The following is a 72,089-nucleotide window of genomic DNA, read 5'->3' as shown; positions in this document are numbered from 1 at the left end:
AAAATAAACAGTACCCCTTCAATCTTTCACGGTCGCGTCTTTATTTAGCGATAAAGGTTCGCAATACGCAGCTTTAGTACTTGGTGAAATCGTAAAGGAGCCTTATCACGATATTAATTACAACTAGACCGCGGATATCTCATATTTTTACGAACACAAGTAACAAGATATAATCTAATTGTAAGTAGAGAGGGAAAAAAAAGAAAAATTATGACGAGTGCTTCACTTTCGACGCTCTATGTATTTTACGCATTTTCGAACTCGGGAATTTTGTGCATAAAAGTCTAATTCAAGTGCGTAAAAATCAGAAAACTATGGAAGCGAGTTCCGATTCCAGAATTCGAATAAAAATGTTAGCAAAGTCCAAAATCGTAAAATCTTGAAAATATTTGACATGACGTGTCAATTTGAGTAACAGAACAGTCAATAGAGAAAAGCAAACGAAGAAACGGTTCAGTATAGTAGCCAAGTTACAGTACGCTTCACGAGACTAATTGGGAACATCTTTATTGAACGTACACAGAGAGGAATGGAGCTATACTTTCTTGAAATCCATAATTGGTAACGACAAAATTTTTATTTTAAATTTGAATGATACCGATTGTTTGAAGACATGACTGCCAAGGTATCAAAGGGTATCTTTCCTTTTAAATAGCTCTTACAAAAATGGAACTACTATTCATACATGTTTGTGCAATTTCACATTTCTGTGAACGCAATGAAATGTAGACAGAAGATGATTTCATGCATTAAATATTAAAGAGTTTCTTTGAGATATTTTATACATTTATTTGAGATATTTTATACATTTTTCCGTATTACTTGCAATTTGTGCATTTCTTTCAGCTTTAAATTTTTCATAAACACCTTAAAAATCCGCTTACGACGAGAGGAAGTTTCCAAAGGGGAGATCTCGCGAGATTTCGAAATAATTTAAATAGATACATATTCCGCGAGGTAGAATTTATTTCATTAAACGCTCGAAATGATATATATTCGTATATTATATATTCTGATTTGAAATTGTTAGCTACAATTACCAGAGGGATCGAAATATTCTAGTTTCATAAATAATTAGAAAATTTATAAATAAATTTTCAAGCTTTCATTGTTGTATTGCGCCACAAAAATTTCCCTTTCTTTCCATTTTTTACAAGACTGATAATTCTACAGTATTAAAACATAGATACAACTATTATACACGTACTAAAACACTATTCTACAGTATTAAAACTATTATATACGTACTAAAACACTATTCTACAGTATTAAAACATAGATACAACTATTATACACGTTCAAAATCATCATCTTTAATTCACGCAACATATATATATATATATATATATATATATATATATACATACATATATAACATTTTCCTGTCATAAATTTTTAATCATGCTTTCAATAGCACGTACGTATTTATATGATAATTTGTTTCTTACTTTGATCCGCAGAATAACCTAGCAACATCTGACCGGAGAAACAGAAACATCCGGTATACACTATATAATAAATATATCTCGTCAAAGCTGAACAATGTTTAGCTTATGCTGATATATTGGCAGAAGCAGATAACAAGGCTCTAGCGTAGGAGCCGCGTGTATTTTACGTTGCAAGAGTATCGAGACTGTTCATATACTGTTGGCAGAAACAATGGACTTTAAAGCTTTACTCTGGATCTTTGTGCGTGGCATCGCCATATTGTCTGACTGCGTTATCTCTCAGTCGCCGCCAAATTTCAAGCACAATAATTTATCGGCTTATTATTTTCCCTCTTTTTACCTTACGCTTCATTTCTGCCTGTAGTTAATATCGACGGCCTTTATCGGCTCGCGATAGTCGTTAAAGGTTTTTCTTTTTTTTTTTTTTTTTTTTTGACGGAACGACTTCCACGTTGTTATCAAGTTTCACGGAGTTATTTCATCGCGTTATTATTTCGGAATTTTATTGGATCACGAGTTTTTCAACGATCGGAAAGGCAATGAGCTAATGGCTCGTCTGAGAATCTTTTCTTTTTTTTTTTTTGCCCATCGGAATTCTGTAACATTGTTGAAGGGTCAAAGTACATGAAATCGACGCGAAAATAAATGGTAGAAATTGTTTGAGAGTATCCTGTCATTTTACACAGAAGCGTATATGAAAGAAAAATTTCAATTTTATCATACCTTGACATGTTATTTGAATGAAATATTTTGAAAATGATTGTTTAAGTAACAGGTCTTATTTCAGTGGATATTATCTTCAATAATAAATTCATTATTGTTAATTCATTGCTACTAAGCTATTTCATTATTTAGCTATCAAATAAAATGTTTTCCTTTCGTTTTACTCTGCCTTAGATTGATTTCTTAAAGTTTGGTATCAACCAAAGTGTTCAAAGTTTAAATTTATAACAGAAAGATGAAACTTCATTATATCGTAACGTTAATTTATAATCAGAATATTCGTGTGATTTTCTGATGCGAGAAATGCCTGGAAGGTTTTCTATAAATCTAAATTTAGCATTTGAGGGAAGTTGAAGACATTTGTTGCATCCAAACATTTTTCTCATTTCAAGAAAGTTTTTTTAAATGAAGGAATTATAACATCTGTTCTAAAACTTTGTGAATTTTAAAATTGATAATTTTTACAATTGGAATATTGGAACAAAACACTGAAATAGTATATTGAATAATGTGTTAATTACTTTGATTTTTTTTTATTTAAATTTTGAAGACATTAAATATTGATTATATGAACAATTAAAGTTTGACATTTCGCAAGCATTTCTAATATTGTCTGTACAAATCATTCTGACTCTGTTTTATAAATTCCGATTATTTTTTGTTTTACTTCAATGAATTAGTACAAAGTATTCGAATTATTTAATTATTCAATTTAGGAGTTTCCCTACGTTGTTCATCAAATGGAAATAATAAATAATATTCGATGAATATTTGAAGATAGTATATTTCTAATTAGTGTACTTATTTAATTAATTAAATTACTTATTAATTTATCCATTTAATTACCTAAATTAATCAGTGGTAATCAATTCATGATTTCAAGTTATTGAAATAAAAAAATTTGCCCGACCGCGCCATTACACAAATTCATTCGCTTGACCTAACTCAACGCAAAATCAATAAAAATCTACTGTTGTAGAATTTTAATTAAGCCATCGTAATATGTCACTCTCATTAATCGATCAGCGTTGCAAAAAGATTTATTTACAAGATCGTAACGGCAGAAGCTATTAGAGTTTACAGTCAAGCTGAAGTCAGGGTGGAGAGAAATTCCAACCGCAAGTTAACCAGTTCCAAGTCACGACGAGAGATGTTTGCAAACCAGTTGCACGGCCAATAACTCGGCGACTAGAAGTTACCATTAAACTGCATCGACGATCGACAGATATTTGCTAGTCGCTCAAGTCTGACGAAAGTTCGCGTTCGACTTACTTATTATCAAATTAGATGATAATGTACCACGAAGCCAGCGAAAGGCAGGAGCTTCCATTATGGTGACCGCGAGGTCTTCAACGGTGCAAAATCAATTGAAAAATCGACAAAAACGAACGAGTTACGTGAAAAATAAAAAAAAAAAGAAATAAGAAAAGAAATACGAGAACAGAGATAATTTTTCATTTCGTTTCGACTCGTCGGTGTTGTTTGATCGTTACTGACACAATCGAGGAGTGAAGAGATTACCGTGCAACGTTAACCAATCTGAAGATTGACGTCAACATTCACCTTGACGCGTAATGATATTACACGCGATTACAACGCCGAGTCTGGCTGCTTTCTTCGAATGTACTGCACTCCCTCGTACAGATGGCCATCAGATCTGATTGCTTCTTGCTTATTCGCAGATCAGGCCGCGATTAACAGCGTTCACATTGTGCAAAATGATCGTTGCTTCGATATTTTTTTTTTTGTCGCGCGAGTCAAAGAAAGCGTTCTTATAACGTGATAGGTTATAACTGGATTACCAGGTTAATTGATGTTTCTTTAAAACTGAATATCAGACATGCAAATTGGAACGTACGATGATAAGACATTAGGAGGAAACCGGTAACGAGATTTTTTTTTTCACAGCGGGAAGAAACACATCTGCGGAGAAAAAGAAGAAAGTTTTTCAGCCTTGGCAAAGCGGGTGTGTGATTTATAATTTTGACGCGTTTAATTTTGGAACTGAACTAGGTTTGATCAGTATCAAGAACTGCAGTCTTTGTACATATAGTTTATAGTATAAAATTATAGTATAAAATATTTTTAATTAAATTTTCTATAATATTTTAATATAATAGAAATATATTTTCTATAATATTTTAATATGATAGAAATGTATTTTCTATAATATTTTAATATAATAGAAATATATTTTCTATAATATTTTTATATTTATTTCTATAGCTTTCTATACTTATATGTATATGGTTATTATACATGTATAATAATAGAAAGCTAATTTTTCTAATTAATTTAATTTTCTAATTACTGTCGAAAATTTTAATCTTACATGTATATACATTTTATAAATATTAATTTACATGTCAGTTTTCATCGTATAACTGGAAAAGATTCTACACGTAAAAATAAATTGAAAAAAAAAAGAATAATGCTTTTTTCACTTAAGACTTCGTTCTCGAGAAAATACGCTTTGAATATATTTTATTAAGAATTTATTTGACATATATTTGTACTTGATAAATTCTTAATTCTAAGTGTCTTTAATGAAAAGATTTTATTTTACGTTTTTAACTTATTTTCAAATATTTGATTACTGAAACTGATGCGTCATGTTAAAAAATTTCATTTTTCTACTTAACTGTCTATGTAAAAAGACCAAAACATACATTATACTAATATTATTATAATTTTAATACATTGTAATATTATTATAATTTTCTAATTAAACTATAAGTAAATAGAAGATAAGTTTATTATTGTAAAATCTTAGTATCATGCATTACAAACTATAATTGAATCATAAGCCATTCACTGAAGAAAATATTGAAGCAAATCTTAGAACTATTTTGAATATAGTACTTATAAAGAGTTGAGAACTTTCTTACTATAAAGAATTAAATACAACACTGATGGAAATTTTTTTTATGCGTTAGCTCTAGTATCAATAGTATAATAAAGCAACTTTTTAATTGCTACTTGCGCAACGTATTTACGACAAAGCATCCGCGAATTACGTAAATTCATTTCAAACACTACGTCAGAAATTAATCAAACGTTTAACAAAAGAACATATATTAATCGTCGTTGGACGTAAGAGTTTCAATTCACGATGCAGTCACTTTTATGGCTATTATTAATACTACCGCAAAGAGGATTCGATCGTCGATGATACACACGATTAGACGGAAAAACAGAAAAGGTATATTTCGTTTCGTGTAAATCACTTGAGCATAATTTACGTCATGTTCCGGGCAATAACACATTTTTAATGTTTGCAGATATCTTAAATTACATCTATTATTGTGTCATTTCAGAGAAACGTACGTCATTAAACACTCAAACACGTTATGTTATCTTCCGTCTGTACGAATTGTCTTTTAAATCTGATTATATAAAGAGTTGCTTCTTATAAGGTGTTCCAGTCATTTTGACGTCCGAGACAAAAGGAAGGATCCGTAGTTTTCTTTTTTCTCTCTCTTTCTCGCAAAATTTCTCCGTCGAATAAACGTAAGATCACCTTTCTTAAAGCAAAAGCTGTATGTTTCTCTGTTAAAATTCTTGCATCTCGCTTAATTCTGCTACTGTACTTCCAGTCGTTTCCGATCCAAAAGTTCTCTTTGAACAAACGTACAAAAGAAGTTTCATCGTTATTTTATTTTTAACTTCTTTTTTTATTTATCACAATGGGAGCAAGATCTAAATAAGAGGAATCGTAGCAGGGTTAAAATAACCGAGAGAATTTCTTGTCGAGCTTTTCTTTCGCCAATGAAAATTTTAAATATTTTCGTTGTAAAGATGTTAACAAGTTGCACATTTAATTGAAATATAAAAATTTTAGAATTATTTCGATTATTTTACGATGGTTTCTGGCTATTCTCAACGTTTTTTGTACGTTTCTGGTAAAATTGAAAGGTTCGAATGAAATTTAATTGCAAGTGTTTCACTACCTGCGAAAGCATTTCGCGTTAATATATAAATATTAATAATTTCTACACTAATTATATGATATATATCTTAGTATTTATTATATTACGTGATAACTAGTATTTATTACTGCTGAGTGGATATTTATCTTTGTCTAGATCTTCAAAAATATATTATTAGTCTCGTACAGTGTGAAAAGAAAAATTGAGGAAAAAAAGGAACAGAAATCATAAAGCAATGTTTGCAGACTATGATTATTTAATGAAAGCAAAGGGAGAAAGTATAAACTACTAATATACATTTATTATTAAATTGTAAAAAAACACGGACTCTTCAATTTTACTAAAAACTTAAAGAGTCCCTACACTCAGTGGCTAGAGGTTGTGATATCAAAATTTCGATAACAACAGATAAATAAATAATTTTTCACAGGCAAATCGAACGCCACGCAAATTTGATCACTTCACATTACAATGGACAAATATGGAACGAATATGAATCACGTTTGACGAACAGACAACGAATTCATACATGAGACGAATTTCTTGAGATAGGACGCGTATCAGTAAGGATCGTCACGAAAATACGAATCGAAAAGCTTTATTGTCCGGATATCGGGGAGAGTGATTATTTAACATCGAACACCTGTCGACGTATTACCTGAATTAAGCTGACTTTGTGTCTTCGCGATGGCCTTGTAAATATCGAGGCGTTGTACAAAGCAGCTCGATAAAAGCAAGCCGCGAGCGGTTACTTTTTACTGACGAGATAAAATAAGGGTCGCTCGCTCGAGACAATCGACCCTGATCGCCATCCGATCGTAGAATGAATATTAACGCGACACACATGAACGTTTACGAACACGATTAACAAACCCCTTGTCCCTCCCTCTGTTACAGATCGACAAGATGCCACTGTCGGAGTTCCGTAAAAAGAAGCTGCTCTACGTTTTCAACACCTTTTTCGGTGAGTAAACGACAGCAGTTTCACCTGGCCTTGTCCTGATAGTTCCTCATATTTTGTCAACTTTAAGAAGAGCTTGATCTTTCGTGAAAAACACACCTTACCCACCACTTTCGTTCACTGCCGAGTTCACATCGTGTTAACATCAAGCAATCTATTTATAGGAGCTACACTCTCGCACAAAAGTTTTAGAACGTCTTTCAGTTGGAATTTTAAATTATTAATTAATTTGTTATTATATAATCGTTGCAGTGTTGGTAGTGGCATTAATACGGAGGCAGGGAGGTTAATCTTTAAAGAATTTGACGATATCCCTTTTGGGACTCTGTAAAGTTTGTATAAGATGTACAGAAATATTTGTGCTTTTGCAGTATTGATTTTAAGTGATTCATACTTGTCATACGATATTGATAAAAAAAAAAAAAGGCGTGATTAGCATTCTTGAGTCATACGACAGATCTTGCAAAATCAAAGTTAAAATATTTATTGATCTGGTAAATTGATCTGATAAATATATTTTCGATGGAAATATGTTAGAAGTTACAAAAGTTACCAAGATAGATTTACAAATGTATGTATATTTATATACATGAGAAAACATGTGTCTCTCGACGTCATGCAAATAAAGTCTGACGGATTTTCTCTTGTCATATGATTTGCGTTTTGATCGATGTACTCTTCATTGGAAAATAGTTATTCGTTGTAATACGAATGGAGACTTTCAAAATTCTTGAACAGTTGCACAAATATGTCTGCGATTCTCCAGTTCAAAAGCCTTCTGCTTTAATAATCAAATTTTAATTCTAAATAATAAAACTTTTGTATATAAACGCAATTGCGTTATAATATAATTTTGCATAATTATGAAATACGATGATTGTGCATATATATAAAATTGTATATAATAATACGGTTATAATTGCAAAATTTTTAAACTGCATGTATACATCTTATAATACAATTGTCAGTATACACGTTGATTAATGGTCTTTTCTAATATAACGTAATTTATTTTTGCCAATATCTCAGTAACTATGTATTTTAGACCCCATGCTTTTTTTATGTAGAATTCAACGCTTTATTCAAATTCGGGACGAAATATTAATATTTAAAGTATTGATTTATTATATTATACTATATTATATTTAAAAAATTGAAGGTGACCTTCATATCTTGATAAAAAAGCGAAATAAAATTGATTACAGTACTATATGCCCCTCTGAAAGCCATGCAACTTCTATCATCTGAAACACTTTTTCGTATAACAAATATTTTACGAGTCATTTGATCACCCTGTGATTAACACGTTATAAATTCTTTATTGTGCAAATTGGTTGTCCAATTTCTCCACTGTCAAAACAAACACGACGCTCGTTCTAAAACTTTCGAGCAGACGCGTACGAACGATAAAACCTCAATTAAATCTCAAAGCGATTTATTTTAAAACACACGATTAAAATCCATTTTCATTTACATTCCTCGCCGGTGATCTCTGGCACAATCGATACATTGTTCCGCGTTTCTTCAACACCGGAGCGATAATTGGATTTTTCGCCCAAAGCAGAAACAGTGGGGAAAAAAAAAGAAGAGAAAGAGAGAGGATAAAATATCCATTTAAACGAGTTCGTTCCACGCATTCCTCTTTCGAAACGTTTCTTTTTTTTTCCTTTTCTCTTCTTCCCTCGATAACAAACACGACCGCCAAGCCCCCGTTAGTAATCCGATTTCACGTCGATCATCTCGCATCCCTAATTGCCCCCAGAGAAAATTTCACGTTTATCGTTGATGTAACTCGAGCTTTCGCTACGAATCCGCCGCGAGTTTCTTCGAGACCCCACGAAGAAACACTCTCCAGTTGCCTGGTAACGATTGTAGTTTCCCGGACCTTGACGCGATTTCTCGTATCACGAGCCATAGGTTGGCTTAACAATCTTCATCCCATTCCCTCTTCGCGACCCCTTTCGCCAGCTATCGCCGGTGAGCAACGCGACCATCCACGAGAGATGAAATACGGGCCGGGGAAGGTGTAGAGGTCGAAAGGAGAGGAAGAGGAGCGGACGACATCCTCTCGAGGGTATTTTTGGGGGCTAGAAACGGAATGGAGGCTGCGCCGGGGCGTTTTGTTCGGTCTCTCTATGGTACTTATGTGTTGGGCAAAAGTGAGTCAGCCTGGACACATCTATTTATGGTATGAACAGCAGCAGATAAACAATGGACGCGGTTAAGGGGGATGCCTTGTCGCGTTGAAATTACACGTTCACTGTATACGCCTATCGTCGAGGTGCCAGAGCAATGTCACTGTCTATGTGCGTGCACCTGCACGTTTATACGTGTGTACGTGTACGTGCGGCTAATCATTCATACGAGTTATTCGCAGTTTCGTGTACTTTCTAGAAAGGCCGTTCACACGTGAAACACGAGGGAATTTCTCACCGTTGGTACACCACCTTCCAGTGTTAAAATTTCGGCGGTACGGTGAATCGTCGATCTTTCAACTGTCTGATGAACTTGGAAAAATGAAAATTCGAGAAGTCGAAACACGGAGTCGAGTGACAGAGTTGCATGTTAACGCAACGAATGAAATTCTGCACGTTATTCGACTGAGACTAAACTAAAATCTACTCGTTAGATATGCTCTATATATACATATATTTATATATGTTTATGTACATTTATGTATATTTAAATATATTTAGGTACATTTATGTATATTTAAATATATTTAGGTACATTTATGTATATTTAAATATATTTATGTACATTTATGTATATTTATGTACATTTATGTATATTTATGTACATTTATGTATATTTATGTACATTTATGTATATTTATGTACATTTATGCATATTTATGTACATTTATGTACATTTAAGTATATTTAAATATATTTAGGTACATTTATATATATTCATATATATTTATGTACATTTATGTATATTTAAATATATTTAGGTATATTTAGGTATATTTAAATATATTTAGGTACATTTATGTATATTTATATATATTTATATATATTTATGTACATTTATGTTTATTTATACATATTTAGGTATATTTATGTATATTTAAATATATTTAGGTACATTTATGTACATTTAAATATATTTAGGTATATTTATGTATATTTAAATATATTTATGTATATTTATATATATTTATATATATTTATGTACATTTAAATATATTTAGGTATATTTATGTATATTTATATATATTTATGTATATATATATATATATATACATATGTCAATATTTTGTCGATTTTTATTATTTACCAATCTTTCCAAATAATTCAAACACACGTATAAATAGATAATTTAAACTTTTTATCGAATCAGTGGGGAGTCGAAATTATTGAATTTATCGCGGAGAGATTTGTCTGGAATGTTGCGTCGATTCCTGAAAATGTTGGATTGTGTTTGGAACTCGAGGATTCACTATACGCGTTGCACATGTAACAAGTAGATGTAGACACCAGACACGATGATGTGGGTCGTGGAGAGAATCGCGGACAATAATAATAATCGAATAATAATCGGTAAGCAGCGAGCGGACATCGAAGAGAGCCTCCTGCGTTTAGCACGGCCTAGTCGCGATGAGGCTTAGCTCGTGTGGAGCGTGTGGAGGTCACAGGCGTGTACACGCTTCGTGGCCCTCATTAGTCCCATACTTTCTTCCCTTCTTTGACCGTCGATCGGCTGCTAAACATATCCTGCGGGGCTGTTCTTCGCCGTCGATACGGTATTTCACCGTGACCCAGAGAAGCCATGAACGGTGCGGTGAATCGCGAATCTTCGCGTGAAAGCTGGCGGTTTGCGCAAAATCGAGCAATTTTGCCGTGGTTTCGGTGATAAATACGTACGTCCATTTTGACAGGCTGGTTATTTAGAGGTTGCTGTGTACGTGCGAATTAAGAGGCAAAAGTGTTCCGAATTTTTGAATAACAGAACGATTTTCTAGCGATTCTCTAGCTTGAAGCCTCAAGAGGACATTTATTTCATTCTAGTACAATTAACGTTCGTTTAACGCTGAACAATTTTATTTCAGCGAATATTTTATTTATCCTGCGTTTCATTTCACGACTGAATGTTATATATATTCAAATATGAAATTAAGAAAATCATTATAGATTATTTCTACATCTTATTGACACTGATTTTAATATCCATTTGCCTGAGCAACAATTTCATTTCATCTTTCCTGAGTCTGAATATTGTTGTTGCTTTTTTTTATATTCAAATAGAGAATAAGAATATCGTTAATTTATTTTTATATTCTAACTTTTTTAACACAAGTAAATATGTGGAAATCATGTCCAAACTATTAGAGAGACGAAAGTGTATTTAGTTAATAAAATTTTTCAGATAATAAAACAATTATTTCTTTTTAAAAATATATATTTTTCGATTGCTGATTTACTAAACGTTTTTAGTATAAGTAATTTCATAAAGTTACATTTCTCCTTTCTATTCAAAATCATTTTCTAAGTATGTTGAATGCTCAAACGTAAGACAATGCATTCTCAACATTTTCGTTTGTTGTCTCAATCGTTCATTGATTATAGTATTAAACAATAATCTCTTACATGCTCCATCAGCATTGTTTTAAATAAATTTTTTGCAATTACGAAGAACACACGACAATACATATAAATTATTTTAGTACAAGAAAAGCCATCTGTTACTATGAAATATTCTGTTCGCCCAACGGAATATCGGAATAGTAGAAAGTTCGAACAATGGACGCGTTCGGATATTGAAGGCTCTACTGCATTTTATTTTTTAATGATTTTTCTCTGCCTCGTGCTACGGAAACTTAAAGTAGATACGATACTTCCAATTTTCAATTATTCGTGAAATTCTCCAAATAAACAACAGAGCAAAGCCTCGTTTCGCACCAGAATCGTTCATTGTAATTCATTGTAATTCACAGCAGACGTGTATCTCAAATATGAAATTACGCAGAGTGAAGAAAACGACAAAGGAAACATCATCAGAATCGTTCCACGATTTTCGAATGCCAGGTCGGACAACGTGGCAGAGGAAGCACACGTCAGACAGACACACGCGTCTCCTAATCTATTTAACATCAGATAAAAGATCTCCATAGTTTAACGAAACCAGCAGACATCTAGCATCGTTCCGAATCGTTCGTTCTGCTGAATTATTTCGCCGTGGCCTCGGTAAAAATTCACCGCCGTCGGGCCATGAAATTCTACACTTTACATCGTTGAATTACAATCACTATTTAATACGGCCGCTCGAAACCGCCACGTGAAGCAGGAGCAAAAAAAAAAAAAAAAAAAAAAAAAAGAAAGAAAGAAAGAAAAAAGGAGGAAAGAAAGAAAAAAAAAATGATCGAGAAGAATGGAGAAAAGACAGATGGGAAAGCAGGAGAACAGAAAATTAGAATTAATAAACGGGAAGTTCGCGGATGGATCCCGGGAGGGGGGATCTAAGGATTGTAGGTGACAACTGAAAAGGGGCAGGAAAGTCGGGCCATCAGCCGCGAAATTGGGTCGACTTTGCGAAAACTAATGACGTCCGATTCAAACGTCGCGAGGACGGCGACGACCTTGCTCCGAACGATGAATGGGCGAACGATCGACGAGGGGGGAGACGTTCTTTCCATCGGTCCAAACCGTCAGATCCTGCACACCGGCAGCTCTCTCGCTGGATACAGGCCAAAATACCATCCCTCTGGCTACCCAGTAGCCTCACCAGCGCCCATATTTCATTACATCGATTCCTCGTCACGTGTTTTGCCTACGTGATCGAGCAGCTTTTCGACGAAAACGCCGCCCCGTGGGACGGTGGTTTTGTTTCGATAGTCGACGCCGCCGTGCCGATAAGGCTGACGAGGCTAACGCGCTATCATCGAACGACGCGCTAATGTTAACCGTCGGATCGGTGTCAACTTAATGCCGGTCGATGCCTTTGACGATGGCTACCTAACGCCGACGTAAACGCCGGACGCTTTCCACTATACGCCTTATCTACGGCATTAGGTTTTTCGCTGGTTGGTCTCGTGCCAAGTTCCAACTACGCTTCTTTCTCACCCTTCTTTGCCCGCTAGCCTACCCCAGTCCGCTCAATTTCTGAGGAGATCCGGCCATCTCGTATCTGTAGGATCGTAACCGGCTCGCGCCAACTCTCGCCAATAAGAAACGAGATACGAGAGCTACGACAGAGAAGAGCTGGCCGCGACAGATACGCGCTTTCATTGATTAAAGATGAATAAAGTCGGTCGATCCGTTGGAGGGATTTCTTCGTTCGTGACACCGGATATGTGTATATACACGAGTCATGTGTGTACGTGGATTTGAATATAAATTGAAAAGTATAGAGGTACTTGTAGAAAATACTATCGGCACTGAACATGATTTTTTTTCAGGAGCAGAGATTAATACGTCCGCTGCCTCAAGTTTGCGATATACTTTAAGCAACGAGACGAATGCTTGGTGTTTATAAAATATTACGTTACAGCAAAAATAGAAAGTAGTTCTCTTTTTTTTTTTTTTTTATTTTGATATTCATTTTAGTTTTGAATCATTCTGAGATACTTGTAAGAATAGAAACCCGATCACCGTGGTCGTTGAAATTTGATTTGTTTTTGTTACGCGAATGCATTGCGTTGCAAAGAAAGAATTGTATTTTTAGAAAGTGCTATGTACATGCTACCTCTACAGGGAAAATTAAATCTGCCATTTCATTTAAATGCAAATACTGTAAATGTCGACCCCGTAATTCCCAGTTCAAAATACAAGCCAAAAATTCTATTTATTTTCGAATAGAGTTTATTACTGTAGTATATAAAAATTTAATCTTTGGCACTTGTAGTATTCTCTATGAAAATACTTTTGACGTTCAATAATGTTTATGTCTAATGTTTTCTTTCATGTTCCTAGATTTCAATCAGAGTGGTGCGATCGACAGAAAGGATCTAGATCTCGCTATACAAGTAAGCATTTAGCGTTTTACTGTTTATTCATTTTCGACTTTGTCAATTGAAGAAATACCTAAAGAATAACATTGAAATATTCTTTTACTTAAACGAGCGTATTTTACACTTCAGAAAACAATATCTATAGGGATCTTCTTTACTTCGTTTCAGCGAATCAATGAAAACAGAGGTTGGTCTGCCGACAATCCGAAAGCTCAAAGTATAAGGGATACTTTGCTTAAAATGTGGGATAACTTGAGGCAAGGAGCTGATACAGATCAAGACGGTCAGGTAAAAATATCACTTCAGTACAAAAGTTGCTACTTTCTCCTAATCTTAATTATGTTTTGAGAATTTAGCGCTGGAACTATCGACAATTGAACTGTCAAATTTTTATGAGAAAATTTGAAAAAAATATGAAAAGACTTATAATACAACAAAGACTACAATCTTCTACATTTTACTTTATTTTCTAGTCTTTCTACTCTACATAATATTTCACGAAAAATCAATCAAATTCCCAAAATGGTAAACCTATAAAATCTACAAATTTTTCACGGGAAATTACGAATTTGTCATTTTGTACCATTCTGTATTAATTATTTTTAATTACTTATTCATCTTGTTCGTACTTTAATTATTTATTCATCTCGTTGAATGATTTGAGATTCTTCAAATTGCAACGAAATTTTATTAATGTTTATTCAAAAGGAACAACGAGTGAAAGTACGTTTTCTGAAACGTCTGATTTATACTTTCTGTTTCCCCTATTTATTTCAGGTTAGTCGAGACGAATGGTTTCAACTGTGGGAAGAATACGCGAAAAATCCATCGAATGCATCCGAATGGCAACAGGACTACATGTCTGTGACGTTCCAATTGTTCGATGCATCTGGTAAGTTTATTATGCTTTCCGTTCGCAGAATCATGAAAAAAAAAGCATTGACATGCACTTTTTCCAATACCTTTGGAAGGTTCGTTAAATATTTATGAAAGAATTTGGAAGCCACGTCAAACGGAAACTTTCGAAATAATAAATGATGATCAATACAAAAATATTCGAAGCTTGTTTGCAAAACTTTGCGATATTAAATTTCGAAAATATGTTCTTCATTCACTTCATGTACAAGCTCTCTTTCCATTATTGATCCATTCGTTTTAGATTTACTTATGGAATAGAATTTCTAGAGAAATTCTATTTCGTAGAGCTAAAAATATTTTTATGCAAATTGAAATATATTGTACTTTTATATTTTTAATCCTCGACTAGATGAATGCTAGATCTATTTGGACTGAGCCTTCATTTTTCTATTAATCCTCAATTAATTGTAATTAATTACTTAATTAATTACAATTAAGTACTTCAGAGATCATTACAATTCTTTTACATTGTTAGTTTCATTTTCATTGTGTATATATTATCTTTATTTTGTATTCTTCTATGTTTTATATTATGTTACTTATATTCTTTAACTTTTTTTTTCTTTGTTAGCAAATATAATGTCTTTTTGTAATGTTATTATTAAGTTAGAGCATATCAAATGTCATTCTACTAAATTTTAATTGCACCATACATAGTTTATTCAAAATATGATAGATTTAATCAAAGTTATTTCCATATTATTCAATATATATTTTCATATTTTGTTTTAGTATTCCATATTTGGAAGAATTATTAATTTGAATATTTAAAATGTCTTTAAAGCGAGCTGTTATGATTTCTTGATTATTTCAAGTTTCTTTAAAATAATTTATGAATGAAAAAGGGTTTGATCTTTCCCAGATTTTTTCCCAAATTGAAATTTATAGAATAAAAGCATTTTGATTACAGATCAATATCACAGTAACGAATCATATTTTCACTATGAATTTGTGAATACAGCAGAATCTCCTATATCTAAATTAATATTATTCTAATATAATTACAATATTACTCTAATTCAATTTAATATAAATTCTAATATTATCTAAACTTTTAACAGTGTGTTCAAATTATCAGTATATTTTAATATTTTAAAAAGTTATATATTTTTTTCAATTATTGAACTAGTTGACTTTCTTAACTATAGATAATTTTGTAAAGTTACTTTTTTCTCAAACGAAGTCGAAATCCTTGTTTTCCTTTGCTGTTTCAGTTTGCGGCAAAATTATATCTATGATATCTTTATCAGTCATAAAATGATTTAAGACTAAACATCACCTCTTATATATTCCAATATTATCTCATAATTTAATTCATTCTTTTTGCAATTCTGAAAACCACGTCAAATAAATTGGCACAAGAGAAAACATCTATTATTAATACTGTATTCGCGTAGCAAACTGTTCGGGCACTGAAACGTTCGATTTGGATTATTCGAATACTAGAGACCTTACTAAATTATGAATTATATTTAACGATAGTCAAAAATTTAATAGATAGCTTGTCAAAATTAAACTTAAAAAAAAAACGACATTTCATATGCATCAACCTAATACATTGTACGTAATACATATTAAATCTTTATTACAAAGTCAAACAGACTCTGCATTCTCCATGTGTGGAGCATCCACTATTCAGAGATTAAATAAATAAACCTTACAACGTCACTCAACGTCGCTTATAACATTACGAAACTGACGATTAACCAAGAGATAAACCCTGTTTGTTCATCAGGTGACAAATCGATCGACGAGAACGAATTCTGTAACGTGTGCAGATACCACGGTGTCGCAGAGGCCGAGGCCAGGGAGGCCTTCAAAAAATTAGGAGTCGTAAGTTAAAAATCGCGCGACAGATTTCGCGTAAAGGAAAAAAAAAAAAAAGAAAGAAAGAAACTCGCGGCTGGAACCACTAATTCCATTGAATTTCTTTCTCTTTGTACAGGGACAGGAAATTACCTGGGATAAATTCACCAACCTCTGGAAGCAATATTTCTCCTCGGACGAGCCGACCGCAGCCGGAAACTTTATTTTCGGAAAAACTTCCTTCTAACTCGCTTTGCCCCGCGGAGAGTCGGCGTGCATAAATATATACATATATATATATTACACTTCCTCGCGTCGCAATCTACTATTCATTCTGCTGATTTCTCGCGGTCAGTTTAACCGAGCGCCCGGATAAACGGGGCGAGATCTTTTTGTTCGACAACGAATACAAAATAAAATGCGAACATTTTTAATTTCTTAAAAGCTATCCGAGCGAATTTAATTATCATTTGCACAGAGCAATTTCTCTTTTTCCTTCTATGCTTTTCTTCTCCTTTCTTTTCTTTTTATTTCTTCTCTTTTTTTTTTTCTTATGACGATTGGAAATAATCGTCAACGCGATCCCAAGCTCAGGATGAACAAGAAATGAATACCATTTGGTTCGCGCAGCAGCGAGACTCCTTCCGCCGTTTTGCGAAAACGCTCGCGGCAATTAAAAGTATAATCTCATTGTATGTTTGTATCTGTAGCGTATTTAACTGTAAGAGAAAAAAAAAAAAAAATGAACTATACATAATGATCGTGACCTGTGCAAGCCTCCTTCACGTCCAGTGGAAAGATCGTTGTGCTTTCGAAGTGGTGTAAAAATCGAACGATCGATTTTCGTTCGACTCTAGCAAAAAAGATATCTCCCTCCATTGTTAAACAGACGGTATTTTCAGAGTTTAAAAAAGCGAAACTTGTTCAGAATAAAAGATATCTATATACACATACACAACACGTATACACACACACACACACACACACACACACATGCACACACATACACGCGTACATATATGACAGTTTTCAACGTTGAAAAAACAGATCGACGTGGAACGGTGTTGAAAAAGAGAAGAAAATATAAAGAAAAAGAAAAAAAAAAGAAAACAGAAATGTCTTTGTGTAATCATTGGCAGAAATAAACTAGAGACGGGTTTAATCAAACAAAATGTTGGCTTAATTATCGTGTAAGAAAATTATCGCAGAGATGAAGTGTTATATTTTAAACGAGTTTCAATAAATGTGTTGCCCTAAATGTGTCTTGTATAGACATTATATATGCCGTTATACAGAGGAATAAAAAGGTTCATATGTATACCTACAGAATTATATAGATATATAACGACAGAGTTTTCAATAAATTGTAATTAATGAGGTTTTTAAATTTTAATCGATGTTGACTCGAAGGCGCAGAATCGAAGAATATTAAACAGCCGGTATGTATTTCAGTTTTAAGCCATTTTAATCTTCTATTGCCCGTTCGCTCGATACTACGTTATCCTTCATTAACTTCAACATTTTAAATTAATGGTAAAAAGAATATGTATTCGACATATCCAACGAGATCAAAGCTATAATGCTATGGATCATAATACGATGGGCAGTAGGAGTTTAACGAATTTCAGTAAAATCAGAGATACTGGAATACACGCGTTTGTATTTGTATACAGAGTTTAACCAGAAATTTAATACTTTCATATATTCTGTCTACGTTCACGGTTCGTTAGAGAGATTTTCATTTGAACGAAATTTACGAAAACAAACTAGAAACATGAACATGTGCATGAATATGATTGATAGACGTTTTGTTATATCTTTCGAAACTTTCTTGTGCTTCAAGGTATCGAACAACAACGCGTTGTTTTTCGACTTAATATAGTCTGTCATGTAATTCTGAGTGTACAATAAAAGGAAGTTGAAAACAGTTAACACAGGAATTGATTTCCTCGATTTTTAATTAACAAGAGACAGCTACGGTAAACAATTGAAATATCTATATATATATATTGTTAAAATTTCAACAATTATATTTATAATAAAATTTCATTCGATTTCTTAATCATTGATATAAAATAATTCGTAACAGTTTCTTTCGTCAAGTGTTTAGGAAATTATTTAACAAATGTATGAGCAAAATTCTTTACAACTGAAACTATAATCAGATTTCATGTAAACCAAATGTAAATTAAAATTGTTTTTCAAAATTTTAAACAAGGAGAAAAAGTAACGAATAATGTGAAAACGACAAATTTAAAATTTAAAATTTTTCACTTTATTGAATATTTGCATATTCAATAAAGTTGTCGCGATTTTGTAACCTGTTAATTGGGAGAAACGAATTAATTTTTCATTGAGATTTCAAATACAATAATTTTCACTTCGTTCATAGTGATTAAATCCATCTTTTGAGTTTTAAAAATTTTTTTTAAAAGTGGGAAAGCACTGGATTAAGACGAAACATATATGTACGTGATAATGAAAAACTATTAAGACTAAAAATCCTTGGAATTTCCTTCCAATATCAAAAAATAAAATTTAGTAACGTAACTTGATTGAAGAAAACTGCGAATGAAACATTAGGGTTAACAAATCTTTATGAAATAAAAATAATCTTGATGCAATTAATGACTAATAATAAATGACTCGGTTAATAGATTAAAAAATAAAATAACAAGATTTTATTATCAGTTCAATAAATACACATGACATTTGTACAAATTTGTACAAATATATTAATGATTTATATAGAGTTTATTTAAGTCCTTAATATCCTCTAAAATCATTTTCTTTGAAAACGAAAATTCTAATAAAAAAAAATTATAATACTAAATAATCTATAATAATAAAAGAACAGAATGTATTCATGTTATTCAATCAATAAATTTTTATTGTATTATTAACTTTGTCTTTGGTATCAAATTGATAAGAATCTAATATAATGTGAAGATAAATAGTTAAATTTTCAAATTTTTTTATTAAGATAAGATTCCTATTCTCACATTCAGGTGTTTAATTTTATGCCTATATTATCTTCTTCAATTTTGTCTAACATTATGATTTTTTTTTCTGATTTTTATTTGTTGCAACTACATTCCCATTCATAAATTACCAAACACTTGCTCATTTTGAAGAAAATATTATACTAACATAAATACAATTCTCTTATACGATTTTTTGTGTTAATTTTATTATTCATCTAGTTTAGTTAACGCGAAATTAATAATGCGCGTGTTATTTAAATAAATATTTAAATAATTGGTCAGACGAGAGTTAAAATGACGAATTTATACATAATGAGAAAACCAAATGAAAAATTAATATTTGATTGTATTACTAACCATAAAATATAGCTTTAATAGGTTAATCAAAGACTTCTATAATCACAGAATTAATAATTAATAAGGACAAATTGATTCTCAATGGAAATTATGCGACGCCATAAAAAATAATAGATTCGTAAATAAAAAGAAGTTATATTCGAAAAATAGGAGTCATTTAGCAAAAGTTGAAGAAATTTAAAAACAGAAAATGTTAGAAAATAAATGAAGTTAAAATTATGGTATGGTGTTCGCAATCGCGAAAGATCAGGTCATTTTGAACAATTGTAACTACATTTTAATTTTGTTGAGTGACGTGTGAGAATTTATGTTCAAAATTATAGATACCTCTATAATCCATTTTCGAAAAGGTAATAACATTGAATACATAACTGAAATATAATTATTCGAATAATTATATACTGAAAACGAATATTATGTGCAACTCTGATATAATGCTGAGCATATTTTACTATCAAAAATGTTAAAAATACATGTTATATTCTACAGAAAAATAGATATCACAGAACTTTGTGATCTCTGTGCCGCAAACGTTACGTACAGCAAAATAATACATTTCATAAGAAAAATCTATCAATCTATTGACATAGGGGACGGATAAGGGTTGCATTACAATAAACGCAATTGTTACTGAAATGATATTCGTTACAGACTGCTGCATTAAAAATGAATGAGATGTTGCAGGCAGCCCGAGATTGATTTGTAATGTAATGTAAATCATGTGAAGAAATGGGAGTGGAAATCGCAAGAGACAGAAGGGATATTCAATTTGTACGCCCGTCGTTAGAAAATTCTCGACACGAATTTTACTGTGGTATTGTAAAAATCGCTTTGGCGTTCGTTTTCATCATCAATCACTGCCCGTGCAAATGCGCATGCGAAGTGCTATGAACGTATAAATAGAGTCGGGAACAATCTGTTACGGACGATACATAACGATAAATCCCTGTTGTTTATTACAGCGGTTGCTGTAACGAAAGGGTAAAATCGACAAAAAAAAAAAAAGAGACAAAAGCAATAGGAGTTTAAATGTCACGTTGTTGTCGCGAGTTTTATTGAACAAAAAGGCAACTGTGACCGGCGATTGTCATCAATTCGTGTAACATTGCTGTGCAGCGTTGCATATAGATATTAATGGTGTTAGTGACTGTCTGTGAAACGTGCCGATAACGATACGAGCGGAGTTATGTAAAAGCTAAATGCACGTTAGCTCTTTAAATAAAGATGTCTGTGGACTTCAGCTCTGTGATAAATTATTATTCCCATATACACAGTACATGTACTCTTATATTTCGTTGCTACAATGCTATTAATCTTTCTGACGCGTGGAAAATTGTTTTACGTATTTATTCGTTTAATAAAATTATTTGTTTAATAAATTAATACGAAGAACTAAATTATATTACAAACTGTGTTATAAAATAATTCATATAAAATATTATTATTTCGCATCGGATTATCATTTGGCACCTGATATGTAATAATGAAACGTTATAACACAGTATTAGAATCTATATTGTTAAATACATAGTATATTCGTCGTATGCTTGATTAATTTTATTTAAATTTCACCATTTATTAATGTTTATTTTTTTGTATCATATAATACAGTCAATCCTTCTATAACACGGTTTATTCGTTTCGTGTGCTAAACGAAACTTAAAAAACAGGAACAGTGTAATAGAAAAATATATGCTATATGAAAGTTGTGCTATATATATATATCTCCCATCTATGTTGTAGGAGGTCGTAATTTTTCCACCATGGAATGTAAATGTAAATGGGAATCATGTTTTCAGAAATGTTCTAAAAGGATTGATTGTATCATAAACTAATTCAATTAACATTTTTACGTTAAAGGTAAAAATACACAAATTCTAACTTACGTTGATTGTCTTAGATTGTCATAAATTTACAAACCTTACCTTATTTTTTCCTCTGCACAGCGACCACACATCCTTCCAGTTCATGTTACTGAAACAATTAATGGATGAATAGAAATTATAGAAATTCTAGCTCTCAACCATTCAAATGTTTATAAAATGTACATTTTAACAAACGTTACCTCATTTTTCTCTTTAAACAGCAATATATATTCATTTTGATACGCACTACTAAAGAAAGTAACGGACACGATTACCGCCAAACTGTAACTGAAAAATGACGAAATAGAATGACGAAACGATCAATCGATATTTCAGAATGGTCAGTTCGATTCTCGACTACTTTAACGGTGTACCAGGATTTAAACTGGCAGCACCATCTCATCACGATAGTGTAAAGTATACAAGGTTTCATTTACAGGAAGATTTGAAAACAAGATATGCAGGAAAATTCGGTGAGTAATTGATGTTATTTCAATTAAACCTCATGCTTGTCATTCTGGCGAATAACTAATATTTCTGTGTCATCAATGCATGACCTAATATTTTTAACATTATGTAATGCTCAGTTTCTAACCTCAATGTTTTCCGTCTTGCTTCGAATCACTCGTACTATAGATAATGTTTTAACTACGAAACGGTTTCGTTCGTATCTTATCGCTAATTGTCATCAGATAAACGATAACTTTTACGTACTACCTTCACGGACGAGAGCTCAGTATCAATTAAACTACAGGAAGACTCACTATGGTTGACCCAATCACTACATGCATTGCATATTACACTGAAGCCTTACAGCCTTGCACGATCTTCTATTTACGCAATATTATCTGTCAATGCAAGCTGTAGCTTTAACCAATGTTAGGGTGAATGGTATAGATAAGTGTAGTGAGTGAAAAGTGTATTGCATGATTCTAACGCGTTGATTGTTAGTTTGAAGTTACTGCCCCGTAGTGTGATATAAGTCAAGGCATAATGTAAGTATTATAATTAAGGTTTTATTAGTAAGTTATTAATCATTCTAAAATATCCATGGAGGATTTATGTGCGTGTAAATTTTCTATTATGTTTATTCTCGTATAAAGATTTTTTAGCATATTAAGGAATGAAACTATTATCAAAATTCTAGGTTTCAGAAATTTCACGTTTTCCTAAGCTGACAAAATAGATAAAATAGTAAAATAAACTTTCTGAAATGAAATATAGCATCAAGCTATCACTAACATTTATAATCAATGTTTTTATTTTATTAATGTAGTATATTTTTGTTGATAATTTTTAATTGGATAGTATCAATTATATTTTTTCAAATATATGTTACATATATTTTATATTCTAGAATTTTTTAAAACTTTTTACTAGTTACTTCTTAAAAAATCTTTAAAAATATTAAACGTGTGAAAGAATTTTGAATTCCGAATCAGAGAAATTACTACAATATAAGAAATTACTACATTAAATAGAATAACTTTTTACAGGTTGGATTACAGTGATGAGTTAGATTTACAAAAAGAAGCAAAAGGAGTGGAACAATTTGCCATGACTTCCTTAGGAAGATTAATATTTGTAGATATACATTGTAGGCATCCAAAGTCATTATCTTCAGATAAACCATCTGTAGATTCCTTATCACTTGCTTTTGAAAACCTTTTTTATATGCCATTTGACATTATTGAAAATTATGGTAATACTCTACATACACTGGACATTAGTCATAATAAGTTTAGTAGGTATGTATTATTTATACATGTAATATAACTATTCACGTATAAACTAATGCTCAAGTTTAAGAAACATTTCTATACTCAAAAGTTATAATAAAATATGATTTGTTTCCATGTCACATTTTTAGAAATTTACAATTTTTGGCTGAATTTGAAAATTTAACATCTTTAAACCTAGACCATAATAACATAGATAATCATACAGTGTTTCCACATATGCCAACACTTCAACTTCTGTGGCTAAATCATAATAATGTAGAAGAATTATATCCATTTATTAAGAATCTCCATGAGAGCGTACCCAACCTCAGATATTTATGCCTTATGGGAAACAAGGCAGCACCAAGTTATTTAAATGGTGGTACCTTTTATGACTATCTTCAATACAGGTATGAACATTTAGAGCAATTAGAGAGATATTAATCATGTTAATAATAATGTAGATAACATTATTAGATTGTATGCACTGAATATGCATATTATGTGTATTTTATTTTCATAAATATTTTTATAAAAAAAAAGGTTATACGTCATATCTTGGTTTCCTCATTTGGTACATCTGGATGATAGAACTGTGACTCCAGAACAACGCCAGGAGGCAAAACGGCTTTTCAAGCGACCACTTTTAGAGAATCTAACTGAATATGCTCCTCTTCCAGAATGCATTAAACACCTGCATCACAAAATTGCAAATATATTTTTAAAACCAACACTGCCTTATAAATTAAAATCGAGAGGAACAAACTTTATTGTTTAAGACAGTATTATACTAATGAATATAATCTTGCTTGAAAGTTGTCCACTTTTGTTACGATAAAAAATATTTTTAGAACGATATATACTTTTCGTTATTCACAGAAACAAACACACAGAAGCAACCACATGGGGCAGTAACAAAACAGATATATTGTGTAATTTAACAAACTGTGTACAGAATTATATTATCATATTAATTTTTTTTTCGTACTTTGGATATAATAATTTTACAATACAATTTTATAATACACACGATAATTTTTATTAATTAATAAAACTGAATTACAATTCAGCAGTAACATTGTTAATTTTGCAATAATTTTTTATAAATATTATGTGTTATATACTTGTATGTATTTATTCAGAAATATTTTATACTAATGGTGATGATGAATAAAAATAAATGATTTTTTGATTAATAGTTTTATATTTATCCCAGTTTTTTATTTTTAAAAATAATTTCCTAATTTTTTTAACAATTTAATTTGTTTCGTATCTTTATTTCATCTTTATTTTACTTTTTACTTTCAGATATTAATATTACAATATGATATTGTCTTAATTTATTATTTTTTGCGATAATACGAAATAGTGTATTTACATAAACTTAAACCTTGTTTTTATTTACATTTATCGTAAACATAATTCTTTTCTTATCGAAAGATGATTAGAATATCGGAGAAACAACAGATCTTTTGTACACAATTTCGGATCGCTTTATTTGGAAAAAATTGAATTCTAAATTTACGTTTTAACAAATATAAAAGTCTCTGTGAGAGACTTTCCTATTTCCAGTTTTTAAAAATATATTGATAAAACGTTTCGAACTTCTGATACAAATCTACAATATCTTATATTTTATCGCATAATATAATTAATATTACGATTAAACAAGTGCAAACAATTATTATCAGATATTCCACTTTTCAAACGTTGTATATTTCGATTAAAGTTTTAATTTCACAAAGCTTTTTTGATGATGAAAGATTCTACCAATTTCTGATATATTTCTTTGATATATTGATCTCCTTATCTGTGAAATAATTTGTAAGTGACGATATTGAATTATATTTTCATTGTATTTGACAAATAAGTAAAACAATAAATACTAATAAGAAGATAGTAGGAATTGACGAATCAATTCTAATAATTTCAAATATTATTTATTTCTAACGTTATATAAAATTTTATGTTTTATTCGAAGTGATGTAATATCTTTGTAAGAATTTTGTTTTAGAATTTTTTGATTCTAAACAAAACAACCCTTTGAGTGCGATCATTTTGATTCGATATTCATTCCTTAATAGGAAACGTTGTTCAGACGGTCGTAAACATATGTAAGATAAGAAAGTTTATTGAACGTGTTGGGATAAGTCGTAAATTCCATTTTATGCTAGAACATATTGCAAATAAACGGTGGCTTGATAAAGCACGTAGTAATATCATGTGACAAATTAAAATATTGTAACTTCAACAAATCACGGTTTCTCCTCTTCCCTTATGATAATGTCTTTCTAAGACATTTCTCCTCTAATAATGTTGTAATTATTATTATATTCTACTCATCATTTGCGACTATGTATCGATACATTCAAATTTTTCATAAAATTTATAAATAAATTAAAGATAAAATACATTAATATTGTAATATCAATATTATTAATATTGTAACGTTAAGGAATTTCAAATACTTTTAAACAGTTAATATATTTAATTTAATTATTTAACAATTAATATGTTATTTTCTTAAAGAAAAAAAAAAATATTTGAAATATAATCTCGAACTATATCAAGTCTTTTTTGAAAGCTATTTTCATCTTAAGTTTAATTTCTTATCTATCGTCGATACCGATATTTGTATGATATCGTCAATTGTTTCAGCGATTACGAACGGGAACCATTGGTGTTACAAGATATGTCAGTTCATTATTTGCAAACGTTATTGGAAAATGTCAATCTCACGAAGATTACAACCAGGTAAGATCACGCATGTTTTCTCTCTTAAGTCTACTGTCTATCATATCTAAATGATTCATGTTTAATCAGTTTTATTCTTTTAAATTTAATTGAGATGTTACACAAAATGAATTTTTGTTCAATATTGAAAGAATATTGAAATTTTTAATTTTTTTCAATATACTGTGATACACGTATGTGTGTATATATATATATATATATATATATATATATATATATATATATATATACTATTTTTTATAATAACATATAATATTTATAAATAAAAGTATTACGTAACATTAAAGTGTATTATATATTTTATTGTATACTTGCACTGTGCTTTTTCCCTTCTAAATCGTCCATTTTTTTTTTAAGTTTTTAATTCAGGAGAGTTTTGAAAATAGATAACATTAAAGTTCGAGCTGAATAATCTAATTTATTAACAATATTATGTAAAGCACAATTTGTATATTTACAAAAACTTTTATTTTAAGAAATTGTCAATTACCATTATTTTAAAATTATTTTTTCTAGTTATTTGTAAAGAAAGACAAAGATTAAACTAATTTATTTCCAATTAAATAAAATTACATTTGTAAAAATCTACGGACAAGTGTTGCAATCAATATCGCTCAATTTTTCAATGACGAGAGAAAAAACTTAGAGATAAACTTCAATTTTCTCTTTTAAATCATAAATTTCCATCTTCTTTCTACATTTGCTACTTATATTTTTAATCAACAAATATATGTTATTTCTTGCAATAATCTTCAATTATTATTTCTCCAATTATTATTACTTTCTCAATTATAATGATTAATTTATTATTTACAGTAGAGCATATTATTTGAAATATTTATTTAAAATATTATTATTCGGACAAGTCTAACATTTCATTCAGGTCTGCTTTACGTTAATAATTATCAAAATTGTGTTTAATAAATTGATATTTGGCATCACTTGATATGTGGTAATGGCAATTCTACGGGGGGGAAAATAGATTTTTATCTCTTAAAAAACGGAAATGTAGATTTCTCATGATTCCCCAGTTCCGGAGCGAAATCTTTCCACAATAAAAGATTTACGGATGGAATGTTGTCGCAGCTCATAATAGGATTACTGAAATGAACGAAAAACTTTACTCGGATGGTATAGTTAATAAACTATAAGGTATATCGTTATAAAGAAATGAAAGGCTTACGAAGAATCGACTTTTTTGAATCCTTGTTTCTGCATATTTACGATGTCATCGCCATTATCACAGAGTAGTCTGGATATGCTGGATTTTCGAATTTCATTCAATTGCTCTGCAAAAGCACAGAAGTCGTACAATCTATCTATTCCATCGTATCTATCTATTTACCAAATTATCAATTTCAATATTTTGTTAAAATTATAAAAATCTGAACTACCTATATGGGATAAAATTTGTCATTTTATTTCATATATGGTAAATTTACTAAAATGACATAAAAAAATGTTGAAAATAATGGTCCTAATTCAACGAGCAGGAGTTGTAGCTAAAATTTTACTTGAAAACTCTAATTTACTATCAATTCTGTAATAGTCAAATTGAAGAAAACATAAGGTGTTTACCTATAGTGAACGCTAATTTGTGGTCACCACTTTCGAACCAATAACGATCGCCCACTCGTGTTCGATAGAATTGCTTAATAAAAATACACAAGTACGTAGGACCTGTAAGTCCTTGGACATGAGTTTCTAATGCTCCCCCGACAGCTAAATCGACGTCATCAGGACTGGCATACAAACTGGCCAACTTCTTTACGTTCTACGAACAAAGTAATACATATCATAAAGATAATGTCGATTATCATTGTAAATTTTTATTCGATTTACGACTTATCACAGCTCCATTATGTAATATATTTGTAATTCATCGTGGACTTCTATTTGATTACACAAGGAAAATGCAAAGAAATGGCATGAAATCCTATACTATAATGTTATTATTATTTATTATCGACAATTTTGTATCTTCTTCTTGGAAAGTATTTAAAATTTCTCACATTAACGTTCGGACGCAGCCATTGAGACACTGAATATTAAAACCGTAAAACAAGATCATACAGCAACAAACCTGAATTCATTTTAAAACGTGAAATCTCTATGTTCAAAATACATCGTTCAAAAATGAAGATACTTTTCTTCTCCAGATGTTATAAATTGTCATAGTATGTAAAAATATTGAAAAACTTTCTCAATAACTGAATCTACAATGGATTCGAAGATCGAAGCCTCCCCTTTACAAATGACTTCTTAAAACTTGCATTTTTTATTTTTCTATTTTTTTCCCCCCATTTTATTGAACTTCGAATATATGTATTGTAACAATTTAAATATTTAACTGTCCCAATATTAATTTTGAGCAACTGTACTTACCTCGAAGGAAATGTAATCTGTGAAGTCGTCGAAATCGGTCGCCCTCGGTAGACCGCAATGTTCACGAACGTCGTTGTACGATGCGAGACCGTGATCGCGATCCCTATGAATATCAGTCGCACGAAGATCAGACCCCAGTGGTTTTCCGTTTCTGAATAAGTATCGCGTAATCTGCAATATATAAAAATCCAAGAATTTGACTCAATTTAAACTCTTCGCGAATAAGCATATTATCATACATATCGTGGATAGGAATAGAAAAAGAAAAAAAAGTAGGAAAGCTAAGTCATTCATACTTTTTACTTTTTATAAAATTTTTTATTATATTACACCATCAATTTTTAAGTCAAATCTTTGCGAATTTTTCCAACAAGACTAAAAAAGTTTGCTTTGGAAAAATTTCGCTCGAGGTGTAAACGAACTATGAAAGGTTGTCTACGAACGTTTCGTATAAACTCGTACCTCTGCGTCAAAGAATTGATCGCTGGCTTTTTCTGACTGAAAAGACATGCCTCTCGTCAAATCGGCCATATTGTCGTTTTCCTCGATAATTGACGGTTTGTTCATGTAAGTGCTGAGCCTCAAGGCAGCGTTTGAAGATCGATCTTCCTTCGCCAAGCTAAAGTTCGCGAAATAGATGAAAACAACATTTACATCGACATTTAAATATTTGTTACGTATTCTAATAGAGATTCTCAAGGGAAATGTATCTGATTATTATTATCTAAAAATGTTTTGCGTGGATGATGAATTAATTCATTATAGAACTTCAAAGATTTCAATAGAAAGAAAAATAAAAAATTTGGACCGTTTTTGATAAATTTGGACTTTTATATAAGAATCGCAATATATGGCTTAAACTTAAATTTACTTAGGAATTCAAATCATGTAGTATTAATGTACGTTTAAATATTGAAAATTAGTATTTTCTAATTTCGGTTGAAATAAATACTTAATTGTCTAAATTAAATTGATATATTCACGAATCTGCTGTAAACTTTATAGAAGATAACATTTTTATCTTTCTTGCTCACCATCAATGTTAGAACGTTCTGATTGAGTTCTTAGTTTGTTGTTAAATTTGATCTATTACAATCTCGTGTAAATTTCTTCTCGATCGTTTTCATTGTTTTAATGAATTTATTTTGTTATACTGACTGTTACAAAGTACGACTGTACTTACTCGAGGAAACCAGCGATAAGAGAATGGAAATATCTGAAAGCAGCGGTCGCGTGCTCATTGAAAACATTTGGATTTACGTCTGGATCGTAATCGTTCACGTAATCGGTAGTATCGTATAAAATGTTGTTGCCATATGTGCTGCTTGTACCTAAAAGTACGATATACTGTATTTATATTAATTATATTATCATAAACAAGCTACGACACAACGTGATGTTCATCTATAATTTAATGAAGTTAAAATTTCACCCAAAAATATCGGCAGCCATTCGTAATACGAAATGTGTTGATGTTCTGCGATCGCAATACGCCGTGCTTCTTGGAAAATTGTCTCATCCGTCCAATGAGGATTAATACGAGCTAAAGCATCGGCAATGCGATTATGCTCTCTAAGTAGTATAATTTGCAAAACAGTCAGCTGAGTATTTTGATTGACACGAACGTCGCCTGAAATAACAATTGAAACGCGTACGTGAATCTCGCGAACAGTCGATTGTAATTCACATCGAAGTTTTCATTATATCTATGATACTTTGAGATTATCTTTAGATACTAAATCTAATATAACGATAAAAATACAGATAATTATAATTATAATTAATTATTTCACTTTTATTGTACTTTGTATTAATATTTTTATTTTACTTTTATTTTACTTTGTATTAATATTTTTATTTTACTTTTATTTTACTTTGTATTAATATTTTTATTTTACTTTTATATTACTTTGTATTATTATGTTATACATGACTCAATGTTGGTTTGACAAGTTGATTGTTTTTAGAAACAAAAGTAATTTAATTTTACATAGAAATTTGTTTCATCTACTACGTATTAGTGCTCCACTTTGAATATTTTATACATTTTTACATGTTTTATGCGTTTTGTGGATTTTTTGACACTTGAAGTAAGTCTGATGAAAGGGCGCTTATTGCGAGCAGAATATTTTAATATACGTTCAGTTACGATAGAAAAGAAATAATAATAAGAATAGTGAGGAGAAATTCTTTTTAAAAAATGATTTACCATATTTTGAAATCAATTTAAATTTAAATTTGCCTTATAAAATTTTAATTTTGCTGCGTTCTTTCGGTCTTTTCAAATTCCCTCACTAAAATTCTCTGAAATTAAAAAATATCTCAAGCTTAAAAAGAATGTGAAGTTCTCAATTAGCATGCTTTATTTTATATTAAATATTTTCTAAACATATAATAAATCTGATTAGTAAATCTAGACCGAAATACAAAGACTCATAGATCGTTAAATTTGATAAAGAAAATGTGTACTTTGTTTCAAAAAGAATTAACGTACTAGCGTATTAACGTAATCTAAAGCAATTATTACTTGGGAAAAGAATTTAAAGTAACTACACAAAGTTATACTATAACAAAGTTCAGTCAAACTTTCCAACGCAGTAAAGAGGAAGAACATTTCGTGAATCTGAAAAATTTAATAAACGACATCAGTCTCCATTGTAGAGGAAGATATTTTAACTAATGTAATAATTCCATTGATATAGGTACTTTTGAAACAGTATTCAGTGATCATTGAATAATAATTACTTTCACTAAGAATGCATTGATTGTTGTGAATTATGAACTTACCAACACTGTTAATTTGAAAATGATTAATAGTTTCTGCACCTTAATTGTTAGATATTTATAATTTCGAGATAAGTTTATTATCGCGCTGCGATAACACACGTGCATTATATGTATATCTTTCCTATTATATCTTTCCTTTACCTATGCTCAGTTAACGAGTATAAGTTTTTTTTATCTTCGTGAAATATCTTACATCAAAATGGTGCCAAGTCGTTTAAAACTGGAAATCATTAATAGTTTAATGATACTTTAATACATTACACGTTACGTTCAACGGTCAATGATAATAACCTGTTTAAGCAGCTAGCATAAAAGAAACAAGCGATACGTGGGTCGTGATACTTTTCATCTGAATTATGCAAAAACATGCGAAAGTGGCGTGGCACGGAATGTGGTAATTCGAGATAGTTTAATTTTTCTTTTTTGCTACGTAAACAACGAATTCGATCACGTAATGTTTTAAGCATTACTCAGGAATAATTAGAATAATATTGTAAATACGTTGTGTACTCGTAAACGGAATTTGAATTAAATTATAACGAAACACGATGAAATTGATTTTTCTCTTTAAACTACTAGTTTCATTACTATATATTTTTTTTTATGAAATCGGTATTTTTATTAAATTAATTTTACGCACGTAAAAATGAATTTACCAAAATCATCGATGAAACAAAAAAACTTGAACATTCGTACTTTGAAAAACAATACTTTCGTTTTTTTTTCTGAATATTCGCCACTGTATAAAAAGTCGCGATTTCTTTCGAGAGAGTGTTTTACAGGAAAAAGAAATTGTTCCATCGTATGAGCTACCTTTGTGCAAAATTATATTTTCCAATTCGAACTTCCCTTGTAAACAGTACGTTTCTTTTTCTGAATATTTCGATTTTAAATTCAAGGGAAAAATATATCTATTATATTATATATTTCTGTTAACTTTATTATATTTTCATTAACTGTTTCGCAATTGGTCTTCCGTATTCGAACGAATCGTCGCCTCCGTCCAAAGATTCTTCTTAATAACCATTCCAATATTCCCGTTTATTAGCTAATACTTGAGCGTTCTCTAGAATTATATTGCGGCAACATGATTTCATCAATGCTTACCAGCCTGATAGCAAACTTCGTTGGGACTTGTGATATCGCACGTTGTAGACTTATTGGCTGCCGAAGGTGGCCATTCTCTGTTTCGTCGTATATCGATGGCCATGCGCCCACCGACACCAGCTCTCAAATTATTCGCCAACTGGTCGGAGGACCCGTAAACCAGAGAGAGGTCCAAGAAATGTGTCACGTCGTTCAACTGGAAAATTTATTTTACAAGACTGAAATCCCACGGTAGAAATGAATTTTCTACGAAAGGAAAAATTCGAAGTTTCCTTAACGCACTATATTTGTGACACATTTCATTACAACTAATTGGACATCTAGTGCAATTCTTGATATTCTTTAATGGTATTGGCAAACAGTTTTCCGCATTTGCAAGTTTCATTTTTAATAAATAGTCGAAGCTAGAATTTTCTACAATGAACGAAATTCTAAAATTTCAACAACGAACAAATTACTCTGCAGGGTCTTTAGCCATTTAATTATTATAATATTATTTATTCTTTCTATCAATATCTATTTACTATTAACTAATATTAGTTTTATTATAATATTATTAATAGTATTATTGAAATATTATTTATTCTTTCTATCAATATCTATTTACTATTAACTAATATTAGTTTTATTATAATATTATTAATATTAGTATTTTTTATTAATATTATTAATATTAGTATTATTGTAATATTATTTATTCTTTCTATCAATATCTATTTACTATTAACTAATATTAGTTTTATTATAATATTATTTATAGTATTATTTATACTTTTATATAATATTATTAATAGTATTAGTATAATATTATTTATTCTTTCTATCAATATCTATTTACTATTAACTAATATTAGTTTTATTATAATATTATTAATAGTATTATTGTAATATTATTTATTCTTTCTATCAATATCTATTTACTATTAACTAATATTAGTTTTATTATAATATTATTTATAGTATTATTTATAGTTTTATGTAATATTATTAATAATATTATAATATTATTTATAGTATTATTTATAGTTTTATATAATATTATTAATAGTATTATTATAATATTATTTATTCTTTCTATCAATATCTACTTACTATTAACTAATATCTATAACTGAAATTATTAAGTAAATTATTATTAAATAATTAATTAATTAGAGAGAAAAGTTAAGATTAACTTAGAATTTATTTGAATTGTATTTTATATTGCAATAATTTAAAAGTGTCATTTATAGACGACAATAAAGATAATTGATATCGTAGCTATTTTGTTTATTTCAATTATAAACATTCATTTTCATAAATTTCATATCTTGTTAAATCCACTTTGTTTCTTATTATAAAAGAATTCAATTATTCTATTTGCAAACGAATTTATACGAATTTAACATGAATGAACGAATTTAACATCTTTACGCAGATTTGCATTCTCATCAACATAATTAGAGAAATAAAAATTTGTTTAAAATATTATAGCAGATGTTCTGCTTCCTATATGATACATTTTAGTTTATTATTGTTATAATTGTTATATAAAAGAATATTTAGAATAAAATTGCTTTATGTTACGTTGAATTTAAGAAACTTAATGTAACTTTTGTATCCGAGGAAACAATAACAAAAGAAATTAATCGTTATATTGCACGATACCCTTAACATCATACTTTTATTCGAAGTATCTTTTTATGGAACAAAATGAGAAAAAGTTCATTTTATTCATCAGATATCACACCGCAGATATAAGTTATCGAAAGTGGAGTTAGAGAGTAACTTGTAGACTGTGTGATGCATTGGCAATCGATAAGATATGATTGTTACGTCCGTTCGAGTATAGATAACCAAATAATGCTTTCACGTCCATGTTTATGCGAACTCATTGCATTTCTCAACATTTGCACGAGTGCATTGCACGTCGTGTCGCGTTCTTGGGGATCACTCTCGACACTCGTGGTATTTTAACAAATAAACGTCTAAGTTTAGATGCATTAAAGGAAACGGCAAACCTGTTCTGCTGGTTTGAATGAAAATGTATAATCATTGTCAAGGTCGGTTGCACTACGAACGAAATTGAGACATCTTATGTTGGCTTCGCTGTAGACGGGATCGGCGTACGGTGTAATTATGGGATAACATGAGTCACGAGATAGCATCTGTTCTATCACCTGCCCATCATCGGTACAGCATTGCGTAGCATGCGGCGCTGATTGCATGAAAAAATAACGAAAGACCAGTTGAAGACAGATCGATATAATTCCGATATACTTTGATCATTTTTATTTGTGGATGGGACACAGGAAAATTCCATTTACGTGAATTTAACGAGGAGTTAAGTAGTACGTGTGTGTAAAAAAAATATTTGTACACCTGATGAGAAATGTGATAATTTTACGTTGAAATTTTCATAACTGAGTTTGGAATGCAACGATGCCTTGAAATTTTCCCCACAAATGTAACTTTCACGAAGTGATATCAAAATTGAATAATAAACTAGGACACATCATTATATTAATTTAAGAATAAAATTTTTATAATTAAACGTTGAATCATTAAAATAAAGTAATATGGCGGCCTTTTAATCTTTTTAGGGAAATTTGTTATTTAATTTGATAATCCACGATAAGATATACTTAAATTATATTTATGTATTGTTATTAAAATTTTAAAAATAAGAATTAATTATAGATAAAAGTTTTATAAAATGATCGACAATTTCTCATCGAGCTATTGCTTTCAAATATTTCAAAATGTTTTTTGGACATGTGCTATTCTTCAATTCACTGATTCAACTGGAGTTCATATAATAGGTTCCCATTATACGATGTTACAATAGGTTTCTGAAAATTTCGACTTTTTCGAATAAAAGCACTGAAAAATTTTGTTGGTTTTATGGACCGTATTCTATTCCAGTTCATTTGAAAATTGCATTCGTGTGAAATTATTTGCTTGCATGTCTGTAACCCGTTGTTTAAATTGCTAATAATTTAATTAATAATTATCAAGTAATAATTAAAGGTCAACGTGTCAGGTCAACCACCAGTGATGTTTCTTTTATGTTATTAGAAATTTACGTTCAAACAGATGAATGCAAGAAAATTCGTTTAATCTGGATTGATCAAAAATTTAGTTATTTAACACAAATGAAATTTATATAAACAAAGTTATGTTATAAAATCTATTTAGTAACATAATACTGTAATAATTCTATTTTCTCTCTTTCTCTTTTTGTACTTTAACTTCATATTGAAATGTAAATGTAATTCAGTTGCAAAGTTTCATGCGTGTGTGTATATTTGCGTTTTAAAAGTCAGAAAGTTGTAAGTCAAGAGAGTTAAATTACAAACTCGTTTCACGTATTGACGTAAAATACTAGATGCACTCAAAGCGTGACATTTAATTTGAAACTGGTTCTAGGAACGACCTAAATCTGAGAATTCTTACACATTAATTCATATTTTTGGAGGTGATTTATTTAAATAAAACACCTTGAGAACACTTAGCTAGTAGTTGGCAAATTTAAACATAGGATATTAGGTTAGTCAAACGTCAAAGTTGTATTCCAATTGTACGAAGAGTTTAGAAATCAAATAGTACAAGTCACTCGTTATCAAATAAATAACCTTTCGTTGAAAAAAAATCTTCATTACGATATAATAATTGGACAATTTAATAATTCTAAATCCTATGTTAATGAAACGAATAAATAATATTCGAAAATAAATAATTCTAACCTAGTACAAAAGATAATTCTAAATAATACTATATATGTATATCCATCTCAAATATTTTCAATAGTATATGTTCAAGAAAAAATGTGTTTTATAGAGAAATTGCACGGATTTTTTAAAAATATTTAATAATTATATCTAAATAATTTCGATTTTTTACGCGAAATACGTATCTCTTTGTATTGAAAAATATTTGCATTAAGTTTAATTCATCCCAAATATAATAGCAAAATATTTAAATTTAATCTAATACATAATATTTAAATACAATAAATAGCGAAATAGTTGTTTATTTTCTCGCTATTTACACCAGAAAAATACCAAGATTAAATATCGCATGGTCTTCGTATGAAATATTTTTCCGTAGAACACACTTTCAAAACTATTACGTGACGCACTCTGAATGATCATATGTACCATTCAGAAGTCATATTTCGCAAACTGAAAAGTATGAAAAAGCATAAAAATGACATTAAAGTTACTATTTTCTAAATTCAACTTAGAATTTTTTTACTTATGTCATTTTCATGCGACGAATAAACTAATTTCTTAATAAAAATAATTTCTTTCTCAAGGAACGAATATTAAACCCCTAATAAAAATTAGACTCAATCAGTTTAACAATCACATCGCAATGTCTGTTTTATTGAAGATTGAAGAGAAGAACATTTGCATGTCACCAGTTTTTGATTTTAATTAAAAGTTTAATTGCCTCCTCAATTGTGGAAACAAAAAATGGACGAACGATCGTAGAAATAATTAATATAAGAAAAGAAGAGTGATACATTACACGATTGGGAATTGCCAGCTGCCAAAGACATGTCGTGGGTGATAATTTGTCCATATTGCATCGCTACCAGTGTCCATATAGGATCATCGACGTCGTTATCGGGAAATAACGTATAACTGACCAGTCGAGAGAGTGGCAATTCGCTTCCAGTTACTGATTTTGGTGGCGAGTTTATTCCTGTAGAAAAATTGAATGTTTAATAGCGACTGTGGCAGTCACAAGCCTCGTGTATTTTTTTATGACACAAGAAATATAAAAGAAAGTAACACCGAGAGAGAATTGACTTTTCTTCAAAAGTCATAAAAATGTACTTTGACGATTATCATTAAATATCAATAATATTTCTGATTAATTTCTAGTAAATGGAACGCTCCAGTAAATTGTACCGAGTGTTTTAATTGAATTTTATGTTTATCAAAGTTAACAGAGTTGCAGGAAATTTTGTAAATTCAATCTTACTAGCGATATGTACATTCGAGTTAAACATTAATCAACTTAAAGGTAGTTATTAAAATACTGTCATTCATTGGAGAAAATATAGTTAATTATTTTCTTAGTCTCGTAATTGTTATTGCCAATGAAATTATAAAGAAACATCAAATTTTTTTAACATTACAGGGATCCAAACATGTTTTAAAAGATTAAAGGTATTTTTTCTCGAAATTGACTTTTGCAGGGCGTCAACAATAACAATTATAACAACAGATAGAGTACTAAATGAAATTATAAACAATTATGTTGCCAAATGTTAGGATTATGTGTCGTTAGTAAAATCGACCGTACGTTTCATCGAATTGAAATTTATATAATTTTTAATTGACAATCATTCTTGACATTTTTATATCCAATTTAAGTGAACGCGACATGTCTCTTTAATAATTTAATAATTTAATAATTTTAATAATAATTTGTGATAATATTTTTCAAAATTTAATACAGTATATTATATCGTCGATATTATATGAAACAAAATATAATTGTATGTAATATTTTTCAAATTTCTTAGAAGAAATGTGTAGTATATTTCAAAATATTTATAATTAAATTTAGAATATTTATACTAAATTAATAATTAATAATTAATAACTAAATTTAGAATATTTATACTAAATTAATAATTAATAACTAAATTTAAAATATTTATACTTCATAATTAATAATTAATAACTAAATTTAGAATATTTATACTAAATTTATATTTAGAATACTATTTAGATAAATAGATCCATGAAAGTAGAAAAATCGAAGAATTCACGAGAACGTGCATTTAGAATGTGTCGTAACCATCGCAGGTGTAGCAAATTCTTTTTCCCTTCGACACGAATGAAATCAGAAAATTGCTATGTATTCACATTCGCGTGAATAACGCAAATTACGTCGATTTTGATCCGTTTCTACAAAGTCGAACAAATTGCAAAACTTGTTTGTCACGGAATCACCGTTTATTGTATAATAAACCGAGATGCGGCCCATTCGTCATTCTTGCATCGGTATTTCCACTGCATCACGATTTGATATTTCCCCATTCGCCGACTGAGAATGTTAAAAAATGTCATCATCAAAGGTTAATATCATTAACGCGTGTAAAATCCTTTAAGCTATTTTTAGTCGATTTTAGTTGCGTAAGAAATATCGTTGTTGAAGTGAAGTTTGAATTCTAAGAAAAGAGAACATGCCACTCATTGAATTCTATTCTGTGCTTGAGAACGAACAAATACGAAAGAGGAAGAAATTTGCATAATGCACGTGATCTTTAATGCAACAGGCAGTTGTCATTATCTTAGAATCGGTGTGACAAAATTTAAACTAACAAAATTTGGACTGGGAGATCTACAAACTCTTAGAAAGTTTGGTCCAATTTTTAACTAACCCATTATTTCGTAATTTTGTGATCTTTATTCAGCAAAAACTTGCATGGTATAATTATGGAAATTATCAAGGTTAGACTCAATTTAAACTAAAATTGTTGAATAATATTGATCGAGAGAGACTACAGAAAATTTTAAATCATATTATATTACTCACTGTTAAATTATTACTTGTTACTTATTAAATTCATTAAATTATCTACTACTCATTGTTAAGATAGTGTTAATTATACTATTTACTATTAAATAGACCAAGTATCAAATAATATTAAATATTAATAATCGTAAAATAAAAACACGAAATGAAATATGCAATGAGAGTAGAACTACTCTTTTTTTAATTAATATCTCCAAACTTATTCAATTTCAGGTTATTAGTATTTTCCAATATCAGGTTTTGTAATTGACATCTATAAAATGTCCAAAACACTTTATTCTTTTATTCGAAGTATTAAAAATTTCACAGACATACGTACAGATTTCTGTATGTAACTACATCAAAACTTTCGTGTTTTAAATATTAAAATGTTCCATTTTTCAATCCCTGCATAATTGCTGACTCAAGATTGTATTTTAAACTAAATTTAACCTATGTTTATGAATAAAATTGCCCCGCTTGATGCAACAGATAATTATCTCTTATCATTAGCGAAGAATCAGAAAATGGCTTTTACTCGACATCCGTACATTTATAAAAACAAAAATGGTACCTTAGAATTTATCTTTGTGTCTGAGAAAACTTTGCAGAAATTTCTTTGAACATCTAACTGTTCGTTTAACTGTACGACTGAAACTGAGAGATCTAGAATCTTGCACAATGATTGAAAATCATGTGTGATGATTTGAAATGGCAACTTAATATCGACGCTGATGAATAGATGGCACGTGTCGTGCGTTAGTGGTTTTTACATAACGTTGACTGATCAAGCATGTGTACGAAGCTGTTCGAGTCGATTATGAATCTGATTTCGCGTGTGCGTTTCATCGGCACAGGTAGATAAGGCAGCGAGTCAAGCATTCGGTCAATTGAAACTGAAATTATGCTTGCACGTGTTCAAGTCTGTCAGGAACGAAACGAAAGGGTTGCGGTAAGATTCCAAGAAAGTTGCAGAACGGTTCGCGGGTATCGGCACAACGTTGCGAAGTTTATAAACTAAAAGGAGAGAACTAGTTCCTACGTGCACGTGTAAATCACGTCTGGTCTCCGTTGAAATTGGGACAAGTTCTCTGTGAAAGTCGGCATTTGTCGTGAAAGACGCTAACTGTGCGAAACAACAGAGAGAGTTTTACGATCCTTTGTCCATCAATTATCACCGAAAGAATAGAGAAATAGGACCAAAACGCGATATTTCTGTGGTATTTCTATTTTTGGTCAGGCAGCAAATTGTTACACATTCAGATTCTTAGTAATTTTCATTAAGAATAACAGTTTATCACTAGATTTGAATTTTGTGCATTTATGGAAAACTTTCAAGTTCGAAAATTCCAAGAAATACACGAATAAAATATCGAGAATACAGTGCTCTTTATAACATTTACTGTTTAAATATGAATTTGCTGTTTGTTATATCAGAATATGAAAAATATTTAAGTTTCTTTTTATTTTGTACTTTTATTCAATTGTGGCTGGGAGAAATAATGCTGAAAAGGATAATTCCTAGAGTTCGTAACTAGCGTTGAAAAATAAATATTGCTCCTTAAAGAATTAATATTTGAACACAAAGATTTTTCACTGCTCTATATATTCGTTTATAATATCTTTATTGCGAATTTATTATTTATTATTATATTAAATTTAATAATATTTATTACTGATTATTTTAACAGATCATTGCTGTTAGTAGAAGCATCAATTGTATTTTATTTATTTACACTATATTTTATTCCATACAAGTAGTGTTTTGCGTAGAAAAATTAAATAATAACGAAATTTAAGATCGCAGAAAAAAATTCGGATAATAAACAAGTTACATCACATTTGGTCCAACGAAATTTATATAATATAATATTATGTGTAATATTTATATAATATAATATTATTAATATAATATTATGTGTATACGTATTATCATTATCATCATTTCAAATTTCACCATTGTTAAACAAAAATTTATAAAAATTAATAAAAAAATTATATAGATAATATTATCTAGAATAATAAAAAAATTTGTTTTTATTATCTAGAATAATTATTTTACTATATTGAGAAACAATTAATTTAGAAAACTGTTATAAATAAATATTGATATAGTGCTCATTAATAAGTAATATATTAACATTTTTAATAAAAAATTCTTCAATAATAAAAGTTAATAAGAAAAAAGCATCAGTTGTTAATATAATACAAAAATTAATATAATATACAAAATACAGACATAATAATAAAAATTAAATATATAACACAAAAAAAGAGTCTCTTTTAAAACAATTAAAAGCGCGGATGAAGCAATATCTATACTTTTTCAGCTTCGTAATTTTATCGAAACATAGATATTAACAACTAAGATAACCGAGAGAAACGAAACAATCATCACCTAATGATCTAATTTGTTGAAGAAGTTAATTACTTCGATAATGTACAACGATTTTGAAATCAAAATGAGAACCGGAGTAAATTACTTGTGATCTTATCTTGATTTTCTTGCCAATACCATTACCACCAATCATCACATAATTACGTGCTACAGTTTTGCAAGATATTAGAAAACTCTGTGGTTATCTGACGTACATTATTTTTGCATTTATTATTATTTATTGCGTTGCATTATTTTTTTGCTACCCTGTTTTTATTACTGTATTCTGCGTCATACCTGCTTCTGCATATGAAAGGTGTGCATGTTTATCTAAAATCTCACGTTTCATATCCGAGCAGACGTTTATGCGTGTTTCTTTATCTGTACGGACACGTTACTTGAAAAATAATCGACGTTTCCTGACAAATGTGAACGATACATTTTACGAAAACAAAATTGTATTAATATTATCGTTTTACAAAACTGCTGACCTTGCAGGAAATGTTGATCGAATTTTGGATTTCTGCAAAATCGTATTTTTGTGAATACAGTTAAAAATGTACCAAATAAATAATAATAATCGATTACTGAAGAATAAGTATATTCTTTGCATATAATATATTTATATTTAATATATATTTTTTTAAATATATTTCTTTGCATATAATATATTTTATATTTAATATATTTAAAATTCATTTTCTCGTCTTCAAATTGTCCATGAAAATTCGCTTGGAATGATCATTTCACTCCAATGATAATCCAAATTTTATGGTTAATTAAGGAATGTGTACTTTGATTATTCAAATTAAACCAGATTTAGATGATTTAAAGTTAAATTGAAATTAAATCAAATCAAAATATCTGTTGTAGTATTAAAGTAATAACGTTGGTACTTTATGTCGTTCTATGAATTTTCTACGTATTATTGAAAATACACTTTTGCCTTTGTCAAGTGTGACATCAGTTTTTATCACAGGAACTGTTATCTCGATTTTTAAATTATCAAACAATAATAATAATAATAATAATAATTAAAAAAATAGTTTGGAGTGCAAAAGATTTAATTTTTCGCCAATGCATGAAGATTCGCTGCCTAACTGTAATATTAAAATAATAATTCAGTCCGAATTTTTATGATCGAATTGAAGAATATTTCGATTGTCGAACATAATATTACTTATATTATTAAAATAATAACTATGCGATGTTGCAATAATAAGTTTTCTCCAAGTCTTCTGATCGAGTCAAGAATTATTCCGATATTGTTCGAGGTAAACGTGATTTAACGAGATTTTACTGATTTAGAATCGTGATAGCAATGTCTCGCAATTTTCATTCTCTCTTTTCTTTTTGCGATCACGTCGATGAAAAATCTATTTATCGTTGTGTAATATCATTAGTAACAGTATTATTTTTCTCTCACGATTCACGTAATACGTCGGTTGATATAAAACTGTTTCATTGAATGTCTGATCTGTTCCATTGTTAGGTGAAGTGGAGCGTGTCCGTGAAAAGAAACTGCACCGATGTTGGTTTCGGTAGAAATAAACGTTGCACATTGTAAAGAAATTCGTTCGACACGTTGGATCGATGAAAACCATGCACCACGAAATTCCAATTATTTAAACCTCGCAAAGTCATATTATTTTACGAACAACGAATTACTCGAATTCGTGGGAATTGCAGTATATACACCTCTGCGCAAAAATATACACCTCTTTGAGCAAGCACTGTGTCTTTTTCAAAATCAAAGAAATCAAATAATACATCACTTGGAGTAAAAAGATAGAAAGTTACGAAGTAAAAATCAATTTTTAGCAAAATAAAATGCACGTCTGCGTGATCCAATTTCTTCTCGTAATCGTCGAACTTTATCGCGTTTTAACAGGAAAAAGCCTACAGGTGCTCGAAACAAAGTGTTACGATTGTATCGTGAAAAACGAAATGGACGTGTGCGCGCGATTGTTTGCAGCAGTTAAATGAAACCTTGAACGAATTAAATCGAGTCGCGGACAGTGAAAGTGGCATAGTTCGTTCAGTTTTATATTGATCACGGAAGTAATTTTTCTCGTCTGTAAATCGAGAAAACGGCGTGAAATTGGACCAAAAGAAAAAAAGAAATAACTGGCGAAAGGTGTGCTTAAATTTAATAGTTCAATCAACAATAAAAATTAAAGATTGGAAATTTTAAATTCAACAATTTTATCGTCGAATGTCATGTTTCTTTTTGCTTCTGTGAGAGCAAAAAAAAAAAAGAGAGAATGATAACTGATATTTTTTATTTAAATCGTGACCATTAGGCAGGCCTAAAGGAAGCAACAACTATAATAAATATAAGTGAAGTGGCCGGTAATTGAACTGCTTGCTACTTCGAGAAATTAAAGGATCATTGAATTATAATTGAAAAATTGTGAACTGAGTGTAAGTGTAAAAAAAAAATACAATATTCGTACAATATTCTGCTTCTGTATATAAAATTATTATTTATTATTATAAAATATTTTATTTATTTAATTTATTATTATAAAATATTTCATTTATTTAATTTATCATTATAAAATATTTTATTTATTTAATTTATTATTATAAAATATTTCATTTATTTAATTTATCATTATAAAATATTTTATTTATTTAATTTATTATTATAAAATATTTCATTTATTTAATTTATCATTATAAAATATTTTATTTATTTAATTTATTATTATAAAATATTATGATAATTATTATTATTATATTTGTGCGTTTAAAAAACGAGTGTTGCCTCGCCATTTTTCCACATTGTAACATATCTTGGATTATTTTATCTCTTTGATTGTAATTTCGTTTATAATTGAACGGTCTCATAATTTCGGTGATAATTTAATAATTCGTGAATTTCTTAAAGCAATGTCTTCTTCAACCGCCGACGAATTTATTTTGTTCTTACCATTTCCGTATCTTGGCGGCAGTAGTCGTCCGAATGTGGTGTTCGCCATCCCCCATGTTGGATTGTACAAGTTGTTGCAGGAGCCATCGAACGTTCGATATCTCGATTCTTCGCACCTATTCTCATTTTTTTTTTTTTTCCAAAGTTGAACTTACATGGTTAACTTACTTAAAATTCTTAAAATATATAAATTATTTAATAACTTATATATTTAAATATATAAGTTATTTTCACGCGAATAGAATATTTTTTTTTTTTTACTCTGCGTTACGTATAATTTACATACACGCATGCTACATTTCATTTCTCGTGTTAGAATTATGACAGAGTAGAAACTGACGAGTGACAAGTAAAAAGAGAATTTTCCATGAATATATAAATGTAATTTCATAATAAATTGATGTTGCTTAACTAAAATTGAAGCTAAACCAACGTTTATGTTTTTCAACGTAAAATACTTTTTTACTTTAATACTTTTTTTTATATGGAATGTCTAAATAAATCGATCGGTGCATTCAAAATTATATAGTTTTTAAAACATGATCTCTCGATTTGCAAAAACGTAATTTCTACCACATTTTCTTTTGAACCAGACATCTTTTAACAACTTGAAACATTATTTTTGATAAATTTAATCCTCTAATCGTGAGATCTATCGTTTCCAGTTAATCGTCCTTTATCTATCTATCTATCTATTTAGTTATTTATTAATCATTTATTTAATACATACCCTGAGGAGAAAAAGGAAATTTTAGAGAAATAAACATGAAACGGGCTTGCAAAGTTGTGATAGAAAGTTTCCGATCCCTCTAAATCCGACAGTTTCTCCTCGATCACTGAAAAATAAAGACAAAATAATGATTGGAGACTGTATTGGCCAACATACAGATTGCATAGGCTTCGTTATTCATGTTAATTTGAAATTAATTAGTTACTTGCGTAAAATTTCAATTATAATATTATTATTATACACTTTACTATTATATACCTTATATACTAAACTATGCTATTATATAATATACTATACTATGTAATAAACTACTTTATAATATTTATAATAAATATAATAAACTTTATATAATTAACTATACTATTATATACTTTATATAATAGTAAATTAGTAATAGTAATTGTAATAGTAACAGTTCTAAGTAATTATATTTAATAAAGTTATGTATTGTAATACATGATTACAATACATCTAAGTAATTATATTTAATAAAGTTATGTATTGTAATACACAAAGTAGTAATAGTATATAATAAACTACTCTATTATATACTTTATATAATATGTAGTAATAGTAATTGCAATAGTAATAGTTATAGTTGTAGTAGTAATAGTAATAGTTGTAGTAGTAATAGTAATTGTAATAGTAATAGTTGTAGTAATAATAGTAATTGTAATAGTAATACTTTACTATTATATACTTTATATAATAGTAAAGTAGTAATAACAATTGTAATAGTTCATATTTTACACTTTATATAATAGTAAAGTAATAATAATAATTGTAATAGTAATAGTTTAGATACTTTACTTAGATACTTTCTAGGTAAATAATACCATATGAAACAAACAAAAAAAGTTCTGCGTGCATGAATCTCCTTCAGAATAAGGCAAGAAAAGAGGAAATGAAAATATTGTAATACATATATTCACGTGTCGTGTGAGTTGCCGGAAATAGACCTTGCAACAAAGAAATCGAGATATTTTCTGATCCGAACGAGATAAGTTCTTTTTTTTTTTTTTTTATTTTCCTGCAACCAATCTTTTCTGAGGTAATTTTACTTGATTTTAGGCTATCTAGATCTCGAATACGAAGTTCACGTTTCCTATTACGTATTAGGTGTTTGCAAAAACATTGCCAACTTCCGTAAACAATGAATTAAAATCTATTTATACAGAGACGTTAACTCTAACGCGTAAAAATATAAGTCGAGAAGAGGGAACAGAATTATGTTCGCGTAAAGTCTGAATAATTTGAATAATTTAGCTACTTTTATACCTAAATTCAGTCAATTCTGTGTTTACACTGAACAATAAATTATTCCATCCGCTAATTAATAAATATTGGTAGAAAATCTCCTCGAAAATTAAATATTTTAATTCGTCCAAGCCAATTTTGTACTGTATTTTCTGGATAAATAAATTTAACGTTTCTGTGAATGGCCTTTCTTACGCTTCAGTCGAAATTGAGTCGAGAGTTTATTTTAATGTACACAGGTTGCAAATATTTCGTCAGATGTGAAATAGAAGGAAAGAACTGCGCTTCATACGTTCGAGAGTGAATAGAAAAAGTTATTAACTTTAAACCGCGTTATCTCGGAATGTGGTGAATGTAACAGTAGACCTCTCATTCGAGATGACCAATCAATTATTGAAACCACGTGAAACCATTATTGACTACTGTATTCGTTACGAAATTAAAACTACTTGAACGAAAGTATTGTTCGTTATCCTCTCGGAATTACATTTTCCAATTTATGTGTTCTACACTGCAAAGCATATTAACATCCTCTTCTATCAACCAATTAGTGACCTTCCATAATGGCCACCTTCGTGTTCGTCTGAGAGTATGTCATAATTAACCCTCACGTTCGTCCTTCGTTTTTCTACTTTAATTTATTCCTTGGTGTCAGATTTACGCAGTCCAACGGAGAGATAAATTGAAACGAAGTTGAATTTGCAAATTCGTTTGTTAACAGTAAATACATACGTTCTAATCTAATGCACATGCATCCTAAATGTGTCCAATTGATTAAGAAATGGTTGAACAATCTTTTGATCTTTTGACTCTTTTTCACGGAACGTAGATCAGTTCAATCGGAATAAAGGAATTGATTGCATTCTCCATGTATCGATACGAGAAAGTTATAAATACTTACAATAAAATAATGTATAATAATAATAAAATAAAATGAAATAATGTATAACAGTAATAAAATAAAATAAAATAAAATAATGTATAATAATAATAAAATAAACTAAAATAAGGTATAATAATAAAATAAACTAAAATAAGGTATAATGATAATAAAATGAAGTAAAATAATGTATAATAATAATAAAATAAAATAAAATAATGTATAATAATAATAAAATAAAATAAAATAAGGTATAATAATAATAAAATAAAATGAAATAATGTATAACAGTAATAAAATAAAATAAAATAAAATAATGTATAATAATAATAAAATAAAATGAAATAATGTATAACAGTAATAAAATAAAATAAAATAAAATAATGTATAATAATAATAAAATAAACTAAAATAAGGTATAATAATAAAATAAACTAAAATAAGGTATAATGATAATAAAATGAAGTAAAATAATGTATAATAATAATAAAATAAAATAAAATAATGTATAATAATAATAAAATAAAATAAAATAAGGTATAATAATAATAAAATAAAATGAAATAATGTATAACAGTAATAAAATAAAATAAAATAAAATAATGTATAATAATAATAAAATAAACTAAAATAAGGTATAATAATAAAATAAACTAAAATAAGGTATAATGATAATAAAATGAAGTAAAATAATGTATAATAATAATAAAATAAAATAAAATAATGTATAATAATAATAAAATAAAATAAAATAAGGTATAATAATAATAAAATAAAATGAAATAATGTATAACAGTAATAAAATAAAATAAAATAAAATAATGTATAATAATAATAAAATAAAATGAAATAATGTATAACAGTAATAAAATAAAATAAAATAAAATAATGTATAATAATAATAAAATAAAATGAAATAATGTATAACAGTAATAAAATAAAATAAAATAAAATAATGTATAATAATAATAAAATAAAATGAAATAATGTATAACAGTAATAAAATAAAATAAAATAAAATAATGTATAATAATAATAAAATAAAATGAAATAATGTATAACAGTAATAAAATAAAATAAAATAAAATAATGCATAATAATAATAAAATAAAATAAAATAATGTATAATAATAATAAAATAAAATAAAATAATGCATAATAATAATAAAATGAAATAAAGTAAAATAATAAAAAAATAAAATAATATAAATATAAAAATAAAACAATATAATAAAATACTTAGTTATGAATACTTATAAATTGTTCTTTTCTCACGACAGAATTGTCACGGATTCATTCCTCTCAAATGGTTCCCATCTGTTCCACGTTAGAGCTCGAAGCGATGCGTTTTATTTAAATAGTCGGAAAATTTCTTTCTGTTTGCTCTTTCTATCTGGCGCATGCCATCGAGGATCGGCAGTCCATGGGATTCAATGTCGACGTAACAGATCGTGAAACACGGGTTTGCCACGGGCCGATGCCTTTCACCGCTTTTAGCCGGAACGATAAATGTTATATACCTGTGAGGCAGGATCTTATCGGCGCGGCCTCCGCAACCAAACCTCGGCAAATGAACGAACCTAGTCAACTGCGTACGTCGCGCTATAGGGCATTTGCGAAACTCTTGGCCGAATTTGAATTTCAATCAGCGCGGGAAGTATCCGCTTTGGACCGTGGCCAAATTACTCGCGCCCTGTTATTTAGAGAGAGTTTACGTCGCTCTGCATACTACTGCCGGTGGCCCCGTGCCTCGGGATCATCGGTTTTGTAAATGCCGCTTTCGATTAGCGCGCGGCTGCTTCCTCCCTCCCCAGGGGGATGAAACATCGTCGTTTCTCGGCGAACGGACAAACGTGTATACAATAAAATAAAAAATATACATAATGTATAATAGTATAGAATAAAATATAATAAAATGTCGAAGATAAAAATGTATGTAAATGTAGGGGATTGAAACTATTTTTCTTTTCAGAAACTTCTTTCGTTGCCAGATGCGTTTGAAGTTGAGTAGTTGAAGTTGAATAGTTGTTCTCCGTGAATTCACGTCGAGCAATTTATCGTAACAATTCTTTAGAGTAGAGAGATTGTTGTTATTCTTTGTGACGAGAAAGTTAGTTACGATTTCGTGGAGAAGAATATTTTGGAACTGGTGATACGATATTGTACTATAATAGAGCTTCCTGTGTATCAATTAAGAAAAAGAGACAAAAATGTTCTGTGAGTAGAAATTTTGGACGTGAATGAAATTTATAGAATATCATAAAATTTTGTAGAATATTATAATATAAAATTAGGATGAAATATTTAATTTTTAGAATATAAATATTCTATAAAATAGAATATTATAAAATTAGGATGAAATATTTAATTTTTAGAATATTAATGTACAGTGAAACTGCATATTTCATTTTATTATCAGGTTTACAATTTCTTTGTAAAGACGTCTGATACTGAATCATCATAAAATATTTATAGGAGTATAAATTTTGATATCGAATTGCACCATGTGTTCAAATAATGATTAAGAAAATTGTCAGTTTATCTGTCGATATTTAAAAACATTGTATTTTTTATATTGTTGAATCATTGTTTTTGTACTGTTAAAAATCATCGAAGTTCTTTTTCAAATCGTCAGAACATCTTTGTCATTCATAAACGACACATCGTCTTTCTTTAAGCATTTTAGTAAGTTCTTCTTCGAATTATTAATTTAACAAAGCACATTAAATACATAATGGTAAATATGAAACTTAACATTATATGCTAATATGAAGCTTAACATTAGAAAGAAAACGTTTATCACTAGTAAACGTTCCGTTTAGATAAGAGATAGTAGAGTTTTCGAATATTTGATCGAATTCGAACAATGAGACATTTAAAGGAAATTTAAAAAATTAATAAATGAATTAATGCGACGTTTTAATTTTGTACATTACTCGAAATATAAAATATAAAATTATAAATGAATTATCAAATTATGGAAAATATAAAATATGAAATTATAAAAAGTATAAAATTATATAAGAATTATTAAATTATAAAAAATATAAAATTATATAAGAATTATTAAATCATAAAAAATATAAAATTCCATAAGAATTATTAAATTATAAAAAATATAAAATTACATAAGAATTATTAAATTATAAAAAATATAAAATTATATAAGAATTATTAAATTATAAAAAATATAAAATTATATAAGAATTATTAAATCATAGAAAATATAAAATTATATAAGAATTATATAAAAATATTATATTATTAGGAATAAATATTATATTCTATAGAAACATATAAGAATTAAATAAGAAATATAAAATTCTCAGTTTGGATTATTGTAATTTCTTCTTTCAAGCACCATCGGCATTTTTGCTCTAGTTTCTTTCAAATCCATATTCCTGCCTTTAACGCTTTAAATACCAACCGAGAAAGCAGCCACGGTGCGCGATTTCTTTCTTTTCTTCCTTCCTTTTCTTTTTTTGTCCCCTGTTTCCATCGCTTTTTCAATTGGAGAAAGGTGGAACCATAGAAGAGAAATGAAAAAAAACTCGCTGAATATATTTTGCAACATGCGCGGATGCGTGGTTCAGTGCTGACATACGAGGAAGCACGAAGTAGAACGTTATTTCATTGATCAGACCAGCCACATTCTTTGACCTTACACGACAGTATATATATTCCTTTTGCCACGGTCATTCAAATATGGCTGCATTCTCGTTTCGCTGCGGATTTCGACTTTAGTCCACGCATTTGGAAATCGCATCCTTTTGCGCTGTTGACACTTTTCATGAATCGTTTGCAAAATTTAAATTTAAATTTGCACTCGACTGTCCCTTCTGAGGAATCTACTACTTGAATCTAGCTAACAGCTCGGGTTTCTTCCTCCTTTTATAATTTGCTGAAATACACTTAAGTGTTGTTAAACATACAGTTAGAGGAAGGTTATAAAATGCGAAGGTTCATATTTTGTTGGATAAATTCAATTTGAAACAATGGTTATGTGGTTTTTTGATTTTTCGCGCGAGAAAAACGACGAAAACTTCTTTGAATACCTGAATTCCGTTTGTTCGTATCAAATTTCAATCAATTATAGCCGATTAAATAAACTCGATGCTGGTGGAATCAATTTCCACAAACCTGAACTCTTATGTGTAGGATGATATTACGTTGCGTGATAAAGATACGATACGATTCATATAGTTGTGACAAATAATAAAAATATGATTCATATAAGATTACGTAGGATTATTATATTATACGAATGAAAAAAATCACTATATTAATAATTGTGTTACGATAAATGTGCAACAAAAGCGTATATTTTATTTTACTAATATAAGCGTTACGTAGTTAGAGAATTTAAATTTTCTCGATCAGAAAACCAGCCAATTAATATTTATTGTTGGACTGTGAATATTTATGCAAATGTGTGTACTTGTGCAAGCAAATAAACGAGTCACTTTCTACCAGTTTATAACCAATACTCTACTTTGGGTATTTTTAAATAAAGGAAAAGGCAGGTATTCTTAAATTTTCCGTTTCGTCAATTATTTCATTATTTGATCTTCAGTTTCAAATTTAATTCTCTTCGGTTCAATTTCAGTTCAGAATTTTCCATTCACTATAAATATATAAGCAGTTACCAATTATCAATTGCTCCAGAAAGTACAAATAATGCATAATAGAAATCACTCGGTATGAAGTATCAGGGATCTTATGAAATAATATAATATAATAATATATAATATAATATATAATAATATATAATATAATAATAATAATAATAATATATAATATAATAATAATAATAATATATAATATAATAATAATAATAATATCTTATCTGGATGAAATACTTCCTGATTATAGCACGTTCACAATTCTAATGAGTTCGTTGTCTTTTGGATTATTATATATATTATTATATTATATACTCGCGAGTGGGATTATTATATTGTATTATTATATTATATTATATTATATTATTATTGTATTATTATATTATATTATATATATTATACTATTGTATTATTATGTTATATTATAGTTTGGATTATTATATTAAACGAGTTTCTTACCTGAATCATCCAAAGATTTGTCCCCTTCTGATACTTTCTCGCAGTTTGCTACGCTTGCTTCTCTCGTTGCTAGCAGAACAAGGAACGCTGTTGCAGTCCACCATTCTATTTGTCCCTTCATGATTCTGAAACGCACAGAGCACAGTCAATAAAAAATTAACAACTAAATAACGGAAAGATTTTAGCAGTGAATTTTTTTCTACACTTGCAGGAAATTGAAAAATGCTTGCAATGGGTGCAACAATGCAGAAAAGATTCAAAAGTACAGTTACTCGTTATAATAATTAACGGCGGTTGGTTCTATCAAACTATATCAAACAGATTCATCCAACGTTTCATCAAAAATATAGAATATACTCTCGTTATATTTACAAACAAGTGTATTTTCAGTTTTCCAATTTTAAAGATTAAGAAGTTATCGTTTTATGTTTCAGGATTTGGTATACTTCTCAATTTTATGCAGAGATTAAACACGCAATTCAAATTCAATAATTAATTGATTAACACGATGACTGCGTGATTGCGATCGATCCTTCTAGTCTTATAAGTAATTTAGGATGATTATAAATATTTTATGAGAATGTATGAATAATTAGACAACATTGTAAAGTAAAGAATACGTTTTTTCATCGAACTTTTCGATCGCAGAGTAATATTTTATGAAAACTGAATATCTCATTTCATAGGCAAACCTTCGCGTGCCAGTCAACACATTAAGTCGTAATTTGGTGAATGGTTAGTGATTTTTCCACCGTTCGCAATTTGCATCACGATTATGCACCAGTTCACACGTCATTCCCCATTCGTGGATTTTCAACTGAACGTAACACCGTGATGACCATATTCAGCACAATCACCATATTCACCAGACACCACACCTTGTGATTATTTTCTCTTTCTAAGAATGGAAGAAAACCGTGAAAGAACAGCGATTTACGTTCGTTAAAAGTACAGAGAAAGATTTGCCGAACGGGCTAGGAATTGAATTGTTAATTGCATACCAAAAATGTTTCGAAAAAAATGGGAAAAACGATAGGAACGCTCGTTCGAAAGTAAAAATCGGACAAATGTACTTGTTTCGAAACTGGAATGATACTTTAAACAAAAAGAAAAGTATCGTCACGTGTATATAATTATTAATTTTAAGTTAATATTAATATTAAATATTAAAGTATAAAATGTATATAATAGTATAATAATGTAATATTAAAGTGTAAAATATTTATTCATTAGTATAAGTATGTAATTAGTATAAGTAAATTATTATGTATGTATTAGTTATGTAATTAGTATAAGTAAATTAATGATTATTATATTTGAGGATTTACATAATAATAATATTTAGGATTATAAAACATACTTGCTAGTGGCGAATCTTTTGCCCGAAGTATTAGCAAATAATGTCAATAATTACTATAAAATTCAATTGAAAAATTTTACTGTCTATGATAATTGTAGAATATTCAAAGTGAATGATATTTTAAACAAAAAGAAAAGTATCGTCACGTGTATATAATTATTAATTTTAAGTTAATATTAATATTAAATATTAAAGTGTAAAATGTATATAATAGTATAATAATGTAATATTAAAGTGTAAAATACTTATTCATTAGTATAAGTATGTAATTAGTATAAGTAAATTATTATGTATGTATTAGTTATGTAATTAGTATAAGTAAATTAATGATTATTATATTTGAGGATTTACATAATAATAATATTTAGGATTATAAAACATACTTGCTAGTGGCGAATCTTTTGCCCGAAGTATTAGCAAATAATGTCAATAATTACTATAAAATTCAATTGAAAAATTTTACTGTCTATGATAATTGTAGAATATTCAAAGTGAATGATATTTTAAACAAAAAGAAAAGTATCGTCACGTGTATATAATTATTAATTTTAAGTTAATATTAATATTAAATATTAAAGTGTAAAATGTATATAATAGTATAATAATGTAATATTAAAGTGTAAAATACTTATTCATTAATGTAATTAGTATAAGTAAATTAATGATTATTATATTTGAGGATTTACATAATAATAACATTTAGGATTATAAAACGTACTTGCTAGTGGCGAATTTTTTGCCCGAAGTATTAGCAAATAATGTCAATAATTACTATAAAATTCAATTGAAAAATTTTACTGTCTATGATAATTCTGGAATATTCAAAGTGAATGATACTTTATACAAAAAAAAAAAGTGTCATCACGTGTACATAATTATTAATATAAGTAAATAAAGTGTAAAATATTTATTCATTAATATAATTAATATAAGTAAATTAATGATTATTATATTTGAGGTCTCTATTAACTTTCGATCAGAAGTGTAGATGTTTCGTAATTAATTATTTTGAAGGAGATAACGCGAACGTTGATTGACACTGAATGCACAGTATTTTATATAGTATTTCGTGTAGTAAATAAATATTCAAATAAATAGATCCAAAACAGGAAACAGAAATCAGTGTTAATTTTGACAAAAATACCTGTCTTTTCAGCAATTCCAACAAAAAAAAAAAAAAAAAATCTGAAGTCTGTCATACTGACAGATAGTAACGTTCTAGCGTTAATAAAGACATTCTTCTTCAAATAAATAAAGGTCACACGAACTTTTTGCAATTGTTCGAAGTATTTTTTTAGAGACAGAAATATAATATATCAAAAAAATCTTTGCAGCGTGTTACATTTAATTAGATACGACATATCGAATTTCTTTATCAAATCTCAATTATTTTCAAGGTGATTACCTCTTGACGCACGGTTGATTGATGATTTTCGACACGGTGAGAGAAAGGTTGCAGCAGTGAGCGTTGTCTGAATATAAGCGGGATATTCTACTGCCAGAGCAGCAGCATGTAACGTATACGAATATGTTTCTGCTTCTTATCTTTTTATTACCTGTTGGATAAATATTTTTTAATTAGTTATAATTAGCATCTGTCATACGATGTGGTAAAAACAGAATGATATATCATATCTTTTTAACGTTGGAATTACTGTAAAAGAATGAAATTTGTATCGGAGAAATTCAAGCGCAACGAAGCATATAGTTTAATAAATTATAGTTTATGTTATTATATAATGTTAATTGTGTAGGTAATTGTGTATGTTATTATTTATATAGTTTATAATAATGAACATAAAGTATTTGTTTTATGAAAAATCTCGAGAAATACTATTATTTAAAAGTCCGAAATTCCTAGAAAAATTGGTAGAAATATTTCGACCATTTTTGGTAGTTTTGGCACTAACGTTTTGAATAATAAAGCATTACAATATTGATGTTTCACTCTGTATGATAGTAGAATCAAATTATTAATATTGTCGATATTAGAAAATTATTATATTTAAATATTTCAATTTATTTTGTGTCTTATATAAATTATTATTTTAATTTTTATTTTATATTTTACTATAAAATAATTATTTAAATTATTAATATGCTGAAATTACAAATTGATATTTTAGCTATATTGATAATTTTAGTGCTAAATGTTTGAATAATGAATTGTCACTCAATGTTGATGAAACATCGAACATCTAAAGTGATAAAATTATTAATTTTACATGGTCAGAATAGATTTCTGTGGATTTCCGATTTTCTATGCAAACTCATGTTCTTGAGATATTTATTTTTTTCATATCATATCGTGCAATTAAAAATTTTCCATAAATGCACAAAAGTTCGCACTCTGATGACAAAATTTAACACACTTGATACCTATTAATTACTTTAGCTGAAATAACAGACACTAAGAAACACTTCGCTGGTAAACAAAGTTACGTATAAGACTTCATCTAAAATGAAAAATAATTAGGGCATGTTTACGGTGTCCTGCTCTCCAACACATTCCCTTTTTTCCGCTATAAATTCCTTAACGCTAACCGTATAAATTGCGAAAGATGGCAATTAAAGCGACACGGGGGAATATGAAGAGATATTATTCTTATTCAACGTTATTTTCACTTGTTCCGCGAGGAATTAGTTTTGAAAAAGTTCGGTCGTATTCCCAACGCTGGTAATCTGAAAATTAATTTGATTCTATCGGATCGTTTTGTACCGAAATAATTCGATTTTTCTCGAAATTATGTGAAAGACAATGAAAATTATTACTATAGGAGTTTTCTATATTATTGTTTGGAATATTTATTATTTAATAATTCATTCACTCGAGAAGCTCAACTTTCGTGCGAATTATATTGAAACAGTAACATAACACTTATATTAGTCGATGCATAGTCATTTATAATCCAACGATATCTCAAATAGTGGTAATAATTAAAAATCTTCTTCCTTTAAATAATTTGAAAATTACAACGTACAAATGTAAAAGATTCTGACTTCAGATATTGTTAAACTTTATTTGCGTAATTAGATAATTGTTTGATAATGTAGTCACGTATATATTTAAGCATATTATTTGCACTATAGTATTCAAATTTGTACAACAGTAGTAAGTATATTTTAATTTACTAATTAACTTTGTATCTATTTTAATTTTTTACGAGTTCGTCTGCATTGTTTATAATTTAAAAAAAAAGATCTAATGTATTGTATATATATATATATATATCCCGCAGCCTGTTTATAATAATCTGATTAATTATATTGTCATCTTGCATCTAACAAATTATAAGAGAATATTAATAATTTATAGGTTATTTATTTAATCTATAAATTATCTAACAAATTGTAAGAGAATATTAATAATTTATAGATTATTTATTTAATAAAAAATAACAAATTATACGAGAATAACAAACAAACAAATTATAAGAGACTATTATAATAATTTATAAATTATTTAACAAATTATAAGAGAATATTAATAATTTATAGATTATTTATTTCTATCTAACAAATTATAAGAGAATATTAATAATTTATAGATTATTTATTTCTATCTAACAAATATCTAACAAATTATAAGAGAATTAATAATTTATAGATCTAACAAATTATTAGAGAATTTCTAACAAATTATAAGAGAATATTAATAATTTATAGATTATTTATTTAATAAAAATATTTTAATAGATTACTCATTTAATAAATAATTCTTTATAAATTATTAATAATTTATTAGAAATTATAAATTGGGGAATTCATAATTTCAAATAGATTATAAATTCTCCAATTTATAATTTAAATTACTTATTTTAATAAATATACGCGTAATATAATTTAATAATTGTAGTACTATGATTTTTGAAATTTATGGAAATTTTTGACGATGCAAAACTGCACATAATATACAGAAATATACAAAAATATTCAGACATTCAATATATATATAATATATCCGAAGAAAAGTATTAATTACTCTTCTGTAAAGAAAAAAACGATCTTCTATTTAGGTTCCATTTCTTTAATCATGTTTACGAGCATTCAAAAATGCATAAAAGTCCGCAGTTAATTCATAAATTTCATAAAAATACGATACGTTATACACATTCTGTGCGGAATATTGCACTTTTAAATTTCTCACAAACGCACAGAGATCCGCAGTTTAATTGTACATTTTTCGATAAAACGTGCTACACCGATACAATAAAACCGTTTGGAAGATCTTTTTCCAACTGAAATGGTGAAATAACTCGGTAAAAAAAAAAGAGAGAGAGTGTGTGTGTGTGCTCAATCGAAACAATCGTGACTATGTGCATAGAAATTTCTCAGGTTTTGTCGACTGTTTCGGCAATACTCGCGATGAGCGAAACCTGTTCTTCATTTATGGAAAACTCGAATCGTTCTGTATGCGTTTTTTTTTCCCCCTCCGTTTCTAATCGATTTCTCGTTTGATTGATGAAACTGTAGGCGAGCCGACAAAATGTAATTGCGACAAGGTAATTTGTATCGCGCAACTTCACACGCCGAATTACTAGAATTTTTTTTGCTAGAGAATTTTTTTTAGAGAGAATTATAGAGAGATTCGTCAGGTGGCTTATTTCGTTTCTGCTACGAGGAATTTCTGCTGAGTGGTATTCAATGAAGCGTAATCTGGAAATAATTTTACAGAAAGGTGCACGGTTGCATCTTTTCCTTTTTTACCATTAGACATAGAAATTAAATCGGTTCTTTTTCAAGTGAACTTGCTTTCAATTCTAATCCTAAGTTCTAAGTTTTTTTCTTATATTATTCTGCATAATGTCGTAAAGCAAGTTTCTCTTTGGTAGCTTAATTTTTCAAGCTCTTCGAATTTGCAATTGTCAAATTTTTGTATCGACATGTTCTTGGTTAGGTGTTAATCATATTGTTCTTCTTAATAAATTCAATTAATTGGTATATTAATTAGTAATTAAATCACTGTTGAAAAGTCTGCAAATCAAAAAGAATACATATATATTCTCGTAATAAATTTAATTAATTTAGTAATTAAACTACTGTTGAAATATTTGCAAAGCAAAGTTGCAAATCAAAAAGACTATATATATATATATTGTTTCTCTTGATAAATTCAGTTAATTATTATATTAATTAGTAATTAAATTAATGTTGAAAAATCTGCAAATGAGAAAGAATACGTGCATATTGTTTCTTTTAATAAATTAAATTAATTGGTAATTAAATTACTGTTGAGAAATATTGTTTCTCTTAATAAATTCAATTAATTGTTACATTAGTAATTAAATCACTGTTGGAAAATCTGCAAATCAAAAAAGAATACATATATATTCGCGTAATAAATTAAATTAATCAGTAATTAAACTACTGTTGAAATATTTGCAAAGCATAAAACTATATATATATTGTTTCTCTTGATAAGTTCAATTAATTGGTATATTAATTAGTAATTAAATTATCGTTGAAAAATCTGCAAATGAAAAAGAATACGTGTATATTGTTTCTTTTAATAAATTAAATTAATTGATAATTAAGTTAATATTGAGAAATATTGTTTCTTTTAATAAATTGAATTAATTGGTATATTAATTAGTAATTAAACTACTGTTGAAATATTTGCAAAGCAAAGTTGCAAATCAAAAAGACTATATATATATTGTTTCTTTTGATAAATTCAGTTAATTATTATATTAATTATAGTAATTAAATTAATGTTGAAAAATCTGCAAATGAGAAAGAATATGTGCATATTGTTTCTTTTAATAAATTAAATTAATTGGTAATTAAATTACTGTTGAGAAATATTGTTTCTCTTAATAAATTCAATTAATTGTTACATTAGTAATTAAATCACTGTTGGAAAATCTGCAAATCAAAAAAGAATACATATATATTCGCGTAATAAATTAAATTAATCAGTAATTAAACTACTGTTGAAATATTTGCAAAGCATAAAACTATATATATATATTGTTTCTCTTGATAAGTTCAATTAATTGGTATATTAATTAATAATTAAATTATCGTTGAAAAATCTGCAAATGAAAAAGAATACGTGTATATTGTTTCTTTTAATAAATTAAATTAATTGGTAATTAAGTTACTGTTGAGAAATATTGTTTCTTTTAATAAATTGAATTAATTGGTATATTAATTAGTAATTAAACTACTGTTGAAATATTTTCAAAACAAAGGTGCAAATCAAAAAAACTACATATATAGTTTCTCTTGATAAATTCAATTAATTGGTATATTAATGAGTAATTAAATTATCGTTGAAAAATCTGCAAATGAAAAAGAATACGTGTATATTGTTTCTTTTAATAAATTAAATTAATTGGTAATTAAGTTACTGTTGAGAAATATTGTTTCTTTTAATAAATTGAATTAATTGGTATATTAATTAGTAATTAAACTACTGTTGAAATATTTTCAAAACAAAGGTGCAAATCAAAAAAACTACATATATAGTTTCTCTTGATAAATTCAATTAATTGGTATATTAATGAGTAATTAAATTATCGTTGAAAAATCTGCAAATGAAAAAGAATACGTGTATATTGTTTCTTTTAATAAATTAAATTAATTGGTAATTAAGTTACTGTTGAGAAATATTGTTTCTTTTAATAAATTGAATTAATTAGTATATTAATTAGTAATTAAACTACTGTTGAAATATTTTCAAAACAAAGGTGCAAATCAAAAAAAATACATATATAATTTCTCTTGATAAATTCAATTAATTGGTATATTAATGAGTAATTAAGTTATCGTTGAAAAATCTGCAAATGAAAAAGAATACGTGTATATTCCTCTTAATAACCTCTATTAATTCAAAATTCAACACAAACTACTGCAAAGAAACGAAGAATCGATCGATTTATTTTGAAATATTTCTGACGAACGGGCAACGGCTCGCTCGTTTTTTTTTTCTTTTTTTTTTTCTTTTTCACGCTGGCAAAAAGCCCTAACGTTTAGCCAGATTATTTTGTCTCCTTGTTGTCAACCTCAATTGTTGACACACAAAACTTGTGTTGATCGACGTCCTCGAGGAACGATCGACGCGAATTTTTAGCATCGTCAGATTTTGAAATGATTTGGCCGGCGCGCAGGCCAGCCAACTCATGTATATAAAGTCAGGCTTCGCAGCCAGCGAGGAGAGAGTCGACAGTTCAATCAAATCGATAGGATAACTATTCTCTCGGTCAATCAATCATTCGAAGGCATTCGAGAAACTGTCGAGAAGGGATCCGGAAGTCAATCGAAAAACAGATGTGGACATACAGTTCACTGTTCCTCACGATCGGGTGTAGACCAGGGAAGAATTACAGTTTCAGAAGATTCTCAACCAGAATTCGAGATTTCGAATTGTTCAGGATTCAGGACTGAAGACGCACGTCGAATGAATTTCTCCGCCTAACGAGAGATCGGCAGATCCGATCAAAATTATAATAGGTTTATATAGTGAATTATACAAATTATATTCCACCTAAAGAAAGGTGATCAATTACATTTTGTCAATGATGCATCAATGTGTAAAGTATGTGTCTCCAGATTGTATAGACTCAGTGTGTAACATACTTAATTATTGTAATTAATACAAGTCACTTTGAAGTAATTAAATTAAGTTGCGATAATCCATGATATAATTGTCATAATTATCAATATATTGCATGGTACGTTTATTATAAACATTTTAATACCGCCGTTGTATTAAATTACGTTATGCTCGTGTGTTGCATTTATATTTATAGTTAAATATCTGTCCTGTCTGTACCGTTCTGTCCTCTCTGGCAAAATCTCGTCGAAAAAATATTCATTACGATAAGTTGTTTCTAATCGACAAGTGATTCACACTTATTCGAAATCTTCGTCTGAGCCTAAACGAAATATTCTACCATTTCACTTAAATTCAGAATGTCATTCGTAATCATTTCGTGGACGTCGTTTTAAACAGCAAAAGCTATGAGTGGAGATTGAATCCAACCTGTCAACAACAATTACAGTTTAAACAATCTCGGATAACTATTAATCTTACGTGAAAGTTAAATACCTCGTCGTTGTATAAGATTTGACAGCCTCTCGTCGTTTGGAATTACGTTCGTAATTGTTATAAACGATTTCTTGTACGATGCAACCTCCCGTATTCGAAGTGACAGGAAACTGAAAATGATCGATCGAATTTTCGGCATTACAGTCGTGAAACAGTGGAAAATTTTCTAGAATTCGTAGAATTCCTTAGAAGAATGGATGATGAAACCAGTAGACCGGCTACAACATCTGGTCGTAGAAAGCTTATAATGTATCTCTTATTATATATTCTTCTATTATTTTATATACTACTGTTATACTATGGTTCTGTATATATTGTCTATCATATACTAATAATGTTCAATTAATTTTGTATCGTTTAAATTTCGTATCTTATGTTTTAACTTGTTAAGTAAACATTTATTTACGTCGTGAAGATGAATTTGTTTATTTATCGGTGTTAATTCTCGAAATTAATAAAAACAAAGAGAAAACCTGAAATTTTTTACGCAACATTTTGCTCAACTTCGAAGATCGAATATTATATATATATTTATTTATAAAATTATATATAAAACATATAAAAATTTAATTTTATTCTTAATAAGGGTAAGGATACGGTAAATATAAAATATAATATATAATATTACATAAATAATATATATATATGTAATATTATATATATATTTATTTATTTATAAAATTATATATATATAAAATATTATATAAAACATAAAAATTTAATTTTATTCTTAATAAAACGAAATATTAGAAAATACGAATTGGAAGGGATTTTTTTTATAAATTCGGATGATTATTTTCGACTAATAATTTCGCAATCGGCGCAAAGAGAATGGCTTCAGCTTCGAACGAGTGCAGGAATTTTTTTTTCGAAGATCTTTGCCGATCTTTGCCTCACAAAGAATCATTCAAAACCGGCGATCGGCAGAAATTTTTCAAACTTCCCGACGAGTCGCGGTTTTGCGGTCACATCGTTACAAAGTGAAATGCTCAAGCTTCAAAAGAATGCAAGAAGTTTTTGCGATATTTGCGAATAAGTGGTTCGTAGCGAGGAAAATTGTCCAAATCGGCGACTAGAGATTCGGCGATCGGGCGAAGTTTTTTAAAGTTCCGACTATAATTTTGCAACCATTGGAAGGAAGAAGACTTATGTTTCACATTTACGCAAAAAAAGATATAATTAGCTGCTTCAGGGGGTATTCTAGTGTGAAGTGCGGGTTTTTTTTTAACTTTGTTAGGGAATTTCTTGCAAAGAAATTGTTTTACCTTTTGCGGTCAAATCGACAAGGTTTATTTGTACGTTTTAAAATTTTTTGGGACAAAAAAATGTTAAAATTAGTGGCACTGCGTACTCTCAAACGTAGTCGCTTTTAAAAAAGGCTATTCTGCTTGTCAGAAATAAAAAAAAAAAAAAGACGTGAACGTTCCTTAATTAGTATGAGTTTGGCTATAGCAGGCACCATAACAGAAGAAAAAAAGTCGTTAATTAAAAAAGTGGCGATACTTTGAAGTTCGATTATCGATTTCTGCATGTTTTTGTTAAACTTCGGAAGCCTAAAAAAAATGTAAAATATAAAATTTTTTGGTCGACTCTGGCAGGGGTCACAGTCACACATGATACTAAATGCATACTTAAAATTTTGAGCCAATTGGTCAAGTAGATTTTGATTGAGATATCGTGAGACACCGTTCTGAAAAACATAGTTTCCAGAAAAATGCCTTTAAAGTTTAGTATTGCTGTAACAATGACGTTGGTCGCGTCCTTCAAACAACCAAACTTCGTTAATTTTAGGAGTTCATGTGTAAAGTTACAGAGATTTATTTTTGAAACTATGTTCTTTAAGAATATGCAAAAAGAAAAAATCGATTTTTGCAAAAGTTCACACTAGAATACCCCCCTTCAGTATCATTAGTATCATGTACGTATGAATGCATGTATGTATGTATATATGTATGTATTGTACGTACGTGTGGTGCGAAATTATTCAATAAGCTACGTTTAGCAACAAAAAGAAAGTTTCGATAACAGCGACAGGTGAAGGCAATAAACGATTCGATCACTTTTAACAGAGAACGACTTTATAGTTATCAGTTCGATCACTCAAGGATAAATTCTTATCATTCCGTGAAAGTATTCCATACTATCGGAGGTACAGTCAATTGACAATATATTGATATTAATTCTCTGATAGTATCGTTGGGTTATAAATAATTATTAAGCGTATTGCGTGTTTGTTTATTAAGATTTAGAGCATTTGATTTTATGTCATCCATGATGGAAATTATACAATGATTAATAAAATTTATCGTCATATTATGTATTAATATATTATTATATATTATATTGTACATTATATATTAATTAATATATTAATTTTACCAATTAGCATGTAATTAATATATAATATTATTATATATATAATATTAATATTAATATATATATATATATAGAGAGAGAGAGAGTTATATTATATAGTTAAAGAAAAAAATGTAAAAAGTTACGTTACTTAAGTTTACTGATTTCTATTAATATGTTATATATATATATATTAATTTAATATATTATATATATAACATATTAATTTATATATAAATTTAATATATTATAATTATATATTTAATATATCATAATTATATATAAATTTAATATATTATATATATATAACATATTAACATAATTTTTATATATATATATATGTAACATATTAATAAAAATCAGTTAAATTAAGTAACGTAACTTTTTAAATTTTTTTTCTTTAACTTTTTGCCTAAAGTAACATAAATTTTTACATTTACCCATTAATGCTAGTTAAATAACAATTTACATATCGGTATGTAATTTAATTAATTAACATATAATATTAATTGTATTGTTATGATAATAAATATGATACATTAAAAACGTTAGTAAAGTTCAATCAATGAAGAAATTCTAAAATCAAATAATGCAACTCTAAATTATTACAATTTTATAATAATCCACCGACAAGTAGTTAAAAAACTAGACAAGTCAAGCAAACAATAAACATGAATAGAAATATTTTGGGTAATCAGAACCAATGTAAACAATTCTTTAATATCGTGCACTGAAACTGACATTGATTCAATTTTGCACATCTGTCGATAATCAAATTTTTCAATTTTAATAACTTCCCAAAAATACCAATCTACTCGTCCGAACATTTTTACGCGTGTTACTCGCTCAGCAATATTCCAGTGGCTGTCAATTATTAATTGAAAACTTAATTAAAGGATCCGATTTCACGGCTTGTTTGTGCCCAAACCATGCAACTATGTAATTACTTGTCACTGCAAGCTGCAATTACATCTCCCTTCCAGCGAGCTCGCGGAAACATCCAGCTGTTTCGCCTGTTAAAAGCGGATGAAATCGTTCAACACCTTGTCGAACAATGAAACGGCTAATTACAGGTTGTTTTTATCGTTAATTGATTGCTTCGAACTTGCGCCTTTATACACACCACTGAGATAATTTTCTCAGACTCTCTCTGAAGCTGAATCGATTTCGAATTGAATTGAAATTCGAGGATGCTTGTTCTTCGTTTAATATTATAATAAGTTTCACCTCGCAACATCGCACCAACGATTATGAAGAAAAAAAAAAAAAGAAATGAAGATATTATTTGCGCCAGATCCGTCTGACAAGAAATGAACAACGATTGTGGAATTGAAGATCGCTCGTTTCTTTTTTTCTATTTTTTTTTTTTTTTTTTTCTTTATTGATTTCGATTTTTACGGACGGAGTTTTGCCGATAACACGAACGAGACTGGTTTCGAGGCAAGTGATATGCCTGACGGCAGATTGAGAAACCATCTGGTGAATTTTCTGCGGTCGAGAATCAGAATGGCACTCTTCGATGAGAAACGAAATATCATTGATTGGAGGGTGAACGTTCTATGATTTTGATATTTTCTTTTTTTACAAATAATATTGGTATCTTCTGAATAACGTTAAGTAGTAATAATAGCAAATTTAATAATACAATAAATGATAATAATAATGATAATATATTAAATTTATAATATAATAAATATATTATAAATATATATAATATAATAATAATAAATATATTCTATTATAATATATTATTATATAATAAATAATAATATATAGCAATAATTATTATTTAATATAATATATTAGTATATATTATTATTGTTAATAAATATTATATATAATAATTATTGTTATTATTATTATATTCCTTGATGTTTTTAACAATCGTTGAATAAGTAACAAGTTCGAATGTAAAAAAAAGACATCCAAATATTACACAGTAACGTCCAATTCGTGTTTCATTCCAACTCTATATTTCAATGTTAATATTATTTAAAAATAATTATTATTTATATAGAAGTTGATAATATTAAATATAAATAGCGTATATAAGTGTATATAATATTAAATAATAAGAGCGAATAAATATAAAGATAATATTAAATATAAAATATAATATGAAGATAATATTAAATATAAAAGTAAAGTGTATATAAGTGTATGTAATATTAAACAGAATTGATAATATTATACAATATGTTATATTAATTGTATATAACACAATAATATATTACATTAATATTGCACGATATTTATCATTTTATAATTGTATTCTTCTTTTCCTGACAGAGAGAAATTGATGACTGGAATTGGACGTAGTGACGTAACATTGGCATATTTTCCTCACATTTCTAACTTGTTACTTATTTAACGAACATTAAAGTGAGCCTGCGAGTGTATACTCGGAATTATCAAAGATTAAAGGTCATTATGGTAAATCGTAATTTTTCGCAACTATTTGATTGTCGCTGGTTGTTGAAGAAAGAAATTTATAGCTTCATCTTTTGCTTTTAAGTTTCTCGTTTATTACTCGTTTGTCAACCCTTGCAAACTAACAACGAAATAAAATCTCAAGGTTTGGTATAAATCATCGAATTAATATTAGCATTATTCGTATGCAGTTAGTATTAAAATATATTCATATACAATATTACACAGAAGGAAGTACTACACAGGCTAAAACCACGCAACTTGATCATCTTGAGTGTTTCTCGATTGTTTCTTAGAATATGAAAAAACTGCGCAAACATTGTTTAATGCAAAGAGGATTATAATCATTTTTTTTTTTTTTTTTTTTTTAGTGAAAAGAAAAGTAAAATGGTTTTATTCTATTCCATTACATTTTCTATGAAAACAATTAGTTCAGGAGATAATTTCAACATTAATTTTAGAAAGTATACGCATGAAAGGCAATATTTGTAATAAATATTGAAAACATTTTAGAATATTTCGAATTTCTAGAATATTTATCAGAACATTTCGTCGCCTTGAGATTTTTTTCGAAAAAATGATTTTTGAAAATCTTTTTCTTTTTATATCGCAGTTCGTAGATGACTGAAAATTGACTAACTTCTGTTGTGAACGTTTTTTCTTCTTTCTACAGTCAGTCGAAAATGTCTGAAAAAAAAATCGCGACGAGCCATAACTAATTATCTAATACATAACAATTTTTATACTTTTATAATATTAATTATTTAAATAGTTGGTAATCTATTAGTATATTAGTATATTATAATTAATATATTATATAATATATATTAGTATATAATAATATATTGTATAATATTGTATATATTAATATTATTATATTATAATATTATATAATAATAATATTAATATATAATTATAATAATAATATAATTATATATATAATAATAATAATTATATAATTTAATATATAATAATATAATCTATTAGTAATTTAAATAGTATATTAATCCGCATTAATATACTATTATATGTAATGCGTTTCCCTTCGCGATGAAATCGAACGATGTAACGAAAGTAGACGTGCAACAAATCGTCGGTAATTATGGGAAACCGGAACGGATCGTAGCACGCACGAATTATATGAATTATTAATTAACATTCAAGCATCGAGCACGATATAAAAATTATTACAGTTCCGTTTAAAACGTCATTAATCACGCTTTACGAACAGTAGCGCACGTTTGGAATTTTAGAAACTCGAAACTGTCGAAATTGATATTGCAATTTAGCGAATTGAATCAACTACAATTAATTCCTATCTTAGCGCCATTCTCTGGAATCAGTTTCAATGCAAATTCTTTTACAACAAGACTGTATTATATATTTCACGTTTATTTGTTCAGAATATATTCATACAGATTATGTTCATTTATTAATATATTATGTTTATATTTAGATTATATATATGTGTATTATATAATAGATATAATAAATATAATCTATTATATAAGAGATTATATATTCTCTTCGAATATATTATTATTATTATATTATTATTATTATTATTATTATATTATTATTATATTATTATTATATTATTATTATTATTATTATATTCCACATGTTTAAAATATGCAAAATTAATTAATCGAAAGCTTTATCATCAACTGAGATTTACTGACATTATTAATCTCTTTCAAAAGGAACAAAGGCCACAAAGTAAATTTAAATACAATTTAATATTTGCCTCGCGTAAATTAATATGATTTCGTATGGTATTTGTGCTCAAACATGGAGAATTAATCGAACTCTTTCTAGTTAGTTTTATGCTCTCAAAATAGTCTGCAACGTATTAAATTTACCAATACTCCTCAGTTTTCACTAAATATTTAATTCAAATAGCAAAAAATACCTTCATCCACACGACGACTGACACTTGTTGAACACAGTGTACAGATTAGATGAGTTTATCGGAGTGAGAGTCGATCAATTGATCGAAAAGATAAACAATAATAACAAATCTATCAAACACTATCCTTCGTTATTTCATTTTAAATTTATGTAAGAATTTCCAATAAATATAATTTAACAAAAATTCTTAATTTTATGTTTTTTCACGATTGAAAACTGAACCTAGAACTGAACATTAAACAAAATCAAATTGTTTCACGACGATTTCCAAAACATGCTGAAGTATCTAAATTTTCTTAATTTTCACTCAAATTTAAAGCAAGATTGCAGAGTTGGAAAATTGGCGTTAAAAATTGCATGTCCACGAAGAGCGTTATTTAACTTTATCCATCGTTTAGTATTTTCTTCCATGAAAAAAAAAAAAGAGAGAAAAAAAAGAGACAGTTGCAGTAAAATCGAGAATCAAGCACGAAACACTCGCGCGATTCGATCGTCGACTGGCAGAAAATAAAGACCCACCAAAAATATTTTTTTCGTCGAACTGTCCAGAGATCCAATGAAAAATCCCGGTCGACGCACGAGATCGGCACGATTTTTCAACGAGCGATCACTTCACACGCGGTTCCTGCCAATTCTCGGGGCGATATTCCAAACATGTGTTGGCAGGACGACTGAACGGGCACGAGATATGATCCGAACTTTATAAATGGTAGGAGAAAGTGCAGGAAAACGATTGCTGCTGATCGGCAGGTACCCCACGCTGACAAAAGCTCCCGATCTACGAGGATTTTTTGTTTGTTTTGTATCGTTCGTATTATCCCAATGATTAACACATTTACGACAATTTCGCAAAACTTGACTCACTGCCTCTATCTTTATTCTCATTTCTTTTTTTCCCCTAGCAACCGGATTTTCCATTAAACGCGGATTTATAGGATATTTGAACTAAGGGAATAAAATGTTATTATCCTTATTATTCTCCCGCGCTTTTGATTATGATCGTACGAGTAGCTTTATTTCTGTTCGTCGAGAACATTGCGTATATTTCGTAGAAACTGCGAAATTTATTATTCGCAAGAAATATTCAAGGAATTTTCCATCGGCTGTCATTGAAAGTTTCATCTGTGTAATTCTAAATTTATGCAAGAATTTCTAGTAAATAGAATTTAATAAAAATTCTTAATTTTATATTTTTCTCTACGATTGAAAACTGAACCTTACATCGAACAACAATTATTATTTGCAAACAATATTCCACAAACTTCCCATCGACTGTCATTGAAAGTCGCATCTGTATAATTCTAAATTTATGCAAAAATTTCTAGTAAATAGAATTTAATAAAAATTCTTAATTTTATATTTTTCTCTACCTTACATCGAACAAAATTTATTATTTGCAAAAAATATTCCACAAACTTTTCATCGACTGTCATTGAAAGTCTCATCTGTATAATCCTAAATTTATGCAAGAATTTCTAGTAAGTGGAATTGAATAAAAATTTTTAATTTTATATTTTTCTACGATTGAAAACTGAATCTTACATTAAACAAAATTCAACTGTTTCACGACGATCTCCGAAACATGTTGAAATATCTAATTTTCTTAATTTTTACTAAACGAGTCATTATAAAATCTTCCGTATGATTTTGGTGATAAACTTGTCGAATGATCAAAATTCTTCGTTATTGTATAAACACGTTCTCATACCATTTTTATAAACTTTAACAAAATTATTTATTATATAATTGATACTATTCCTCAGCAAAGAATATGCATAGATATTCTCTCGAATAGTCTAGTCTGCTACTCAAACTACTCAAACAGTAATAATTATTAGATTAATTATTGTTCAGGCGTTAATTATTGAACTGGTTTATGAAGATACACAAAACGTGATTTTATATATTTTATTTTATTTTATCTCTTTTTTTTATTTTATATTATTTTATTTATATATTTTATTTATTTTATATTATTTTATCTATATATTTTATTTATTTTATATTATTTTATCTATATATTTTATTTATTTTATATTATTTTATCTATATATTTTATTTATTTTATATTATTTTATCTATATATTTTATTTATTTTATATTATTTTATCTATATATTTTATTTATTTTATATTATTTTATCTATATATTTTATTTATTTTATATTGTTTTATATTATTTTATATTATTTTATTTTATATACTAGTGTCAGACGAACAGTGATTCATAATGAGCCAATGAAAAATGAGAAAACACTCCCTCGTTTACCTTTCCATCAGTTTTGAAAGCTTTTGAACTTCAAGATGAAGGCAAATCGTTGACATCATTTGTCAGCTCCGTGCAAAACACGTTTTGTTTAAATACTTTCGAGAACTTCTATTGGTGATCTATGATATAATCTTCGGATAAACCAATCCTCCAGTTCTAATGAACAAAGTTTTAGTCCTCTTGCTGGATTTTTCTTCAAAAATAAAGTCCCCGACCCGGTGCAGTAAATCAGGCTATAAATCAAGGTTCTCGGACAGAGTATATTGAATAGCACACGTTTGAAGAAATAACATATTACAGATGGCGATAGAATACAAATTACTATCACTAAGCAAGTCACAGATCCCTGTCTCGTATATACTATATAATTATTATATTGTAAATATATTATAAATAATATGATATTTACTTATATACTGTATACTTATATATGAACTTATATACTATGCAAACATTAAGGATGAATGGACAACGTTAGATCGAACGAAAAGTAGTAACTAAATTTGTAAACTGAAACAAAGAAATTCCGCTTTTAGCGGATTAACCAAAAAAGAAAAGGATTATATTCGATTATAAGGGCAGGATGTATACCTAATGAATATCTAATCGAGGAGATCTCCCTTCTGCAATAAATGTCAAAAATCTGTCACAGCTCAACACGTTCTATATGAATGAACAAATTTTGAATGATAGAGAAGATTCCATCGAGATTAATCCCATCACTGAATTGACTTCTCAAAACCATCTGAAGAGAACACTCCAGTACTTTGTTAGATCTACGCTACATAGTATACTACGATATAAGTATCTAATCGCTAATAACTACGATGTCGATGAAATTTAAAAATACAAAAAAATAGAAATTAATTGGTCGATGAATTAAAAAATTGTCGATTGATGATTACAAGTTCAATCAAGACTGTTGATTTATTTCAACAATAATTAATCGACTAATGGTTACGATTGCTAGTAATATAATTACAAAAAACAGAGTACAGAGCACAGTAGGACCGCGTTACACGAAGAACTAAATAAAACTTCTTTCAAATAAAACGAATGCAAATGATGTAAACCTATTTCTCACGGAATTTTTCACGGCTGAAAAATATTATTATTTCTTATATCTGGCATTAATAAAAAGATCGCCTTAAATAACGAGTTAACTTGTAGTTAAAACAAATTCTTTTTTGATACAATAGTTCCACAAAAGCCCTCCTTCGTTTCACAAAACTGGGTATG

At 28.5% G+C, this 72,089-nt stretch overlaps 3 protein-coding genes and 1 long non-coding RNA gene across 9 annotated transcripts; 2 read left to right on the top strand and 2 right to left on the bottom strand.

Moving 5' to 3' along the window:
• The first annotated feature begins 5,587 nt into the window (after window positions 1-5,587).
• On the top strand, window positions 5,588-17,464 carry LOC122527680 (calexcitin-2). Its single transcript, XM_043652067.1, has 7 exons — window positions 5,588-5,681; window positions 6,998-7,064; window positions 13,976-14,028; window positions 14,182-14,301; window positions 14,791-14,905; window positions 16,667-16,764; window positions 16,877-17,464. Exons 2-7 carry the CDS (start codon window positions 7,007-7,009, stop codon window positions 16,982-16,984), a joined length of 552 nt encoding a protein of 183 aa, XP_043508002.1. The 5' UTR covers window positions 5,588-5,681; window positions 6,998-7,006; the 3' UTR covers window positions 16,985-17,464.
• Window positions 17,465-21,961: 4,497 nt separating this feature from the next.
• LOC122527682 lies at window positions 21,962-22,652 on the bottom strand. The gene is made up of 3 exons (XR_006306388.1): window positions 22,539-22,652; window positions 22,144-22,231; window positions 21,962-22,052 (listed from the first exon to the last, which is right to left on the bottom strand). It is a non-coding gene; the product is annotated as an uncharacterized LOC122527682 (long non-coding RNA).
• On the top strand, window positions 22,264-24,791 carry LOC122527679 (leucine-rich melanocyte differentiation-associated protein-like). Of its 2 annotated transcripts, none has more exons than XM_043652066.1 (4): window positions 22,264-22,416; window positions 23,440-23,691; window positions 23,814-24,074; window positions 24,208-24,791. In XM_043652066.1, exons 2-4 carry the CDS (start codon window positions 23,501-23,503, stop codon window positions 24,440-24,442), a joined length of 687 nt encoding a protein of 228 aa, XP_043508001.1. In that variant the 5' UTR covers window positions 22,264-22,416; window positions 23,440-23,500; the 3' UTR covers window positions 24,443-24,791. The 2 variants fall into 2 exon arrangements, with proteins under 2 accessions (XP_043508001.1, XP_043508000.1); XM_043652065.1 differs by lacking the exon at window positions 22,264-22,416 and adding an exon at window positions 22,755-22,938.
• A 2,452-nt stretch (window positions 24,792-27,243) lies between these two features.
• Window positions 27,244-69,318, bottom strand: LOC122527678 (peroxidase-like). Of its 5 annotated transcripts, XM_043652064.1 has the most exons (16): window positions 69,102-69,175; window positions 61,887-61,996; window positions 55,239-55,389; window positions 52,474-52,598; window positions 45,256-45,361; window positions 44,526-44,641; window positions 37,210-37,386; window positions 34,698-34,894; window positions 32,698-32,893; window positions 30,236-30,433; window positions 29,987-30,134; window positions 29,266-29,422; window positions 28,804-28,974; window positions 27,997-28,192; window positions 27,602-27,707; window positions 27,244-27,519 (listed from the first exon to the last, which is right to left on the bottom strand). In XM_043652064.1, the coding sequence occupies exons 4-16, from the start codon at window positions 52,592-52,594 to the stop codon at window positions 27,405-27,407; spliced, it is 2,004 nt and encodes a 667-aa protein (XP_043507999.1). In that variant the 5' UTR covers window positions 52,595-52,598; window positions 55,239-55,389; window positions 61,887-61,996; window positions 69,102-69,175; the 3' UTR covers window positions 27,244-27,404. The 5 variants fall into 5 exon arrangements, with proteins under 5 accessions (XP_043507999.1, XP_043507995.1, XP_043507996.1 ...); XM_043652060.1 differs by lacking the exon at window positions 61,887-61,996 and having other exon boundaries at window positions 69,102-69,318; XM_043652061.1 differs by lacking the exons at window positions 55,239-55,389; window positions 61,887-61,996 and having other exon boundaries at window positions 69,102-69,318.
• Between the last annotated feature and the right edge of the window lie 2,771 nt (window positions 69,319-72,089).

Source organism: Frieseomelitta varia, unplaced genomic scaffold (genome assembly GCF_011392965.1).
Source record: "Frieseomelitta varia isolate USP_RPSP 00005682 unplaced genomic scaffold, Fvar_1.2 scaffold_23, whole genome shotgun sequence".
NCBI classification, from domain to species: Eukaryota; Metazoa; Arthropoda; class Insecta; order Hymenoptera; family Apidae; genus Frieseomelitta; species Frieseomelitta varia.
The sequence above is the reverse complement of the archived record's forward strand: the minus strand, read 5'-3'. Positions and strand labels throughout refer to the sequence as shown.

Excerpts from the sequence above, each read along its gene's own strand:
- LOC122527678 (XM_043652060.1), bottom strand. The coding sequence starts at position 52,594 with ATGAAGGGACAAATAGAATGGTGGACTGCAACAGCGTTCCTTGTTCTG. Across the intron at positions 34,895-37,209 it reads AGCTGGCAATTCCCAATCGT|CGCCGCATGCTACGCAATGC; the intron begins GTAATGTATCAC and ends TCATGCAATCAG. Across the intron at positions 27,708-27,996 it reads CAAATTAGCGTTCACTATAG|AGCAATTGAATGAAATTCGA; the intron begins GTAAACACCTTA and ends GTGCTTTTGCAG.
- LOC122527680 (XM_043652067.1), top strand. The coding sequence starts at position 7,007 with ATGCCACTGTCGGAGTTCCGTAAAAAGAAGCTGCTCTACGTTTTCAAC. Across the intron at positions 7,065-13,975 it reads CGTTTTCAACACCTTTTTCG|ATTTCAATCAGAGTGGTGCG; the intron begins GTGAGTAAACGA and ends TCATGTTCCTAG. Across the intron at positions 16,765-16,876 it reads CCTTCAAAAAATTAGGAGTC|GGACAGGAAATTACCTGGGA; the intron begins GTAAGTTAAAAA and ends CTCTTTGTACAG.
- LOC122527679 (XM_043652065.1), top strand. Across the intron at positions 23,692-23,813 it reads AGTCATAATAAGTTTAGTAG|AAATTTACAATTTTTGGCTG; the intron begins GTATGTATTATT and ends TCACATTTTTAG. Across the intron at positions 24,075-24,207 it reads TATGACTATCTTCAATACAG|GTTATACGTCATATCTTGGT; the intron begins GTATGAACATTT and ends ATAAAAAAAAAG.